Source organism: Mustela erminea, chromosome 18 (assembly GCF_009829155.1).
Source record: "Mustela erminea isolate mMusErm1 chromosome 18, mMusErm1.Pri, whole genome shotgun sequence".
Taxonomy (NCBI): domain Eukaryota; kingdom Metazoa; phylum Chordata; class Mammalia; order Carnivora; family Mustelidae; genus Mustela; species Mustela erminea.
This window is the reverse complement of record NC_045631.1, coordinates 2,859,550-2,920,497: the sequence shown is the minus strand read 5'-3', so window position 1 is coordinate 2,920,497 and position 60,948 is coordinate 2,859,550. Positions and strand designations below refer to the sequence as shown.

The window sequence follows — 60,948 nt, the reverse complement described above, 5'->3', positions numbered from 1 at the left end:
AAAACCCTTGTTTTTTTCATCTCCGCATCACTATGTTCTAGAAGGCACTGGATAAACACGTGGTGAATTGAATTGCATTGAACAGAGATGCTTGGCTGGTCGGTAAAGGACATTTGCTGCTGACTTACTGTCCTTTCTGTCCTTCTCGCTTGCAGCTTTTCCCCTGCTGGAGCCCCAGCCATACCTGGCCTGGCCCTGTGCTCCTCCCCAGCCCACACCAGCCCTCCATTCCTGCCTCCCTCTGCAGACCTACCACAACCTAGATCCCTAGATTCCTCAGAAACTAGGAGTGGGCCAACATACTCGGGCCATGCTCCTGGTCTCCAAGGCCCACTCCCAGCCTAACTGACCACAGCTCTCAAAGAATGTTGTTGCAAGCAGCCTCACCCCCTTACAAAACCAAATTTGGAGACTATTGTTCCTTTAAGCACACGCTCCCCCCAGTACAGGCCCACCAACATTTATTGAGGGTTTCTCATAAGCCAGGCACTGTGCAAAGTCCTGGGTGGCCAAAGGGCAGTCCCCTTCTCCCTCCCAGCCTCCCAGAGTCCTTGCCCCTCCTGCAGTTGGGGGGCAGTTGCCGTCCTGGGCCAGCTGCCATACGTGAGCTGAAGGGACAGTGTGACAGCCCAGTTCAGGGAAGGCCTGGTGCCAGGCCGAGTCACCAGCAACTGTGGGCTCTGCTCTGTCTCCATCCCTCACCTCCTTCTGGCATCTCCCGGGGCACTTTCTCCCCTGGAATGAGATGCTGGGGTAGGGCTGGGACGCCACACTGGCTCTTTGTTCCCTCGCCACTGGTGAGCTCAGAGTTTCCATGAGAGGTCCAGGATGAAGGCAGGAAATCTGGAGAGGCTCCCCGGGTGGCCCACGATCCACAGCTCCTGTTTTTTCCCCCAAAATCTGGGGCCCAGAGCCATTGTAAAGCCTGAAGCTGAGCTGGATGGATGGCTGGTTACGGTTCAGGTTGGAGGCCAAGTTTGGGGCAAGGAAGCCTCCGGGGGCTTCAGGCCGCGGCTACTGGCCGTCTTCAGTCCCTCGGGCTCCTCTACCAGGCTGTGTGGCTGAGCCCCAGCATCACCCTCCAGCTGCCGTGGACCACTGGCCCAGAGCTCAGGCTTCTCCTACCCCACTCTGGCCTCTGGCTGCCAAGCCACACCCAGCACATCACCTTCCGGGGGAGCCCAGACCTCCTGTCTTCTTGGAGAAAATAACAGGAAAAGCAGAGGGTGAGGGGAGAAATAGAGCGCTCAGTCCCCGGGGAGGAGTCGGGACCCCACACACACCGCCTTCACTAGGACACCTCCCCTGACACCTACAGAGACACAGGGACACACGCTCCGATTCTCTGAGACACTCACTCTGGATTCTTCTAGAAGAGAGGAAGTAGCTTCAGAGGGCACAGGAGGCCCCCCAGGAATGGAATGAAGCGCTTCCCACACTCAAAGGGCAGGACAGTCATTGCTATAGAACCAAGCAGGGGCAGCACAGGTCTCTGGGGCCCGGACCACCTTCCGTGGCTGGATGTCCCCGCTCACTGCTGTTGGCTATTTTATCCCGGGCCTTCATTTCCAGCGCAGCCCTTTTTAAAAACTTTATTGACTTAGTTTATTAGTCTTCCTTGGCTGTGAGCGGAGCAGGGATACTCATTGGCCAGCGGCTCAACCAGCTCAGGATCCATTGGCTGCTCTGCACCAGGCCTCTGTCTCCATTGGCCACCCACTCAAGCCATCCTTCGCCGGTAGGCTCCGACGGCCTTGTTTTCATTGGCTGCCTTCTCCCGAAGCTCAGTCCCTATTGGTTGCCAATAGAGGTAGCGTTTCCACTGACAGCGAATCCGATGGATGGATGAGCTTTGTCCTCTCCGCGCCCAGCTGCCAGCTGTCCCAGCCCGTGCACCGCCGCCGCCCATCCTGCATTAGGGTGGGGAGGCACTGGTGGAGCCCGAAGAGGGCCCAACAGCCTCGAGGAGCCTCTGGTGCTGCCGAAGGTGCTTCCTCCTCTCGTGTTCTCCTGTGACTTCACACACCAACTGGGCAGGGAAGGCCCCCGGAAACCCCTTCAGCCAGCCTGTGGAAAGAGAGACACGGGCCCAAGTGGAACCAAGGGAGGGAAGAGGTCGGGAAGGAAAGGAGGAGGTCCCATGGGGTCTAATGCCCAAGGGTCCCAGTGAGTGCAGGGATTAATGAAGAAGCCTGGAGCATCACGAGAAATGACATTAGAGGCGGAGGCCACAGAAGCAACAGAGGATGGGAGTCCCTCCTGTTCAGCCCTGCAATGGCCGCTCATCTCACTCAGAGGAAGAGCAGGACTTCTCAGGGGAATCTAAGAGGATCCGCATGGTCCGGTCCCCATTACCTCTGTGACCTCATCTGCCCCTCTCCCCTTTTCTCACTCCCTCTAGCACACTGGCCTCCTTACTGTTGCTCAAATGCACTGGCCACAGGGCCTTTGCACTGACTCCTGTCTGGGCTCCCCGACACTCTTCCCCCAGATACCATGTGCCTAAGTTCTTCACCTCTATCAAGTCACTGCTCAGATATGCCTCCTCATGGAGGGACATCTCGACCTCCCGATTTTATTTTATTATTATTTTTTTAAGATTTTATTTATTCATTTGACAAGAGAGAGACACAGTGAGAGAGGGAACACAGCAGGGGAAGTGGGAGAGGGAGAAGCAGGCTTCCCGCTGAGCAGGGAGCCTGATGCGGGGCTCGATCCCAGGACTCTGGGATCATGACCTGAGCCAAAAGCAGACACTTAATGACTGAGCCACCCAGGTGCTCCTTGACCTCCCAATTTTAAATCGTAATCCTACCCAACCCTGGGACTCCTGACCTCCTTGACTCTGTTCCACTTGTGTTTTCCCACAGTACTTATAACTGTCAGGCACACGGTAGCATTGTAATCTTTACACCCAAAGTGGGGCTCGAACTCATGACCCTGAGATCAAGAGTCGGATATTCCGGTCAGGCGCGCCAGTATCATTTACTTGTATATCTTGTTAATTCTTTGTTGTTTCTCCTCCACTGGAACGTGCATTCCAGCAGGGAAAGAATCTCAGGGCCTGGGACAGCAAGCAGCACCCGGGAGGTGCTTAATAAAAATTCACTGAACGAATAATAACTACAAGAATTTCTCACCTTCGGGGCTCTTGTGTGGGTGCTTGGGGGGAGCCCTAGACTCCAGCCTTCGTCCCTCTGTCCTGGCCGCTGCAGAAGGCTCTGAACACAGTTCCTGGGAACAGTCTGGTTGGGGGCGAGTGACACATAGTGGGATAGAGACTCTTTTTAGCTTCTCCCCCATCTTCCCCTGAAGCCTCACATTTCCTTCCCTCCTCCCCTCTGGGGGACACTCACCACAGTCCTCATATACAGTATCCGGGGAGCAGGGTAGGGGGCCCGGGGTTGGAAAGGCTCCCAGCCAGCGCTGCATGTCTGATCTGGTGGGGACAGAGGGAGGAGTCACATTTGAACCAAGAGGTCCTTCTTGGGGACAGACAAGGGCTGCAGAAGAGGGAGACAGAGGAGGAGGAGGGTGGTGGGCTCTGAGAAGCCTAGTGAGGGTTCCCAGGGTGTTTTCTGAAGGAGACACAACTCACAAGGACGAAGCTTGCAGGAGCCGGTGGGTGGGGCGGCCCTGGTGGTTGCTGAGAAGGGAGAGGCGGAATGTGGGGGGTCCGGATGGGTCTGGAACCTGCTGGGCCTGGACCAGGGAGCGATGGGCATAGTCCAGAACTTGTAGCCGCTGCCCGCTGCCCGGCGGAGGGGGTGGGTTGGGGAGGAGAGGCGGTTGAGAGGGAGGACAAGGATCCTGCCGGACCCCTCCTCCCTCCCCCAGCCCAGGCGCCCTCCCTCCCTGGGACCCACCTCTTGGGCTGAGTGATAAGCAGCAGGTCGCTGAACAGCAGCAGGCAGAGGGGGGTGAAGCGAGGGCGCGAGGTGAACAGCACTCCGCCCCTCCGGCAGCCGAGCTCCGTCAGCTCCCCCTGCAGCTCCAGGCGCCGGGACCAGGACACCAAGGGCAGGGCCTGTGAGAGCACGGGGCTTGTTGCAGCACTGGGGGTGGGGATCGGGAAAGGGAAGGTGGGAACCAGGGCAGGGACCGACCTTGACTTTGTGAAAGCGCAGCCTCTGGGTGAGACGGATCAGCTCCTCCGTCTGCTTCATGCGCCCCACCTCAGCGCTGCAACGCTCAATGATCTGGGGTTAGGGGAGTCGTGTCACCCACCCCCACGCACCCCTACCTCTTCTCCCACCCACCCTCTGCCCGCCCCTGTCCCTGTCCCCTTCCAACCCCAGCATCCCTGCTGCCTACCTTGCTGACAGCACTCAGGGCTTTCTGAGCATTCTCCTGGCGACTGGACCCCTCCTCTGTCTGGCGCAGAATATTCTGGGGACAAGGCAGAGCTTCAGTTAATAGGAACCCACCTGGCTTGACAAAATGCTTAATCTGGGTTCACGTGTTGGGGAACCAACCTTGATCAGGCCAAGAGACCTCACCTCTCACTGCCTGCACAACCCTGAGCACCTCGGGTTACCTCCCCGAGCCTCAGTTTTCCCCATCTGTCAAATGGGGAGAAAACACACCTAGCATACCACCAATAGCCCTGTTGTGAGGATTCAGTGACGTAAGGAGACATAAAGGGCTCGGCATAGTCCTGGGTACATGGGAAATGCAAAAGAGAAGGTTGCTACCGTTTTAATCATTATCAACCACAACTCTTAGCGCCAACAATGTAGCAGAGTGACTAAGAGTGCCCAGATTCACATGTTGCCTCTCTCAATTATTTTCCGTGCCTCAGTTTTCCCATCTACGAAGTGGGGTCAATAACAGTTCCTACCCACAGTTGTTGGTAAGGGTAAACAGGTACAGAGCACTTAGAACCATGTCGAGGACGGGGCACTCTGTAGCCCTGTAACTGCTATGACTAGTGTTACAATTATTAGGTTGTCTACACTGGGGATACACAAAGCTGAACAGGATATGAAAATGCCGATAATCTAGATGGGGACTCCTCACACCAAGGCACCCCCATTGCATCACCTGGTTTAGGGAGAAGTTTCTACTTTGCCAGGAAAAGTCTTTCTCAATCTGATCCCACCCCCACTCCCCACTCTGCCTCTCTCTCCACGGGGAAGCATTTTAGACAGCTTTTCCCTAAGTGTCCCACCCATCATGACATATTAATACCCCAGATACACTGCGTGTCTATTTACGAGCCCTTGGGAGTACCACCAACATTGGCACGGCAAAGATTTTCCCCCCGAAGAACTAATTTTTGCCTCTTTGGGAGTGACATCTCTGCCATCGAAAAGGCATGCGGTGGGAGAGCCCAAAGACCACCCCCCATATTCCTCTTGAAACCCAGAGAAAGGAAGGGACCTGTCGAAGGTCCCTCAGCCAGTTCTCAGCAGAGCTAGGTCTAGAACTCGCGTCTCTAGCCAGGGGCGCTTTTCAGCTGCACCCAGTTGGCTCCCGGAGACATCTGTTTACCTCCAGGGAAGGCTTGGTGTGTCCTGGATTGAGAAGCCCGGGGAGAATTCCCCAAGGGGGCCAGTGGGGGGGGGGGGGTAGAGGGGCAGAGGAGCAGAGGACCTCTTCCCCTGGCCCCCTCCCATCCTCCCTTCCCCCAATCCCCTTCCCTACCCCCTTCCCCAGGCACCTGCAGCAGCATACGGAGCCTGGTTATACGCTGGAAAGGCAGCAGTAGGAAGGATGGCAAGGGCAGCCGCTCGCATTTCGGGAGGCTCTGCAGGCGCCTCAGCTCCGCGGAGAACCGCACGTTCGTGTCCCTGCAAAAGCAGGCCACCTCCAGGCCCTGGCCCCGAACCCCGCTTCCCAGCTTCCTCTCCCACGCATGCATGGCCCCGCTTTCCACCTCCCGCACGCTCACATAAGGCGGCTGTAGGTCTCCTCCTGGTATTGCTGGTTCCGCACGTAATCCACGTACACAGAGAAGGGACCCACGGCATGGTCGTGCACCACGTCACAAAGGTCGCTGATGTGGGGGGAAGAGCGTACACGGGACAGGAGCGTCCCTAGAAACCTGAAGGGGAGGGGGCAGAGAGCCAAGTCTACCTGAGTTTGCACAAGAGCTGGGCACTAAGCGGGCGTGAGGAAGGGAAGACCTGGGACAAGCAGAAAGCTAAGGGAGTGCTCAGTTGCCCGAGGCCTGCTGTGGCTGCAGGAACAGGACCCCACTGACCGCTCGCTGACTCCCTGGACACGCTGCACGTTGGAGAAGAGGGTGTGGTGGTCCCGGGGGGTGAGCGTGTCCCGGAGAGCCTGGCTCAGCACGAAGGTGTCTGTCAGCAGCCGCAGCGAGCGCAGGTAGGAGGCCTCCGATGTCACCACCTCGAACAGGCTCTGAGGAGGCAGAGCTGGGCCGTAGTGCAAAGCCCAGCTCCCAGGTCCCACCCCCCCCATCCCCTGCGCCAGCGCTGCCCGAGCCCAGGCATGCCCACCTCCTGCATGCGCCTCTCTTGGGCGCTCAGCGTGTCCAGGAGGCCGCTGGCTCGGACAGCTGGAAGCTCCTGCCACAGTGTGTTGCGAGGTCCAGGGGGCCGTGCAAAGGTGGGACCTTCGCCGGGGGTTGTGGGGGAGGGACACCCATCCTCGCTGACCCCCCAGAGCTCCTCAGACAGCACAGCTGCTCGATAGTTCTGGTATAGGGGCTCTGCAGAGCATACAGAGCACATCAGGAAAAGCCAGCACCCCAGGACCCTTCCCCCGCAGCTTGCTGGTCACAGCAGGGACCCCCACATCTGGAGGCCCTCACCATCCTGCAGGGGCAGCTCCCAGTTCTGTTCCTTCAGCTCCTCCAATCCCTCCTTGTCTCTGTGGAGAGAAAGGGATGGAGTGCCTCAGAGCCCCCACTGGGACACCCCTGGGGATGGGGGGTAGTTGCTATTCACACGCTAGTGTAAAGCCTCTCTCTCAGCTGTTTCAGGATGAACCATTGTCTGAGATACCCTGTTTGTGCCTCAGGGACACTCCATGTGATCAACCCAAGCTCGCACCCCCCTGCTCTGTCCCATGCAACCGAGCAACCTGCCCAGGAGAATTCATGCCAGCTGGGGGTCCTGAATCTAACATGAATGACAAGCCCAAAGGACACACAAGAGATGTTCCCGGTGCCAGACAGATTTGTGGACGGTGGCCGCAGAGGGAGGCTGGAGGTGGGGGACCGTCAAACGGACCCCCAAGACCACCCTCAGCACCCCAGTGAGGTCGCTGGTTGGCTTACCCCCGCCCACAGATGAGGACCCTGAGACCTGGAAAGTCGAAGTGACTTGTCTCAGGTCACACGGCAAGGGACAGAGTTGCTTGTCTCCTGAGCCCGAGATGTGCTTCGCCCCATATTGGGGCAGGGTGGGGGTTGAGCTCTGGGGTAGGGAGTAAGTGTGCAGGGGTTTGGTACCTGCCCTCCGTTGTTGCTGGAGGTGTGTTCTGAGGAGTTTCATCAGTATTGTTCTCTGGAGAGAGATTGCCCACAGTGAAGAGAACAGACCTCCATGTCCCCAGCCCAGGACCCCTGAGTCCAGACCCAGCAAAGACACTTAGTGGCAGAGGAACCAAAGCCCCCAGGGCCTGTTGAGGGTGGCAGTCTGGAGGCTTTTAGACCTCTCTACTTCGGCCCCTTCCCTTCCCAGCCCAGAAGCCCTCTCTCCCAGGCCCAGTACCTGTATGGATTCCATCTTCCGAGGGCGGATCAAGATCTGGCTGGGGCGGGTCCCCAGAGACGGTGGTGTCCTGCCTGACCCAAGTTGGTTTGGGGGCTTTGAGGGGCGGTAGGAGTTTGTGCTCAGCTGTGGAGCGGTAGGAGGTAAGGACCACTGGGGGGAGACCGATGCTTGGAGGGCTGGGGCGAGAGCGGGAGGCCCTCAGTGGGGAGGCACGGCAGAAAGCCCTGGGGCCATCCTCATAGCTCCCCACAGGCACCCAGCGGAGCTCGAGGCCAGGCCGGCCTATGTGACAGACACACGGGCAGCAAGGAGGGCAGGCCAGGCCAGCATCTGTGGGAGACACGGGTGTCCTAAGATGGAGGCCCTTGGGGCCTGGCCCCATGCTGCCCAGGCCCCCTCCCTCCCCTGAACCCGTCCGGCAGGGGGACACGGCGGTCTAGCCTCAAGTCTCTCTCTCCTCCACCCGCCTGTCTTCAGACCCCAGCAATTATGCAAACCAGATTTTCCAAACATGAAATCCATTTTTAAGATCGTAGCCTCTGAAAGCACCCAGTCTTAAAGCACCCAGATCAAAGAAGATGGGCTAGAAGGAGCCCACCAGGGGCCCCATGACACACTTACCCGGAGTGCCGTTCTCCTGGGATCCACTCCCAGCAAGGTTGCCCTGTGGAGCCTCTCTCTCCCCGTTCACATTTGCTGCCCCTTGGGGACCCGACTCTAGTGCCTCTGCAGCCTGGACCCTGCTTTCAGTCCCCCATTCAAACTTGCCAGCCAGTCTCCGCACAGTGCCCGGGGCTGAGGCAGAGCCGCCCTGGGCGGGGACCCCAGGTGTGGGGAGAAGGGGCAGAGTGTGTGAACCGGAGGGTTTGGGGGGTGGGATTGGAGACCGGGGAGCAGGTTCTGGGGTGACAGAGCGCCTGGATACGGGACTGGGTGTGCTAGAAGGCGAGTCTGGGGAAGTCTGGGAGTCAAGGCTGGCTTTAGAAGCTGATGGAGGCAGGAGGGCAGGGGGCTTGAGGGAGGAGGCAGGGGGGTCCCAGTGGATGGGTGTGCCCACTGGGGTTGGTGCATCATTGGAGGTGAGGGCAGGTTCTTGGGGAGATGAGCCGTTGTGGTGGTCCCCTGGGGACTGGGCAGCCCGGGGTCGAGAAGGGGGGCGGGGGCGGATGATCCGAGGGGGCTTCTGGGTAGGGGGTGTTGCTGCAGGAAGAGACTGGGCTGACATCTCCCTCTGGGCTCTTCAAAAGAGTGGGGTGCTCTGCTGGAGTCATCCCCTGAGGAAGAGGGAGGGAGAAAGAGACCCTTAGTGCCCCCAGCCCGAGGGTAGACTGAGGCCTCCGAGCAGAAACTGTGAGCCAACAAAAAGGGCAGGATGTCAGGCTGGATGTCAGGCTGGTGCCTGCCCTCGGCTTCCTTCTCTTCTCGCTGTCTCCTGCCTTCACCGCTCACGTCTCCTTGCCTCCCCACCTGCATTTCTGTTTTCTGGCTTCTGCTGCCAGAGTCAGGCCAGAGGAGACAGTGAGCCGGCTTGGGGGCGCCCAGTTAGAGACCCAGCGGGGGCCGGCGGGGGGGGGGGGGTGGGGGGGAGTACATGAGAACTGGAAATGTAAGGGACGCTGGGCTTGCCCTGTGGCCAGATGCATCTAGCTGCCGAGCTCTGTGTGTGTGCGCGCGCGCGCTCGTGTGCCATTTACACGGCTGCGGTGAGACACGCTGAGAGCGCACCGCTCTGAGCAGACAGGCGCCAGCGAGCGGAGGCTGCTGGGCGTGTGTGGGGGCAAGGTGGGGTGTGCCGGGGCGCCTATCCTCGGCGCCGTCTGTTGGGGAGGGCGGGGGGGGGGCGCGCCTGGGCAGCCGTGTGCGCAGGCGCGCCGCGCGAGCCCTGGCCGTGAGGGATGCATCACTATTTCCCTGCCCCAGCCCGCCCTCCGCCCCCCATTTCCCAGTTCCTCTCTCCGGACTCTCCCTTTCCGGATTATTTTTAGTCTCCTTTTCCTGCCCTGAAGATTCCTGGAGCCTCTGACCCCAAGAGACCAGGAGGCCCCGGGCATGGTCTGTCCTGCCCCGTCCCCATCCCTGTCTGCCCCCCACCCCGACCTACCCCCTCCACTCTGGCCTGAGAGGCCCCGGAGGCAGCCTGGGTCCTGCCAGGAGGCCCGGTGGGTGGGCAGGAGACCAGACAGAAGGTGAGGACCAGTGGGTCTGGGATACCCGCATCTGGGCTTCACCTCCTCCTGCGTGCAGGCGCAGGCGGCAGCAATCCTGAGCAGGCTGCGGGGGGCGGGGGGGGGGGTCAGGGCGGTGCCCCCAAACTCCGGAGAGGAGTCGGCAGGAGAGTCAGAGCCCTCCAAGACCCAGGCTCGGTTCGGGAGAAATGATGCCGGGTGGCGGCTGCGGGCGGGAGGCTGGAGTCTTACAGCTCAATGGCCTCTGTGTTCAGGCAGGAAGTTCCTTAGGTGGCCTGGCCAGTGGCCTCACTAGCCCTCCAGCTCCTCCCCAGCCTTGGCCCTCTCCGGGATCCCTCCCCACCCCCAGGTACCTGCGTTTACTTCCTTTCCCGCCCCCCACTCGGGCCTCTCGCAGGACCCAGGTACTCGGGCCCCACGCACTCACCCTTCAGTCCTGTCCCCTCTGTCACCTCCGAGGGCTGAGTGAGTAGGGGCAGGAAACAGGAATCGGATCCTCCTCCCAACCGGACAACCCCCCCACAAACCACACGGCACTCTACATTCGCACACTAGGGTCTGGAAGATGCGAGAGATCCAGGATCCCGAGGGTCCCGGGAAAGGCTGAACCTCAAGCCCAGAGGGTGGTCTCTGCTGTACCAACCATTCGGTTTGCCCTGCTGTGTAGACGGGGGTCTCCCAGGGGCTGCGGTGAGGATGGGGTAGCAGTAGCACAAGACTGGGATGGCAGAAGGACCCAGGGTCTAAACTTTTCTCTGTCAGCCACTCACACACAGACGGTGTGTGAGTCCCTCCACTCTGTCTGACCCTCTGTCCCGCACCTCACACCACAGCCTGTCCCTTTATTTATTTTTTTTTAAAGATTTTATTTATTTAACAGACAGAGATCACAAGTAGGTGGAGAGGCAGACAGAGAGAGAGAGGAGGAAGCAGGTTCCCTGCTGAGCAGAGAGCCTGATGTGGGCCTTGATCTGAGGACCCTGGGATCATGACCTGAGCCAAAGGCAGAGGCTTTAACCCACTGAGCCACCCAAGCGCCCCTAGCCTGTCCCTTTAACTGCTAACCTGTCTCGCGGGGTGTGCCAGGCCATTATTCACACCAAGGCACCCCCATCCAGGATTCTGCCACCTACCAGCTCTGCGATAGTGCCCCCTGAACTTACCTTTATCTTTCTGGAAGCAGTTTCTACTTTCAGCGGGTCCTGCCAACCCCTTGGAGCGAGGAGTATGGGGCCCAGTCTCTGAATGTCTGTTCCTGTGTTTCTGGGGCGGGAACCGAGGGCCCAGATTGAGATCTCCACAGAGGAAGCCAGTTCCTCAGCCCCACCCGGCCATTGTGTCAGGCGTGTGTGCATGTGTGTATGGTGGGGGGGGCAGGGAAGCAGCGGGAGAGGGCCCAGGAGCTAGAGGAGAGCTGAGACCATCTCCTCCAGGTGGGTGCCGGACATTTGCTGGGACTCCTGCCTGCCCCCGGTTCTCAGTCTGCCTCTCTCTGGGTCCCAGGCGCTGACTCTGCCTCTCCCAGTGGGAGGCTTTGGTGTCCACGAGCACTGGACAGTCAGCACCGCTGGGACTGGGTGGGCAGGGGACCCTCTCACCTCCAGTTTGTTCTGTGCTTAGGGAGCTGAGTCCAGAGGGCAGGGGGTGCGCCGTAAAAGCAGCTGAGGGGGTGGCAGGAGCCACACCCAAGCCTGGCTGCAGGTGACAGGGAGGAAGATACAAGGGCAGTTTTGAAATCCTGGGCCCTCAGCCCACGCCCAGGTGCGTCTCTTTCTAGATCTAGATCCATACGTGCACACACACCCCCAAAAAAGACACCGCAAAGAAAAGCCAGAAAACTGGGATAGAAATGGTCCCTTCCAAGTGAAAGGCAAATTTTTCTCAGTGATCGACCAGGCACTACAGGATCTACCCTCCTCCCTGCCCTCTGCTCGCAGGGGAAGTGGGGTGGCCAGGGGCAGAGGGAGAGGGAGAAGCAGGCTCCCCACTGAGCAGGGAGCCTATGACCTGGTGCTCCATCCAAGTGATGTAGGAAAGATGTTAGGATTCAAAGCGCACGGCCAAGAAAGAATTCTTGAGACCTCTTTGGTGCAAAAAGGTGATTTTATTAAAGCACAGGGACAGGTTCCGTGGGCAGGAAGAGCTGACTGGGGTCATTAGCCATGGCCCATTATATACTTCCAAGTCAAGAGGGGGCTAGGGAGAGTGTAAGTCTCTAAGCAATTTTGGAAGCAAGGTTTCCAGGACCTTGAGGGGGCTAGCTGTTGTTGGGAAAAGGTCATTTATTACTGTTTAATCAAACCTGAGTCATGAGACCCTTCAGAGGTAAATCTGTGGGTTAGAAGCTTGGGGGATGATTGCCAAAATGTATCTGGGGAGGGTGGTTAGAGATAAAAGAAGTTTCCAAAGGAATTTTTATAGGTTAAAGTAGACTTACAGGAAGGGGGGGGGGCGTGGGGGACTCAGGCTAGGATTGCCGCTTGCCCTCAGCAAAGTGTTAACACTGAGGCCCTTGAGTCCCTAGAGGAAAGTCACTCTGGTTGTTTCAAGGACCAGTCAATGGGCTGTAGGTAGTAAGGAAATTTGATCATTCTTCTGCCTTTGTTTCCCACATCATAAGGACCCCCAGATCATGACCTGAGCTGAAGGCAGAGGCTTAACCAACTGAGCCACCCAGGCACCCCTGAGTATATAAATCTAAAAAAAAAAAAAAAAAAAAACCCACAGCGTTTACCATTAAATTGATAGATTATGTTCATAGTTAATTATGTTTTCATGTTAAAAACTAAGCTTCCTGGTGGCAGAATCTTTATGTTTTGTTCCCTGATGTATCCTAAAATTCTGGAACAGGGTCAGGCATATAATAGGTGTTTAATATTTTAGAAATTAAACCAAATTGAATTGAATTTCCCCCCTCCCCAATAGCCCACTAGTCCCCTGATTCACCTTCCCTACAGACCATTTCCACAACTCTGTTGATCCCACTGGTTTTCCATCACACACACACACACACACACACACACACACACACACGGACCAGAAATCCAACCTCCCAGCCTTCACCCCTAGGTCCTTTTGGGCTTTCCGAAAGAGGACATCTCTCCAAGATTACCTCACAGACCCACTCAAGAAAGCTAGATAGACATATGTAGCCAAACGAATCCTGTTTTGTTTAGAAATAGGAATATCTTATTCATTTTGCTACTTATAAAAATAACATTAAGGGCACTTGGGTGGGTCAGTCAGTTGGTTAAGCATTTGTCTTCAGCTCAGGTCTTAATCCCAGGGTCATGGGATCGAGCCCTGCATCAGGCTCCCTGCTCAGTGGGACGCTTGCTTCTCTCTCTCCCTCTGATCTTCACCCCTGCTTGTGCTATCTCTCTCAAATAAATAATCTTTTCTAAAAAATAACATTAAAAAAGATAACCCAAGGGGCGCTTGGCTGGCTCAGTCCATAGCACGTGTGACTCTTGAACTTGGGGTCGTGAGTTCAAGTCCCAACTCGGTGTAGAGATAACTTTAAAATATTTTTTTCAAAAAAAAAATAAACAAAAACAAGGTATCCGGGGCACCTGGGGGGCTCAGTGAGTTAAGCCTCTGTCTTCAGCTCAGGTCATGAACTCGGGGTCTTGGGATCGAGCCCCGCATCGGGCTCTCTGCTCAGTGGGGAGCCTGCTTCCTCCTCTCTCTCTCTGCCTGCCTCTCTGCCTACTTGTGATCTCTCGCTGTCAAATAAATAAATAAAATCTTTAAAAAAAAAAAAAAGGTATCCCCAAAGTGAAGGTTATTAGCTGCAAACATGAGTGGCATCTGGCGTCCCATAAACCATGCCAGGCAGTGTGAGTGGGAACGTAGGCAGCAGAGGACTGGAGTGACCTGGACCACCCTGGGCTCCCTGACCTTCCTCTCTCCCCATCTAGAGTCTTCTCATTGGCTTGACTGTTGGTGAGACATGTTCCCCTCTCCCAGAGGCAGGACAGTGTGTTTGGGGGGAATGGAAGTTCCTTGAAACAATGCTCCAAATGTTCTAACATTCCCGACAGAGAGTTTCTACCGGGCTCACTGCTCAAAGCAACCACAAAGACCCAGACCAAGAGACTTTGCAGAGCTATAAAAATCACCGTCTGTTTCTTTGTACATCTGCCCCGTCTCCTTCCAAAAGGAAACTGAGCTCTGAAAATCCGATCATGCGATAGACGCCAAATTATTTTCTTTCGCACACACATATTGTGTTGTACAAGTGCTTTTGCAAAGGGAGTGAGCGTTTTGAATGCAGTCATACAGTCTCCCACCGCCCCCGCCAGGTGAAGGCTTTCTTTGATACTGCATTCCAAAGGGACCCGCATGGTTTCAAGTCTGTATTCTGCCTCCTTCTCTTAGCATTGCTTAATGACCAGTGATCATGTTGCTACATGGTCTTTGTCACTACACCTTTTCCTGGACTATAATATCCCATCAACTAGGGTTTACCGTCTTGGTAAGAGTAATAACAACCTTCTAGGAAATTCGTCGCCTCCCCCCACAACCCTCCCCACTCCGTCTGGTTTCAACCAACCACAAGAGCCTCCTCGTGGCCATCTGACCCAGGTTTGGTCAGTGACGGGTTCCCATTCCTCTGGCCATGGTGACTGGCCCAGGAATGCATAAGTCACCCCAGCCAAGACAGCCTCCTTCTCCTGGCCCCTGGGAAAGAGCTGCTTTCTTTTTCCTCCAAGGTCACAAAGCAGGAACAATGTAAGTCCAAAGCGATCAGACTTGGCCTCCCTTCCACCACCCACCACTCCCCTGTGATGGAGGAAACCAGTCAATAGTGGGAGAAAATGAGTCCCATACCCAAGGAAAGCAGAGCCAAGAGTTGGAGGGGGACTGACAACTCGAGAGGGTCCCTTGGAAGGCCCCATTTCCTGAGCCACTGAATTCCCTTTTGTGGTTAGGTTAGTGGGGAGCTGGGTTTCTGTCTCTTATTGCTGAAAGAATCAATGATAACCCATTTCTGTGTGCAAGCCACGTAGGTAGCATTCAGGTTTTGCCATTACGATGAACGCTGCAATGGACTTTCTTTTCTTTTCTTTTTTTGTCCATAATGCTTTCAATTTGAAATATAATATTTTAAAAGATTTTATTTATTTATTTGACAGAGAGATCACAAGTAGGCAGAAGGCAGGCAGAGAGAGAGGAAGGGAAGCAGGCTCCCCGATGAGCAGAGAGCCCGACGCGGGGCTCGACACGGGGCTCAACACGGGGCTCAATCCAAGGACCCTGGGATCATGACCTGAGCGGAAGGCAGAGGCTTTAACCCACTGAGCCACCCAGGCGCCTCTTCAATTTGAAATATGACTAACGAAGTAATCAAGGAGTTTCAATGTGATTGGTTTTGATTCTGCTTGAAGATTATTTTCTGGAAGGACACAGGAGCCCTCAGGTCTTATCTCCCAGTTCTTTACCTCCACATCAGGCAGACTCGAGTGTTCCTTGAAAATCAGGTAGGGCTTGGCCAGGACATCTGGGGAGACCACGGAAGCATAGACATAGTGAAGAGGAAATGGAACTATCCAGAGAACAGTGAAGGGGAAGCTTAGGGGCACCTGGGTTAAAGCCTCCGCCTTCCGCTCAGGTCATGATCCCAGGGTCCTGGGATCAAGCCCTGCGTCAGGCTCCCCACTGAGTGTGGAGAGCCGCTTAATGTTCTCTCCATCCATCTCGCCCCTTCCCCCTGCTTGTGCTCTGTCTCTCCCTCTCTCAAATAAATAAAATCTTTTTTTTTTTTTTAAAGGGAATCTTAGCTTTTCAAAATGGAAAGAGGAATAGGATGCTGAAGGAAGGAGAGGCCACATGGTGGGCAACCAGATGGGACGGAACACACACTGAAGGTTGAGCGGGGATGAAGGAAGTGGACAGCAATAATTTTAATTGGTGCCATGCCCGGTCTCCCCCTTCTGGTACCTGGTTTTCCTTTGGGGAACTGTTCCCTCCACCTGCTTCCCGCTCCCATCCTTCTTGCCCAGATTGCCCATCCTGGGAGTGGCACATGGTGCAGAAGCAGCCAGTCAACACATTCTGCCTCCCCTAGCTGCTGAGTTGTGTTCCGGGGCTGAGCGTGGAACACCAGCAGGGCCAAATCTTAACCCACGCAGGATCCAGGCTCCTTCATTGAAGAAGGGACTCGAGTCCCGCTGATAGCTCATTTCCAAAGACAGCTTCCTCAATCCCTCCCATCCCAAATATCCTCTTGCAGTGTGACTGCCACCCCTCTCATCAAGAGGAAGACTTGGTTTTCCCTCCAAGTCAATCTGGGCTGGCCCCGCCGTGACTTGCTTTGATCTAGAGACTTGGGGATGAACCCACGCTCTGCCCGTTTGGGGCCTGAAGAGGACTGGTAGCTTCTGCTTTGTCCTCTTGGGAGCCGGCCATGGGGTGCAGAAATGTGGGCTAGACTCCACTGGGAGGGCATGCGGAGGGAGAAGCCACTCAGAGAACCAGCATGCCCCAGACACCGGCTGGGAAGGAGGTCTTGGGACACGTGACAAGCCCATCTGATGCCACCCAAGGGCATCCACGCTGAGCCCTGACCAAATTCTTTTTTTTTTTTTTTGATTCAATTCTTGATCCACAGATTCATGAGCAGTGAAATGGCTTGTGTCTCAAGCCACTCAATTTGGGGTTGATTCATGATGCAGCTCTGGACGAGCAAAGCACTGTCTTTCCACTAGGGCTGCGAGGCTGGGGGTGGACACAGGGCTCGAGCTGCTGGGGGCCATTAGTGAGGTGGCCTGAGAACAACAACAACACAAGGGAAAGGCGGAGAGACACCCACTGGAGTCCCTGATGCCGCTGGCCTGAAATCGTAGCTGTGTTTCCCCTTCTCAGTTAGGTGGATCAGTAAATTCCCATTCTGCAAGCTCGTTTGTGTTGGGTGTCTGTCACTTGTAACCCAAAAAACAGCCCCTTATGAGGAGAGAAAAGCTGACAATGAAAAAAATGTTGAGTCTGACTGATCTCTGAGGGGGCCAAGACCTTGACCTCCAGTAGAATCTTCTGGAGTCCAGACTCCCCCGAGTATGGGATGAATCAGAAGGGGGCAGTGAGGAAAGGACTGTCAGTTCTGTGAATCCACACAGGTTCTGTTCTCAGTGAGGACAGAGGATCCTGTCCCACTGTCACCAGGGGGAGCCTCAGCCCTTCAGGCCCCCGGACCTGGCTGCCAAAATGAACCCATCAGCATGCGGTCCACCCCAGCAGAGGCACAGCCCAGTGCCCTCCAACCTAGCTTCCTCCCCCCTCCCCTTCTCTCAGGCACCTGGGGCCACCTTTGAGTTTTCTCCCCTCCTCTCAGATCTGTTTCAGGACATTTGTACTCAGAAGAATGTGATTAACAGTTGACAGTAACCAAGATGAAATGGCATTAGCAAAAGAACAGACACAAATAGGGGTGTCTGGGTGGCATAGTCGGTTGAGCGTCTGACTCTTGGTTTCGGCCCAGGTTGTGGTCTCAGGGTCCTGAGATCGAGCCCCATGTCCACTAAGCGTGGAGCCTGATTAAGGACTGTCTCTCCCTCTCCCTCTGCTCCTCCCACCCTGTGTTCTCTCTCTCAAATAAATCAATCTTAAAAAGAAAAATACTTTTAAAAAATCCCTTAGGAAGCCAGGGGCTCCCAGGGAGGAATGCAGAATGTAACTGAACCTAACTGTAGGACAAGTGTGTGCTACAACTTACAGGGCGGGCAGGTGGGCGGGGGAGGTGCTGACCCAGTCACTTCAGAAATAAGTGGAGTCTCTGTGATGACAGGCAGAAGGAAACTGCCTTGTACCGTGGGGCTGTGGGTTCACAGTTCTGACAAGTCCTGCACATGTACACTGGAACTGAGCAATTAAGTAAGTGGATGGTGATAAGAAAGGAGTCAGGTTGGGGTGCCTGGGTGGCTCAGTCGTTAAGTATCTGCCTTGGGCTCTAGTGGTGACCCCAGAGTCCTGGGATTGAGCCCTGCATCAGCGGGAAGCCTGCTTCTCCCTCTCCCACTCCCCCTGCTTGTGTTCCCACTCTTGCTGTGTCTCTCTGTCAAATAAATAAATTTTAAATAAATAATAAATCTTTAAAATAAACTCTTTAAAAAAAAAAAAGAGGGGGGGTGCGCCTGGGTGGCTCAGTGGGTTAAAACCTCTGCCTTCAGCTCAGGTCATGATCCCAGGGTCCTGGGTTGGAGCCCCAGCATCAGACTCTCTGCTCAGCGGGGAGCCTGCTTCCCCCGCCCCCCCCTGCCTGCCTCTCTGCCTACTTGTGATCTCTGTCTGTCAAATAAATAAATAAAATCTTTAAAAAGAGAGGTGGCGGGGCGGGGGGGGGGGGGGGGGGGGGGAGTCCGGCGGCTCATTCTTGGAGTGAGAGTTTGCAGAGAAGCACCGGAGAGGAGGTTACAATGATCCCTGTAGCAATGTATTAGGGCTGGAGTGTTGTATGAACTCACGTTCAGCTTAAAGGAGATACAGATTGATACACACAGAAATATATACACGGCTTACTATACCCTAACATTTACTTGCCCTCCCAGGATACCCCAATGGCAACAAGCACATTCAGTGCCCAGATTTTGGTCTTTTCCTTTCTTTCCTTTTTAGACATGCGTTTAAAGCAATCTCTACAACCAGGGTGGGGCCCAGACATTGGTTTTTGATACATTCTCCAATAGAAGGAACTAGAGCTTCTTGGAAAAACGGCTGATTCTAGCACTGGGACAGGGAATATACAAGACATCCGGGAGCATCATATTGGGTCAGAAAATAGAGAAATGCTTCACAAAAATGTTTTAATTAAAAATTTTTTTTTCTAAAAAAAAAAAAAAAATTTTTTTCTGGGGCGCCTGGGTGGCTCAGTGGTTTGGGCTGCTGCCTTCGGCTCGGGTCATGATCTCAGGGTCCGGGGATCGAGCCCCGCATCCGGCTCTCTGCTCCGCAGGAAGCCTGCTTCCCTCTCTCTCTCTCTCTGCCTGCCTCTCTGCCTACTTGTGATCTCTGTCTGTCAAATAAATAAATAAAATCTTTAAAAAAAAAAAAATTTTTCTGATGGCGAAAGAAATACAGAAAGCAAGTAAAAGAGCTCCCAGGGCTAAAGTTGGAACACTTGGGGCAACAAAATAAAGTATACTGATTTACAACCCAAAGTATAAAATAAAAATCTGTTCAGTCCATACTGATAGAAATCCATAGGTGAATAAACAAATAAATGAGGGCGACAAACTTCCCATGAAGAATTCCAAATAAGGGGGCGCCTGGGTGGTTCAATGGGTTAAAGCCTCTGCCTTCAGCTCCAGTCTTGATCTCAGGATCCTGAGATTGAGCCCCTCTGGCCTGCACCTCCCACACCACCCGCCACCTGCCGCTCTGCCTACTTGTGATCTCTCTCTCTCTCTGTCAAATAAATAAATAAAATCTTTTAAAAAAGAAAAAGAAAAAGAATTCCGAGTAAGTTGTGCAGATACTTCTCCCTCAAGGGGGCAGAGTCTAACTCTCCACTCCTAAGTGTGGGCCGAGCATAGTCACCTCCTTTCAAAGAACAGGGTAGGGGCCTGGGTGGCCTGAGTCGGCTGTAAGTCTGACTTTTGGTTTTGGCTCCGGTCATGATCTCAGCTTCACCCCTCCCCCAAATAAATAAATCTTTAAAATCATGTTTTTAGGGGCATCTGGGTGGCTCAGTGACTCTGCCTTCGGCTCAGGTCATGATCCCAGCGTCCTGGGATCCAGCCCCGAATCCTCATCAGGCTCTCTGCTCAGCGGGGAGCCTGCTTCCTCCTCTCTCTCTGACTGCTTCTCAGTCTGTCAAATAAATAAATAAAATCTTTTTTAAAAAATCATGTTTTTAAAGTAGTCTATTTCTAGGGCATCTAGATATTAAAGATAAACGGCTTAAGCCAGGGGCACCTAGGTAACTCCATCCGTTAAGTGGCTGACCTTTGATTTCTATTCAAGATCCCAGGGTCCTGGGATGGAGCCTTGAGTAGGGCTCCCAGCTCAGTGGGAAGTCTGCTTCCCCCTCTCCCCCCAACTTGTGCTCTTCCAATGGTTCCAAAGCCTACGCACACACCTTAATAACCTGGAGTGTTTTGTTCAGTCTATCTTTCACCTCCCGTTTACCTTCTGATGAAGGAAGTCTGAGGCAGGACTAGACAATTTGCATTCCCTCCTCCCACCCCGGATGCTGCTGGTGCTGCTCCAGGGACCCCACTTTGAGAACTGGTGTAAATTCTAGGATTAAAATGATTAAAGTACTGATTAATTCTCATCCCATCCACCAGGTGGAGAAATCTGGGAGCATCCACTGGAAATTTTCAGGGTACTCTTTCAGAGCCCGTCTTGAGAACCCTGGGGGAGAAACCCACTGTCTGCTCTACTTCACCCTCCAGCCCTCCTGCCTCCCTAAGGCTCAATGAGAGGGAGGTGGAGGAGGGCGACAGAGAGATGGCTCAGGCACACTCCCGGTGGGGCAGCCAGGAACTCCCAGGGTAGTGAAAGGAGCCAGAGAGTAAACAATTGCTAATTTACTGCTTGAGGAGCAAAGGAACATGGAAAACCTTAGAAAGCTTCAAGGGTCAGGAGAGATAAAGCTCTAGGTGAGGAATGACTTGGGAATCACCAAAAGAAGGGGGAAGGGCATTCCCAGCAGTGAGAACAGGATCCAGGAGGGCACAGGGGTCAGCAGCTCTTGACTTTTCTGGAACCCTGATAACTGGACACTTGGTAGGAGTCCAACACTTTTCACTCAGGTAAGTGCAATAGATAATTAGCATTCCCGTTGCCAAAGGAAGCCCTGAAATGTTAAGTAACTTCCCTAAGGTCATCCTGCTGGTAAGCGAGTTACACACTGGAGCTCCAAAGCCGCTGTGAGTCTAAATCTGGAGACTGCCTCACACGCAGGCAGGGAGCCCGTCTCCTCCTCCCCACCTCCCCGCACCCGCCCCAGCTGACATCCCCCATCCTGCTTTCTTTCTCCAAACCTTCTTTCTCCTTCAACCCCTTCCCGAGGTTGCTAGCTTCCCCAGTCTCTTTTCTCAGGTCTCCTGTAATTAACCGTTAGCAGACTGATGAGCAAAGACCCAGGCGCTCTCCCACCGCTAGCTGACCGTGTAAAGCTAAGCCCCGGGATCCACCCCCCTGCCTCTCCCCGCCCGCTCTTCTCTGGATTGCCGCGAGGATCAAGAGCTCGGGGCCGCGGCTGAACTCCCACGTCGTCCTTCGGGGCCCGCAGCCAGCCACACCCCGGCGCTGGGACCTACGAATCCCGCCCTCAGCCTCGGGAGATCCGTCCGGTCCAGCAGGTGTGTCCCCTCCGCACCTGCGGGCGGAACCCCAGCTCCCGGGCTCTCCTGGCGCCAGAGCCCGCGGGGCAGCGGATCTGCCGTTTGGCAGTCCCCGTCCGCCGCGAACCCGCGCTGGAGGTGAAGGGAGGGGCGCCCTCCGCCCACCCCGGAGCCGCGCCAACCCAGCTCCCTTCCCGACCCCGTAGGGAGCGGCTGCCTCCGCGCTCGGCCTCCACGCCCGCCCTGCAGCCCCGCGCCCAAGCTCCCCTCCGGGGGCGCCGCTCCAGAGCCCCGAATCTGCGGCGCCGCGCGCGGAGGGTTAATCCCAACCGCCCCCGCCCCGCGGAGTCCGGGGGCCGGGTCGCCGAGAGCACCTCCCATTGGCCGAGGAGCCGGCTCGGCGCTGATTGGCTGGCGCTGCGGGCCCCGGCTGCCTCGGCTCCCCATTGGGCGCCGCCCTCGGGTGGCTGGAGTGTGGCGGTCCGGCCTCCGCAGGTTGCGCGGGGCCGAGCTAGCTGCTGCGGGTTCGCTGGGTAGCTGCCTGGGGACGCTGCTCCTAGGCCGGAGTTCCGACTTCCTTCCCGATACAGACGCCGCCGATCTTCTCCCGGATCGTCTTCCTCCGTAACCTGCTGCTTTCCTTTTTCCTTCCTCCCGGCTCCCACCTCCCGAATCCCCGCTGCCCTCTCCTGCTCCAGGGCCCTCCCGGAGCCGAGCATCCCCGGCATCCACCTGCCATCCTCCTGGCTACTTGCCCTTCCTTGACCTCAGATCCCGTGACCCACGGAGCCCCGTCATAACCTCACCAGACTCCTAAACTCCTTTTCCTCCTCTCTCTGCCAGCTCCCCACTCCAAATTCTAGCTACCCTTGACCTCTTGACCTCTGACCCTGACCTTCTCAATGGCTATCTCCTGCAGCGGTGAGGACTGCTGACACGGAGTCCTGCCCCTGAGTTCTGCTTACACCCCACCCTGCCACCCCACCCCCCGTTTCTGAAGCTTGTTTTTCACTTTCTTACTCCTGGGCCACTTCCTGTTACTGCTACCCCACCATGGACTTTTTGATGAGTGGCCTGGCGGCCTGCGGGGCTTGCTTGTTCACCAACCCCCTGGAAGTGGTAAAGACCAGGATGCAGTTGCAGGGGGAACTGCGGGCCCCCGGCACCTACCAGCGGCACTACCGAAACGTCTTCCATGCCTTCATCACCATCGGCAAGGTGGATGGCCCGGCTGCGCTGCAGAAGGGACTGGCCCCTGCTCTCTTATACCAGTTCCTGATGAATGGCATCCGCTTGGGCACCTACGGGCTGGCTGAGGCTGGGGGCTACCTGCACACGGCGGAAGGCGCCCTCAGCCGTCCCCGCAGCGCTGCAGCTGGGGCCCTGGCTGGGGTCATGGGAGCCTACTTGGGGAGCCCCATCTACATGGTGAGAGGAAGGGTCTTGCCTGGGGCCTTCCAACAGACCATGGTGTAGGGCGGGGCCTGGGCCTTCAAGACCCGATCCTGAGATTGGGAGCGGGTTTGTGTTGGGGTGGATGAGGAATTTGAGTCATGTACATCAGCGGTGTAGGGTTCAGGGAAAGTCTGGGCACCACAAAATTAGAATCCCACAGTCTCCTTCTTTGAGTCTTCTGGAATAGGCGAAGGGTCAATAGCCTGAGGGCCAGAGATGGGAAGTGACTAGCTTAAAGTCACACAGTTACTTGTTGCTAGGAGGAGGTCCTGTTCAGTGCTCCTCCTGGAAGAAACTGGGAGGCAGGCAGTTCTGTAAGACCTGCAGTGTGGTCTCACTCCCTGTGTGGGACATTCAGGGACAGTGACCCCCAGAGTCAGCCTCCACATGCCTCCCCGGGGTTTGGCTGACAGATACCCTTTGCAACATGCCCGAGGGGTCAGATGGCGGAGCCTGGTCCACGGGGGTGGCTGGAGATCCAGTCTGGGAATAGGAGCCGTTGTAAGAGGCCAGACACTCGAGAGTTGCCTAAACGAGAACAATCTTAGGAAATGTTGCCATTCTCTAACCTCTCCATCCCCCACCCAACCCCCAAGGGAAGGAGGATGGAGAGGGGGTGGGGGGTGTCTCGCAGTGCTAGGAGGGTGTCTCGCAGTGCTAGGAGATCCATCCCCTGGGACTGGAGCCAAGGGACACAGAGTCTCATGACCAGTGTGTTAATGGGAACAACAATAATTATCAGATTAAAAGGATATTCCATGCTGAACACCCTAGCGGAAGTATTATGGGGTCAAGCCTTTGGGTCTTTGAGGTGGGAGGCTGGCCCCTGGGCCACAGGCTGTGATATTCTTTTGTTCCCAGGTGAAGACACATCTACAGGCACAGGCGGCCTCAGAAATTGCCGTGGGTCACCAGTATAAGCATCAGGTGAGGGTTCTCCAACCCTGCTGGAGTCCCTGCCCATTCTTTCCCATCCCCCGCACTGCCTCCCCTCCCCAGCTCCCTGCCTGCCCCCTACAACTCCCAACCCAGCCCCACCATCCCCCCCCCCACACCCTGCCCCTCTTCTGGAGCAGGGAGAAAGGGAACAATGACGGGTAGTATACCCATTCCGATTCTAAGTCCACATGGAACCGGTTGTCCTGACTCCGGGTGCCTGTGGAGGACCCATCGTTGGCAGTGTGAGGTGGCGGCCCCTGATGCTGGGGGGACTGAAGCCTGCCCCCGTGGTCTTCCCCCTACCAGGGCATGTTTCAGGCGCTAAGCGAGATTGGCCAGAAACATGGGCTGGTGGGGTTGTGGCGCGGGGCCCTGGGCGGCCTGCCCCGAGTTATCATCGGTTCCTCCACCCAGCTGTGCACCTTCTCATCCACCAAGGACCTCATCACTCAGTGGGAGGTACTACCCCGGGGGGGAAGAGGGTGGGGCCTCCCTTGGACTTCGGGCAAGGGGTGGACATGCTGAAGGGGACCCCAGAGGGGACCGTGCTCATGGTCAATGTCAAGGAACGGCAGGAAGCCTTAGGGGTCACTGACTTTACACCCTCCCCACGGTCCTCTTGTCACTCCCTCCCAGATGGTGGATCTGAGTCCTCCAGCATCCTGCCCTTCCTCCTTCATGGTCTTCTAACCAGCCGCATGGAAACTCCCTGAGTTACCCGCTCTCTACTCTCCCCAGGGCAGGGCCTGTCCTTTCCAAGGGGTCCAGGGATGAGCTGACACACCTCTCCCCCTTCACCCTTAGATATTTCCGCCCCAGAGCTGGAAGGTGGCTCTGGTGGCTGCCATGGTGAGTGGCATCGCCGTGGTCCTGGCCATGACACCCTTTGATGTGGTCAGCACGAGGCTCTACAACCAGCCCACTGATGCCCAGGGCAAGGTAAGGGAATGTTCTGGAGGGCCGGCCGGCCGGTTGGGCAGGCCAGGGCAGGTGGTGGGTGAAAGCGAATGGTGGGTGCAGGAGGGGACAGCCTAGAATGCAGCCCGCTGAGAGGAGGCCCCTGGTGGGCTCTGACAAACGCCTTCCCTGTGCTCTCCCCCCCTCTCAACCTGCTCTCAGGGCCTGATGTACCGGGGGATACTGGATGCCCTTCTACAGACCGCTCGGACAGAGGGCTTCTTTGGCATGTACAAGGGTATAGGTGCCTCCTACTTCCGCCTTGGCCCCCACACTGTCCTTTCCCTCTTCTTCTGGGACCAGTTACGCACCCTCTACAACACGTACACCAAATGACACCAGGCAGTCTTGCACACACCACCAAATCAGCACTCCTTGGACACTTCTGCCTCCAGTCCTGTGTCCTGGCCAGCTTCTGACCAGGTGACCCTTCGTCCCTCCAAGGGGAACAGCCAACTCCACTCCCCATCTGATTTTCTCAGGGTTGAATCACTACAAGGGACAGTCTCCCTCCTTTCCTTCGGTGTCCCTTTAAACCTTCCCTCCCTTTCCTCCTGGACATGTCACACCCCTCCCCCCCTTCCTCAGGGCTGAACCAGTCACTCCAAAGTTTTCCCTCCTTTTGTTTGGACAGCCTTGGGTCCATTCTGATCCTATGCACAAACTTCTTTAACTCCCCACTACAAGACCAAAGGGAACTGAGGGGACCTAGGTGTCTTGTTAGATGCAAAGGCACAGAGATCTTATCTTGATTATAAAGCCAGTTTATTTCTGCAGACAGGTGTCTCATGTTTATGCACAGGGAAGGAATTAGGGGTATGTGTCCAACCCCTTGTTTCCCTTGAAGAATGAGGTCCCCGTGTACTAGAGCAACTTCACGCAGTGTTTCAGCATCTTTACTGGGGACCAAAGATGTTGGGGTCGTGAAGGGTCAGACCGGTCACCAGCTGTTCGAAGTCACCCAGGCTCCAGGGCGGAAGTGACAGATTTTCAGGACCAAGAGATAACCTATGGTCAGGGCTTGGGGGTGGGGGAACAGAGAGAGATCATCATCCAGGCCGCGGGTAGGGAAGTTCCCACTTCCTGTGCCCCGGAGGACCTGGGTATCTGTGACCCCAAACCTCTGGCCCTCTCCCTCTTACTTGGAGGACCCCACCAGCCAGTCTCCCGGCTCTGGCCCTCCCAGCATATCCTCCTGGGGACCCAGTCATGAGCCACGCATCCTTCCTGTCTTCCTTACGGGGGATCATTGAAGGTGAGCAGGAGATCAGTCTGGTACTGGGGCAGCCGCAGCAAAGCCTGGTGCACTCTCACATCCTTTGCTACCTAAAGCGATCAAAGTGGAGATGCTTACCTGACTATCCCTGCCCAGGGCCACTCCCTTCACCCGTCTGGGAATCTCACACTCCCCTGCCCTCACCTGGTGGTTTTCTTTAGCTACCTGCTGCTTGCCAGACAGGACCCAGGCTTCTTGACAGCAGCTCCTCAGAGCCAGGTTCTCCAAAAGGAGGGGCTGCACACTGTCCACCTGCACAGACCTAGCCCCCTGCACCCCGCCCACGTCCTCAAAGTGGTACCTAGAGTACGGGGATGAGAGTCAGGGAGGGCCGTCTCACACCCCCCAACTCCCCTCTCCCTCCAGCATCTTTGAGTCCCTTGAGCTCCGCTCACTTCCGGTGATAAGGTGATGCCCTTGGAGTTCTCATTGCCCTGATTAACCGTGCAGTCGCAGGCCCCGCCCACCTCCTCGGCTCCGGCCCTCCCATTGGCCCGCCGCCTCCCTCACCGCGCAGCCTCCTCTCCCTGCACGTGGGCCTGGAGCTCCAGAAGTTCCACGATCAGGCTCTGGTCCGTCACGCGGTGGCAGAAAACTTCCTGGTTGTCCGGGACCGGTCGGAGGTCGCTGGAGGGAGGCGAGGCGTACCCCGGCTGAGCCCCGCCCGCCTCTGCCCGCATCCCACCCGGCAGTCCAGAGGCGCCCACGCCTTCTCACCTTACGTCAAGGGCCCCGGGAGGGAGCGCGGCGGAGAAGGCGCCCCCGAACAGCGGGTAGTCTCGCGCGGGCTCCATGGGTTTGGGACCAGGGGCGGGCATTAGAGAGATGTAGAAGCAACCCACGCGCGGCCACGCGGCATCACCGCCGCCGCCTCGGGTCCCCCTTAGCTCCCGCCCCTTTAAGGATGGGCCCCGCCCTGCAGCCGCGCTGGCCAATCGGCGCCTGCGCCGTGGGGGCGGGGCACAGCGGGGCGGGGCCCGGAAGCCTGGCTCTCCCGGGGGCGCGGGGTGGGACTTGCGGGTCGGCTGGGAGCTCAGAGCTCACGCGTGGGGTTTGTGACGCCGTTGTGCTCGCTGGGTCGCGCCCCCCAGTCTTTTCTCTTTAAAGGGGTCGTATCTTCTCAGACTCTCGCCTGAGACCCTCCTTGGGGGCCCTTGCTCGCGCGAGGTGGGGTCCAGGTGGGCTCTCCCGAGTCCGGGGAGAATCCTTTGAGGGTCTCGCAGCTCCCCCTTGGGGCGTCTTGATGGCAGCCAGCTGCAAACCAGACCGCTAATTCCCGGATGCAGGGAGTTCGGGGAACACTGGGGCCGGGTGTGGGGCCGGGTTAGGATTCAGGCCTCTCGCCTTACTTCAGGCCAGACCCAACCCGGGGATTAGGTTTTTAATCCTCCTCAAATCTTGCCTCGAGAACGCAGCGGGGGCTGGTGGTGGCGAGGGGGGCTGCCCCCACACGCACCTGGAGGAAAACACGGATTAAACCCTCTGTTGTTGCTCTTTCATAGAATTTTAGAATTTCTTCAAGTTTCAGCTCGGTTACATCCTCCCCACTCATATTTCCATTCATGTTTGATCCCTGGCACCTGGCCGTGTTCGGGACATAACAGACCCTTTATGTATTGTTGAACGGTTGAATAAACCCCACCCACGGGGTTCCAAGTGCTGACTCTACTTACGGACCCTAGTAATTTCAGGACACTGGGGCCAGGGGACACCTAATTTTCGGCCCCATACCAAAGCCGGGTGGTACAAGGGCGATTAGGGCAGGATCCCTGCCTCACCGGGAACCAATGAGTACACTGAGTTGTAAAGTTTGGCCCAAAACTTACCAGGGCATCCTAGGAGTGTACTAGGCAGGAGAACATCCGGAAAGGTGGTGTTTGGGGAAATGCAAGTGTATCGGCTGGGCAAGGACGCAGTTGGGGTCCAGTGGGACCCGTGAGCGGTGCTGCTCGAGAGATTTTGTGCAGGGTTTTTACAAAGCATCCTAAAGAGCTTGGGCCGTTCCCTTCTTACTGCCAGCCTCAGACTTCTCTGGTCCTTATGTACTCATCTCTAAAACGTTGTTGGGATGTAGCTGTGTGTGTTTCTGGGCAAGGAGAGCGGACTAGGTTTGATCCTCGAGGAATTCTAGACCGGGAGTGTTGCAGGTACTAGAGGGAGAGAAGGAGTCCAGACAATGGAAACCAAGGGAGCTAGAATAGAGAAGTCGGCTATACACTGCCTCTCTGGGATCTGGGATGAGATGTGGAGTGGCACACCTCTGCCCCTCCTTCCCCATTCCTGCCTGCTGAGCACTCCCACCCCCACCCCAGTCCCCCAGGCCAGTACCGGCTCTAGCTGCCTTGTGAGCAGTCAAGCAGATAGGGAACTCTTGGAAAGGGACCTTCAAGGACGAAGACGTTAACATGGCCCTGGCACTGGGCACGAGGGATGGGAGCCTCCTGAGCCAGGAGCAGGTCGCACAGGATTAGGGGGCACTTCCTGATTTGGGGTCTCTGGCATGCCAGGAGCCATGCTCTTGGATGAGCCTTGTGCAGCCTGGGACTCCTGGCGCACCATAGTCCTTGAGCTCTTCCAAGTGTTAAGAAGCTGATCTCCACGAAGTGATTCAGGCACAGGGCCAGACCTCCTCTGGGAGAGTGGGGAAGGCAGCTGCCCTAACCTGGCAAATTCCCACTTGGACTTCACTTCTCTCCCTCTCATCCTCACTTCTGTCTTGGTGTCTGTCACTTCTCTGGTTCCTCCGAACTGCTGACTCTCTTGTATCTTCAAATTCCAACTCCCAAGAGACAGAATCCAAGGACCTGTTTGGACAGCTGTCCTGCCTGGCATCTTGCCAGGCCTCCCCCACTCCCGCTGGCTGTGGCTAGGATGATGAGACAAATCTCAATAAACTGAGGTGGCCCAAGCCATTTTTCTCGGGGGGGGGGGTTGGGGGGGGAGGATTTGTCCCTGTCTTAGCTCACTGGTTGAACTAGACCTACAACTGATGGGATTCTGTCCCCTTATCTGAAGGACACTCCCTTATCTGATGCCCTGCCTGCAATTGACATTGCTGGTTTCTCTGGGGACAAGTGTCCCAGAGCACCCTGAGGGCACCAGGGTGTCACACAGCTCCGTACACCCGAACTCAAGCATCAATTTGGGGCAACACATGTTTCTATTAAGCAGAGGTTCTGAACCTTTTTTTCTCCCAAGCATCCACTTGGCAGCTTGGGGAGACCCACAAAAACAAGTTTTTATTTGAGAGTGAGTGAGAGCGCACAAGCAGGGGGAGCAGCAGAGGGAGGGAGGAAAGCGGGCTTCCCACTGAGCAGGGAGCCCAATACAGGACTCGATCCCAGGACCCCAGGATCATGACTGGAGCCGGAGCCAGAGACTTAATCAACTGAGCCCCACCAGGCGCCCCAGGAAATGAATATATTTAAATAATCAAAATTAAAATTCCAGATTTTTGTTTGAATAAAAATGTGCTTCTTTGTTATTCTGTTGGCAAGGTCTAGCAGCAGGTATGGTGGGTATAACGCATAACACAGACGCTCTGTTACTCCTCATTCTGCTGGGCTCTCGGATCTACAATCACACTTACAGGAGACCCAAAATTTCAAAGAAGAGCTCACTGGAAAAAAAGTGCAACCATTTCCCATCCAAACTGATTGATTGGAGCTTAAGAAACCCAGCTATGAATTATGAGCCCTGGCCCAGCACCAAGCCACAGGAGCAGCTCAGGGGTAACCACAGTAGGTTTCTAAACAAAGGCCTGACATCATGAATACGGTGTTTGAGGAAAACACACAGCATGTCCTTGTACTGGGGTTGAGCCTGTAGCCGTCACCCAGCACCCCCCACAGAACTTTCCAGCCCTGTATCTCCCCATTCTCCCCTCGTGCTCTAGATGCCAAGTACTCTGAACTTCCTTCAGCCCCTTGACCGGGTCCACTTCCTTTGTGCCTCTCAGCTTTGACACCTATGCCACCCACCTAGAACTTTCTCCCCCTCTTCCCTGGCTAACTCACTGCCACGGTCGACTGCTCCTTCTGAGGGTGCCCGTGGCTCAGCCTTCCTGTCCCCACCGCAGGCTCCCCACTGTGTTGTAATGCTCTAATCTCCAATGGATTCTGAGCACCAAGTGGTCAGGGACTGTACCCATCATTCACGTTTAGCTTCTCCCTCAGTTGTGCAGGAGGGAAGCGGGGGGCTACCTCTAAATATTTCTTGAGTGGGTATTCCTTTAAAGACAAGAGTTTACTTACCCGTCAAGACCAGTCAAGAGATGTTGCACCAGGAAGAATTTGACTGGCCCTCCTTCCTGGTTCTTAGGAGGAAAACTGAATCCTTGGGATTTTCCAAGTGACAGGAGTTCTTTGTTATTCTTGGTGGGTCCCGATAGTTTACAGTAATGAGATGACTGTTGATGCAAAGGGAGGAATCCGGATGGGGGTCAGCCACACCGTAGGGACCAACTGTGTGACTGAGAGCGTTGGTGCTTCGAGCCACTAGGTATCAATTCAATAAAACCCCAAGCCCCAATAAAAATGCTGAGCATTGAGGCTTAGGGGAGCTTCTTGGATTGTAAACACACCCATGTGCCCGGAGGTGACACACCCTGTCTCCTGGGGGACGGGGCTTGGAAGTTCTGCTTCTAGGACCTTCCAGAACTTACCTTTGCCTGTCCTTACAGTGAAACAGCAATGCCAAGTCCGGCACTTTCCTGAGTTCTGCGAGTTGTCCCGGTGACTTGCTGAATGTCTGGGCATGACAGGGACCCTAGAATTTAGAGCCACTTGGCCAGAAACGTGGGTGACTTGTGGACCCGTGAGATTGACGCCTGGCATCTGCAGTGCGGGTGGTCTTGTGGAAAACATCCAGTAATTCATGGTGTCCAATGTTCCTCCAGTCACATGTTAGAGCAGTTAGGGGGCAACAGAAGTAGTCATCTGTGATATCCCATGTTCAAGGGGACGAGGGTCTGGGCAAACCTGAACGAGACAGCAGCAGAAGAGATGGAGCCAGAAAATCAATGAAGAAGCCATAATCTGGGTGATCCGGAAAGCGTTAAGCGTGGTGTCCCCGATGGAAGCCGGGTCAAGAACAATGGCAACGAGGATGACCACCTGGGGGGGGTGGGGCAGAGAGGAGAGCGAGCCTCTGTCCTCGACCCTAAGTCACCAGATGGGGTTCTTCCCTCCTGCCACCTCCCAGTGGTGGGAGTCCAGTGTCCCTGTTCCTGCCCTCCCTCCTCCTGGGCCTAGGATTGCCCAAGTCAGTGACCCAGAGATAATCGCGCTCTGTGACCATGCTCGGTGTCGTTCCTTCCCGAGGACCTTCTCTTTGCCTAGAGTTGGCAAAGAGCTCACAGCCTCAGAATGAGTTCCGTGTTCTCCCAGCTCGGTCCTGGAGAAACCCTCACTTTTGACCTCTCCACGGATCTTGACCCCCTATCATGTATTCCAGAAACGGGAGGACGACGACGACGACGACTGGACGCGGGGAACTGGGAGAGGGGGTGCACCGTGGCAGACACCCCCCCCCCCGGTGTCCTGGCCTGGATCTGAGGGAACTGGGAGTGGGGAGGGGTCCCCTAGTCACAGCTCTTCAGAATCTGGGGGACCCTCACAGTGAGGGAGGTACGCTACATTCTCATAGAAGGTGCCCTTGGGAGTCCATGGGGTCCCAGCCCCCAAAGTGCCACATAAACCTTTGTTCTTTTTATCTGTTTATTTGGCTAAGGTCATTTCCTTGTAACCAGCCACAGGGGAAGTTTTGGGAGTGGGGAGGGCTGCATGCACTCTGTGGGAAAAGGATCTGGGGGCCAGAAGAGTTTGCCTCTGGGTGAAAAGGAGGTCAGCTAAGCCGGGACTCAGCGGTGAAGGACTTGGGCTGGCTCCCTAGCTCCTTCTGTTGCCCTGGATTCCTTCCCATGGGTGACCCAGGATACTCCAGTGACTCGGGCCATGGGAAACCAGCCCCTCAGCCTCCTGTTTTTTCTGCCAGTCCCTTAAACACGGATTAGCAGAACCTTCCTAGATGACCTTTTCAGTATACACACCCGGGACTCCCCAGTCATCTCCATCCCAGATCTCTCCTGTCTGCCTGCTGGATACCTCCATTCCGGCATCCCACTAACCCCTCAGACTAGACTCGATGTGTCTGAAACTGACATGTCACCTCCCAAATGTGTGCCATCCCCTGTGTTCCAATCACAGCTGGTAAGATCATCCCTCCCCAGTGATCCAAACTTCACCACTGGCTCTGCTCTCTTCTCCTCCCGCCACATCCCATTCTTGGCAACTCTGCTAGCATCTCTGGAATCCTTCCATTCCTCCCCATGGACGTTTCCACCGCCCCAGTCCGGCCAGGATTTCCTGCCTGGAGAGGGCTGTGCTTTCTTACCAGACTCCCCACATCCTCCTCTGCCGCTTGAGTGGTCGTGTGCTGCTTCCAGTCTGCGACGAGAGAAGAATTAGGCACAAACAAGTCAGCTGCTCAAGAGATTGGGAGCACGGGACAAGAGTCGAAAAGGACTGCTGCCGCGAGCAACTCCACAGTCTCACTTTTATTGGATAGAAAATAGGCAACAGAAGGATTGATAAAAGTCAAACGTTAGTCCCGTCTTGCAGGCAAGCAAGGAGGAGGGTAAGGTTTATAGTTAACCAAGCAAGGTTTATAGTTAACCAAGCACATTCAAAGGACTCATCTAACTAACAACGGGCACTTCTGGGAAGAGAAAGGAGTGATAACGGAAAAGGGAAGCAGGCGGTTTTCGTTCCGCCCTGAGCTGACCGGGCGTTCCCGGGTGCTCGGCTTCCCTGAAGCAGGCAGCGTTCCGCCCTGGGCGGGCCGGGCGTTCCTGGCTGCCCAGCTTCACGGTCGTACTTCGTCCTTCTCCCCAAAGACCTGTTGCCAGTATATGTATTTCTTAAGGCCATATCTAAATGTGCTTGGTAACTAATAAAATCTTCCAAGGGTTACAGTTTAAGTAACAAATTGTTCCGAGGGGCAAGTGGCACCCGAACAGGGTTGGGGCCAGACCAGACCTGATCTGATCAGAAATAAAACAGGAGAAGAAGCCCCAACGTGAGTTTTGCACAGCCGTGCATTTTTCCTGCTGGTAAGTTGTGGGCCATTATCACAGGGTATGGGTAATCTAGAGAGCACAAACGATTACCGCCCTTACGTTTATTTATTGAGAAGGCTCCTGAAGGCCAGAGGAGGAAAAGTCCACGAGGGCCAACTTATGGAGCTTTTAAAGGTAATTGAAGAACATTGCTCCTGGTTTCCTATATTAGGGACTTTAGATTTACAAACATGGGAAAAAGTAGGTCACAAATTAAAACTTTCGTATCTGAAAGGAAAGCAAATTCCAGTCATTATATTGCCTACTTGGACCCTCATTCGCTCCGTTTTGGAGACTTTACAAACCCTTGATTCAAAAAGCGATAATGAATGTTCAGGAGAAACTAAAAAAGAGGAACCTGAACATGCCATCCAGGAGAAGGAAGAAACTATTAAGGCCACCAGAAAGGAATATAGAAAGGAGGAGTGCCCGTGCCACTGTCGCCATTGGCTCCGCCGTTCTATAAGAAGGCACCATTTAATAAAAAAGATAAAAAGTACATGCTATCGGCTGTTCAGAAAGGCCTCCTTGAAGCACAGCGAGCAGGAAACCTAGATGCCTTGCATTTTAATTTCCCGGTTATTATTACAGAACATGTCGCTCCAGGACATGATCCTAACAATCCTAATGGTGTCTATGAGGCCAAGCATGAGCAATATCCCTTCAAATTGTTGAAGGAACTAAAACAGGCAGTACAAAACTATGCAGCTAATTCGCCATTTACAACAGGAATTATTCAAGGCATCACAGAAGGCAATCGACTTACTCCGACGGATTGGTCATTGCTAGCAAGAACAGTTCTATCTCCAAGTGAGTTCTTGCAATTCAAAACATGGTGGCAAGATCAAGCAGAAATAGCAGCTGCCTATAATAGAGCTCATTACATTCCTATTTCCATGGAACAGCTCATGGGTCTCGGACCATGGGTCCAGGTTCGAGACCAGGTATTGATGAGTGATCAAGCTGTTGAGCAGCTCCGGCGTTGCTGTTTGAGAGCATGGGAGAGAATAGAATCTCAGGGAGATAAGTGCTCTTCTTTTCAAAAAGTGGTACAGGGTCCAAGAGAGCCCTATACTGATTTTATTGCAAGATTGCAAGAGGCTGTCAGAAGACAGATAAATAATCGTGAGGCTGTGGATACCATTATGCAACTGTTGGCTTATGAGAATGCTAATTCTGGTTGTAAGAAGTTGCTAGCACCCTTTAAAGGCAAGGGAACATTGACAGATTATATTAAGCTATGTCAAGAAGTAGGAACAGAGACCTATAAAGCTGATTTGCTAGCTCAAGCAATGGCTGCTCTGACCACAGGAAAAAATTTTTTTTAAAGATTTTATTTATTTATTTGACAGAGAGAGATCACAAGTAGGCAGAGAGGCAGGCAGAGAGAGAGAGAGAGGAGGAAGCAGGCTCCCTGCTGAGCAGAGAGCCCCATGCGGGACTAGATGCCAGGACCCTCAGATCATGACATAAGCCGAAGGCAGCGGCCCAACCCACTGAGCCACCCAGGCGCCCCTAGTCACAGGAAAATTTAAAGGACAATGTTTCAACTGTGGGCAAGCAGGGCACAAATATTAATCTTACTTTTGGATATCAAAATAGGCCAATATGTATCGTCAATCATTCCAGTTGCCTTGTCCCTGGTATTCAGAGATGGTTGGTGGACCTTCCTACTAACAATTATTTGGCTAAAGCTCAGTTACATTTACTCTCCATTAAAGGATTCCAAGCCTACAAATATTGGGGTCCTAGCTATAATGCAGCACCCCCTATTCCCAAATGCAAACCTACACAAATGTGGTCAGATGAGGGAATTCGCCCTTTATGGAAGGATTGTAGAGCTTCTCACCCCAGTATTATTATTAATGATTCCTATGGAATTGTATGGGACTGGTCCCCTAAGGGGATGGCAGTCACAAATTGCACTGGGGAACCCTGCTCCCCTCATCGAAAGTTAAAATGGCAAGTTTTTGATGATCCCATTTTACCGCAAACCTTAGCTTCAGGAGATGCACCTCTGGTGTGGCTTGGGCAAGGACTTTCTATGCCATTTCCTTTTGTTGATTATCATAAAAGACAAAAGAATTTATGGAAGGTCACTACTGCTTTAAGTCACGTAAGAGTTTGGAATGGCTCTTACATTCATCAGTCTAATAATTATGCATTTTCTTTTTTCCTCATGGGTGAAGAATGGGTAAGAGCTTGTGTTAGAGATCCCTATGTTTTTGTTATTGGAAAAATGACTTTTATTCATAGTAATAGAGAAATAGACTGTCTAAACTGTAAGATGTTCACCTGGGTAGATAAGAATGTTTATAAAGATAATTCTGTCATTCTCATAGCTAGAAGAAGAATAGGCATTTGGCTACCGGTGAAACCCCACCGTGTTTGGGAAAGCGCTCCAGACGTACATATACTTTTAACGGTATTGAAGAACTGGGTCCATAGAACAAAAAGATTTGTTGGGTTACTTACAACAGCTATTCTAGGAATTATAGCCATTACTGCTACAGCGACCACTGCAGATATAGCCTTGCATCAAACTGTACAAATTACACAATTTGTACAGAAGTGGCACGAGAATGCTAGCAAGGCCTGGAATCAACAAACGTTCATAGATCAAAAATTAGATGAATGTGTCTCTGATTTAGAAACAGCCATGATATATATAGGAGATGATCTTCAGAATATAAAACTTAGACTTCATACTTTATGTGATTGGAATGTTTCTTCTTTCTGTGTTACTCCCCATGTCAATAATGAATCAGAAGTATCTTGGAGCAAAATTCGGTGACGTATTACTAACCATTATGGTGATTATCTGACCTTAGATACTAAACAACTTCAAGATATGATTCTAAGTATTACTCACTCATCATTACAATCTGTTCCAGGAGTGAGTTTTACTCAAAGAATTAATGATACTGTCTGATTTAAACCCTTCTACTTGGATCACACAAACTGGTCTTGGTGTTACAGGTGGATTGATTATTCTTATTGCTGTAATCTTTTTATGCTTAGTCCTCAGAAGCACGCGAAAATCCCTCCAACGACTGAAAAATCAAGAAGCTGCAAAATCAACTTTTCTACTTCTTCACAAACAAAAGGGGGGAGATGCTGCTGCCCCTCGGAACAACTTGTTACTTAAACTGTAACCCTTGGAAGATTTTACTAGTTACCAAGCACATTTAGATATGGCCTTAAGAAATACATACACTGGCAACAGGTCTTTGGGGAGAAGGACGAAGTACGACCGTGAAGCTGGGCAGCTGGGGATGCCCAGCTTGCTCAGGGCGGAACGCTGTTTCTTCACAGAAGCTGGGCAGCTGGGGATACCTCGCTCACTCAGGGTGGAAGGCCGCCCCTTCACAGAAGCCAGGCAGCCGGGAACACCCGGCCCGCCCAGGGCGGAACCCACCCTGCTTCAGGGAAGCCGAGCACCCGGGAACGCCCGGTCAGCTCAGGATGGAACGAAACCGCCTGCTTCCCTTTTCCGTTATCACTCCTTTCTCTTCCCAGAAGTGCCTGTTGTTAGTTAGACGTGTCCTTTGAATACGCTTGGTTAACTATAAAATCTTCCAAGGGTTACAGTTTAAGTAACAAATTGTTCGGAGGGGCAGCCGCAGTCGTGTCTCTGTCCCTCTGTAAACCCCTCCCAGAGAGATTCCCCATTGCTCTCGGGATGGAGTCCAGGTTCCCTAACATGCTTTGCTGGGTCTTTCACTGTGCCTGTCCTCTCTCCCCCCATTCAGGGAACGTTCCAGACTCTCACCTGCGTTCAGGTCCTTAAGTCACCATGTTGCTGGCCCGGGAGGCTTTGCCAGGACCATTCTGCTTTCCTCAGCTGTCCTTCCCTCTTCCCTGTAACAAGCTGCGACTCCTCCTTCAGTCCTCAGTCCCAGGATCCCTCCCCGAGCCTGAAAGCTGGGTCCCCAGTCCCTGCAGGGAGCTCCCACGGCAGCCTAGCCTCCCCTGAATGACCCTCCATGGAGATGGCTTGATAGGACAGTCTCCCTCCCTCCTAGCAGGAGGCCCTTGAGCTTTTTCTTACCTGAATGAGAGATCCAGTAGGCCTGTTTCACATCCTTTATCCCATTCTGTCGCACCCAAAGCTGCACCAACCCACCCCTTCCCTGGAGGAAACGACTTACGGTCGCAGGCACTCCTAGTGCGCTGCTCACACAGGAAGGTCTTCCTTGAAGCCCAAGACAGTACTCCAACCCAGCACGGGGCGGCCGGGGGTGGGGGCTAAGGGAGTGGAGTGGAGGTGGGGGGCTTCCACCATCTGGTTGGGTGCTGCCCTCAGGTGTCCAAGGACAGGCTGAAATTTCTTTGATTTTCACCCAGGGTTTTGTTTGTTTGTTTGTTTTTAAAGATTTTATTTATTTATTTGACACACAGAGAGATCACAAGTAGGCAGAGCAGCAGGCAGAGAGAGAGGGGGAAGCAGGCTCCCCGCTGAGCAGAGAGCCCGATGCGGGAGCTCGATCCCAGGACACTGGGATCATGACCTGAGCCAAAGGCAGAGAGGCTTAACCCACTGAGCCACCTAGGCACCCCTCTCTCTACCCAGGGTCTTGACTAGAGCAGGAGGTAGGGAAATAGGCTTGCCCGCCCCCCAGGGGGGCCTGCTGGCTGCCAGGCAGGTGCTAAATTAAGAAAAATGTAAGACTTAGTGGCCTGGCATCCCTCCACCCCAACCTGAGTGTACACACACACACACACACACACACACACTGTCCCTCATTTGATGTGATGACAAGAGCTTGTAACTTTGAACCCCTAGAGAAAGGAAGTAAAAGGAAAAAATGCTTGAGAGGAGCTGCCAAGCCGAGCCACCGGAAACCAGACTGAGTTCACTCTTCTATTAAAGAATAAAAACAAAAAATCCCCGAGTGTATCGGTCCTTACTAATGTTAACATTCGGATTTATTCCTGTGTTCCTAGAGGGTGACAGGTGCCACACTAGGTGGGAGGAGATAGGGGAAGGTGGAGATGCGGTTCCTGCTCTCATGGACTGAAGAGACCGTCGCTGGAGGGACACGTAGCTCAGTGTATGGCTGCGATGTGGGGAACTCTCGCAGCAGTGACTGGGGTGGAAAAGGGTGTGCGGAGTTCCCAGTATTGAGCTGTTGACTGATGAAACCCCAAAAAAGGACAGGACTCGATGGTTAGCTTTAGATGTTGCCATGGAAGTTTTGTTTTGTCTTTTGAGAAAGCAAGTGTGAACGAGGTCTGGGGTCGGGGGGCCAGGGGTAGGGCAGAGGGAGAAGGAGAAAGAATCCCAAGCAGGTTCCACGCATGCTCAGCGTGAGCCCGACACAAGGCTCCCATCCCACAGCCCTGAAATCAGGACCTGAGCAGAAATCAAGATTCGGATGCTCAACTGACTGAACCACCCAGATACTCCTAAAAGAGGCTTGTTTTTTGTTTTCTTTTTGTTTTTAACATTTTAAAAGTAATCCTGGGACACCTGGGTGGCTCAGTCAGTTGAGCATCTGCCTTTGGCTCGAGTCATGATCCCAGGGTTCTGGGATCGAGACCTGCATCAGGCTCCCAGCTCAGCGGGGACTCTGCTCCTCCTTTTGTCTGCAGCTCCCCCTGCTTTCTACTCTCTCTTCTCTATCTGACAAATAAATAAAATCTTAAAACAATTTTTTTAAAGTAATCCCTGCACCCAATGTGGGGTTCAAACACACATCCCCAAGATCAAGGATTGCATGCTCCACTGACTGAGCCAGCCAGGTGCCTCTAGGTGGCTTTTTAAAATTCTATTTTTTTTTCAAAGATTTTATTGAATTATTTGACAGAGAGACATACAGCAAGAGAGGGAACACGAATGGGGGAGGTGGGAGAGGGAGAAGAAGGCTTCCCACTGAGTAGGGAGCCCGATTTGGGGCTCGATCCCAGGACCCTGGGATTATGACCCAAGCTGAAGGCAGAGGCTTAACAACTGAGCCACCCAGGCACCCTTAAGTGACTTTTTTAGAGCTCAAATGGAGAGCTGTTGCTATCCGTCCATGGCAAATTATTACTGTTGCTCAACTAGAGTGTCCGCTTACTGCCTCTCATTTCTAATTCCCATTCTGTTTCCCCCATGGGTGGGTCAGGATGAATTTAGGAGACAGTCGGCCCTGTTGTCTGGCTTTCTCAGAGAAAGCTGATGGGTTGGATTTTGTCACATGGGAATGTGGAAAGATACTTGGTCAACTTAAAGGGCATCAGATAAGTTATGCCTCGAAGTCAGACGAATGGGGAAGAAAGAAGTGGATTGGTGGGATGGTGTTACTGAGCGGGAGGTCCTGATGACTTTGAGATCTTGGAGTACTGAAGATGAAGAAAGAAGCTAAAAGAAGGGAAGTTATGGTCACAGGTAGGGTGCTGGGTCAGTGAGCTTGGAGGTACAGAAGATGTGGGAGATGGTGAAACCCAAGGGAAGTGGTTGGCCAAGGCGGAATAGAGAAAGTCATTGGAGAATGATCTAGAGTGTTCAGTGGTCATTGATGTGCATCTAGGACAATGGAAGGGACTGAGGTGGACAGCAGGACTCGACCAGGAACCAATGCCCGTGAAGAATGAGAGGGAGTTAGGATGGGTGCAATAGGATAAGGTTTGGCTCCAAGTGATAGAAAACACCGAAGCCAGGCTAAACACGATGGAAGTTTGTCTCCCCCGCCCTCTTCTATGTCAGGACACCCAGTCTCCTCCTATCTTGTTACTCTGCACCACGTGATGTCAATTCCAAAATCTATCTCCTGGTCCAATATGGGTGCTGGAGTTCCAGCAATCACGTCTTCAGTCCAGAGGGCAGGAAGCAGAAAGAGCTGAAGGGAAGCATCCACCCTTCCTTTAAGAACACTTGGAAGTTGTAAACATTTTCTCTCCTGTTGGTCAGAATATAGCCCCACCTGTTAAAAGCAGCTAGGAGACATCATCTTTATTTTGAACACACACAACCCCTGCTAAAGTACTTGAAGGTTATATTTGTAGAGGAGGAATCAGATATGGGGGAACAATTGGCTGTCTCTCTCATAGGCAATGATTGGAAAGCCAGCAGAATACCAAATAGGGGGTGAAAGTGATTTAGTAGGATGGTGTGAGCCTAAAATGGGGCAAGATTTTCTTCAAAGGGGGTGGAGAATAATCTGGAGGACCCAAACCCCAAATCTGTGGGAGGTATGTGAAGTTTGAGACTGAAAGCCACCACTTAAAAGGGGGGGGGGGTGGAGTGGCTTCTTGGGAGTCACTGGTTTCCTGTGAAGAAAATGAGGACGGGGGGTGCCTGGGTGGCTCAGAGGGTTAAGCCTCTGCCTTCGGCTCAGGTCACGATCTCAGGGTCCTGGGATCGAGCCCCTCATCGGGCTCTCTGTTTGGCAGGGAGCCTGCTTCCCCCTCTCTCTCTGCCTGGCTCTCTGCCTACTTGTGATCTCTGTCTCTCTGACAAATAAAATATTTAAAAAATAAAAAAAGAAAGAAAACGAGGACAGGCAGCCTGTCGGGGGTTTGCTCGGGGGTCTTTGCAAGGAGTGGGCAGAGGCAGAGGCTGGGTCTGGGGCCGGCAACACAGGGCTGGGAAGCTGCATGGCCTCAGTCCTGGTCGTGGTTGAGGGTGGGTCTTGGCTGGGTCTGGGGCCGGCAACACAGGGCTGGGAAGCTGCATGGCCTCAGTCCTGGTCGTGGTTGAGGGTGGGTCTTGCTTGGCCAGGGTGACCTGGAGCAGAAAACTCTCCATCTCCAGATGCACACATGCAATGATCACAGCCAGCCGGACAGTCACCTCACACATCCTCCTTTTTTGCCTCGAGCACTAAGTAAACTTGACGTCTAAGCCTTGATATCAGTCCCGACGTTCTGCATTTGGGATTATCTAGGAGTTCAAAAGATCATGGTTAAAAAATTCAACAGAGTACATATGACGATCTAATTGGCCTTTCTGGATGATTTGTGAATTAGGCAGCAAACCCTCTAGCAGTTGAGGTAGGGTAGGGGGGCTCTGAGCAGTTGGCAAGTGGCAGGAGGATGGGGGCGAGAGTGATTAGTAAAATGATTGTTCCTGGCAAGGTCACTTTCCTTTAGCGGGGATAACAGGGGGCCCCACAATGCACAATACAGCTTCCCTTGGAAGATGGAGAGGCCCATGTGGCAGACTCATTGGTGCCCATCAGAAAACTCAACTGACCAGTTAAGACTACATTTTGGGGGGCACACGAGTGGTGTAGTGTCGCTCTCGCCAGCAAGAACGACACGGAGACACGCGTGGAGGCAAGCTTCTTTAATGGCTTCTTTTTATCTTCTTCCCCCTCTGGTGCAGCACAGCACGCAGCTCCCGCCGCCCCGCTCGGGTGTCGCTGCCGCCTCCAGGGCCGCGCGCCGCCCCTCGGCGCCCGCCGCCACGGTCCGGGGTGCGGCCCCCTCTGGCCGCCGTGGCGCGGCACGGCACGCACGGCCTGGCTCGCGGCGGACATTCAAGCATATATACACCGGCAGCTTAGCCCGCCTAGCCAATCACCGCACTGTGCTCAAGCACCTCCCGCGTGAGTGGACCTAAATGAACAGCCAATCATATTCAGTCCCTTACAGCTCTTATAGTAGGCCTCCTATACTGGCTCCCGACAGTGTAGTTAAGCATTTGATTCTTGGTTTCGGCTCAGGTCATAATCTCGGTTGGGGTCATGGGACGGAGCCCCGAAGTGGGGCCCGAGCTGAGCACGGACTCTGCTTGCGATTTGCTCTCTCTCTGTCCACCCCGTTCATGCTAAGATAAATCAAGCTTAAAAAAAAAAAAAAAAAAAAAAAAAAAAGACTACATTTTAGGGGGGAGGGCGACAATGCAATGAGATTAGGTATTAAGCCCCCTTTTGGGGACTTGGCCTAAGTGATGTCGCTTGGGGCCTATTGTTTTAAGACTGGGAGAGAGAGGTGGGGGCAAGGGGCAAAGGGATAGGGACAGCATTTTTATCTGAGTGAGCCAGAGCGAACACTGGGGGAGGGGGCCGGAAGGAGCAGACTCCCCACTGAGCAGGGAGCCCAATGCAGGGCTCGATCCCAGGACTGCAGAATCCTGACCCCAGCAGATGCTTAACCGAGACACCCCAAGAATTTTTTTAAAGGCATCTTTCAGTGTGGGAACTACTTTTCCACCCTTTTTTTTTTTTTTTTAAGATTTTGAGAGCGAGCGAGCATGAGCAGGGGAGGGGCAGTAGAAGAGAGAGAATGCTAAGCAGACTCCCCACCTAACACAGATCCCAGCATGGGGCTCATGGCGCTCAATCCTGCAACCCTGAGATTATGACCCGAGCCCAAATCAAGAGCCAAAAACTCAACGGACTCAGCTACCCAGGCACCCCCGTTTTCTTTTTAATTATATACATGGTTTCCCAGCATCAGGGAGGAATATTCAAATGCCAAAATTCACCCCTAAGCGCCCCCCTCATCTGCCCCACCCCACCTGGTTGCCCAGGGTAGGTTTGTGAAGCCTTAAGAGGCCTGAAAAGGTTTTCTTCAAAGAGATTATTAAACATTGTTATCATTCCCATGATACAATCTGTCTCCTCTTGTGGCTGTCCCACCAGGAACCTGTGCTTAGTCCCCCTGGCCACCCACCCCCCAGGCCCCATGCCCTCCAGGATCTGACTCCAGTCTTCATTCTTGGGGATATATCTTTAATGAAGATGTTGAAGTATTTAGGGGACAAACGGACTCTGCGTACAAGTTCCACACACAGGCTGTCATGGGCGGCTGTCAGCGAGACTGGACTATAGGGCCCCAGCATCTGGGTCTGCAGGATGGCAGGCAGTAGCAGGAGGGAGAGAGCGGGCCTGGGGTGCTGCCCTGACACACTGTGTGGCCCTAGGCAATTTATGTAACCTTTCACCTTAATGGCTCCTTTGTAAAAAAAAAAAAAAAAAAAAGGTGGGGGAGACACCTATCAAGTACCTTGTTGAATTCTTGTGAAAGATACTTTAGACACATACAAAATGCGAAGTGCACCCCTGGTTCACGGCAGCTGCCATACAGAGCTATGCTGTTGTTTTCAAGTATATTCACTTATGTAATCTCATGGGGCTCGAACTCACAATCCTGAAATCAAGTCACATGCTCTTTGGACTGAACCTGCCAGACACCCCCACAGTTCTTACTTAAAATTCTATCAGGTCGTAAAACCCCTGGGGCCAGCGGCAGTGCCTGGCACTGTAACTAATCATCCAACATTAATGGAATGAAGGAAGGAATGAATGAGTGGAAGCAGCGGAGGGAGGGAGAGAAGGAGGAAATGGACAGATGGATGGACGGAGGAGAGAAGGAATGAATGGAAAGGACGGACAGTTGAAGGAGAGAATGGGATAGAGGGAGGGACCGACGGAGGAAGGTAGGCTGGCTGGCTAAAGGCTTAATTCTAGGGAAGCAGGCGCTGACCATTTCTTTCAGGAAACTGCTGCATCGAGAAGAAATACTGAGTTCCGAGGCCCGCACCAGGGTAGCCCGAGGACATAGCGGGAGACCCGCTCAGAGAAACGTCGGCAAACTACTTGTACTATATTTAAAAAAGGGGAATCCAGAAAGCTTCTGCTCTTTCTCTGATGGGGACACGTGGGTCCTGACTTGCATGCTGTCATATACCCCCAGCCCCTCAACCCCTGCTACGAGGAAGGGGCACATGAAACACCCCTCTGAGCCCAGAGTGATGGGGGCACAATGCAGCGATTGCTGGATAGAGCGTGTACGTGTGGTGGGGGGTGGGCAATGAACTATTCTCACGTCCCAGGGCGGCTCTGTCCTCAGCACCACATGCTGCTTCCCAGGCCCCCGGACAACCCTGTTTGAGCAGAACCACAAACAGATCCAACCACGTAAGGCAAAAGCAGACAGGTTAATGAAACCAGTGGAGGTTTTGGGGGCATTTTGGCCCTTGTCTGTCCCGAGATGTATTTGGAGGGAAGGTGGGGTACTTCTGATTTTGAGGCTGCGGACAGGAGACCCTCAGGCACAAACCGTCAGGCCCAGGGGAGCCCCCCCCCCCCGGCTCACTCAGCAGCCCCCTTCCCGGGTCCAGTTTCGGGCGTTGATGAAGAGCTGGAGCCAGGGGGAGGCGGTCAGGGTGTCAAACGGGGGAGGTCGCCAGGCCCACTGCCATGGCCTCACAGCGCGCTCAGGGTGTGGCATGAGAGCCAGGTGGCGGCCATCAAGGGAGCAGACGCCAGCCACGCCCCCTGGGGACCCGTTGGGGTTCATGGGGTACTGTTCCGTGGGCTGCCCAGCATCGTCTGCCCAGTGCAGTGGCGCCAGGCCCATGGCTTCGATCTGGGCTTGGAGCTCCGGGGAAGAAAATGCCATGTAACCTGCAGGGAGGGGAAGCAAGACGAAAGGGAGGGCAAACTCCCTCATGCCCTTCACCCACCCCAGCCCCCACCCCGACCCTCCCTCCACCTTCCAGCGGCTGACCTTCCCCGTGAGCGCTCCACACGGGCAGCACGGCGCCCTCCATCCCTCGCAGCATCAGGGCCGGCCCGGGCCCCACACGCACGCTGGCCCAGCGAGACTCGAAGCGGCCGGACAGGTTGTGGCGCAGCACGAGGCCAGGAGGGGTGGGCCACGAGTCGGGGCCTGGCTCCTCGGCCTCCTGGGCCTCCTTGCTGGGGCTGCCTCCCACCCAGCCCAGCAGAGCCAGCAGCTGACAGCCGTTACACACGCCCAGGCTGAAGGTGTCGGGCCGCTTCCGGAAGCGCCTCAGCTCGGCCCCGGCCAACGGGTGGAAGGTCACAGCAGCCCCCCACCCTAGGAGGGAACAGGGATATCAGGGTGGGGCCTGGCATGGAGAGGGGTGGCTGCTCTTCCGTCCCTGCCATGACCCTCCCAGCCCCCAACACACGTGCACGCACACAAACATGTACACACACACAAACACGCACACACACACAGAGATGCACACATGCACATACCCTCTACAGGGCAAATGCAAAGAAAACAGGTTTATCTGCTTAGATGTTGCCAATCGTGGCCCAGAGATGGCCCTTAAGTTTTTTGGCCTGGCCAGCAGAGCACTTTCAACGTTCTTTATTTAACTCCCTAACATTTAAAAATAAGATTTCATATAAAAATCTGGATTCTAAGGACACCTGGGTGGCTCAGTTGGTTAGGGATCTGCCTTTGGCTCAGGTCATGATCCCGGGGTCCTGGGATCGAGCCCCACATCAGTGGGGAGCCTGCTTCTCCCTCTGCCCCTGCTTGTTCTCCCCTTGCTCTCTCACTCTCTTTCAAATAAATAAAATCTTAAAAAAAAATTAAAAAGTAACCACCCAGGGCGCCTGGGTGGCTCAATGGGTTAAAGCCTCTGCCTTCAGCTCTGGTCATGATCCCAGGGTCCTGGGATCAAGCCCCACATCGGGCTCTCTGCTCGGCAGGGAATCTGCTTCCCTCTCTCTCTCTGCCTGCCTCTCTGCCTACTTGTGATCTCTGTCAAATAAATAATAAATAAAATCTTAAAAAAAAAAAAAAGTAACCACCCAAAAAAAGTAAGCCAAGATTCTTGGCTTCTCCTGGAAACCAGAAAGATCTGGCCACGCTGGGCCCGCCCTCGGAGAGCACAATCTGCACGCGGCGTAGACGCCTTTAGATGGGGCCCGTGCCACCCCCTGCCACCCAGCCTCACATCAGTCACCCCTGGGCCTGCTGCTGGCATCCGGAACGGATGTACTCCCCGACCCTGGCACTGCGGAGGTGAGAGACCAGCTCCGGGTCAGGAAGAAGGGAGCCACGGCACCCCTGCAGGAACGTGTGGGGGAGGGAGCAGGCAGACGCGCGACACCTACCTTTGGCAGAGCCCAGGACGTCTGCGTAGCTGAAGCCGCCCACAAAAGCCACACCACGGAACGTGTCCAAGCCGATTGCCCCAGAGCACAGGTCCTGCATGGTCACGTCCCACACCTGGCAGGACGGGCAGGGGCAGCATGGGCAGACACAGCCCGAGGCCCCGCCCTGGCCCCGGCTCTGCCAGCCACCCCGCTCACCTCAAACCCAGCCAAGTGGAAGGCATCTGCCATCTCACGGTCTCCGTTACTGCCCTCCTCTCGCAGGATGGCGACTCGGGGCATGGGACCACCTGGCGGGGAGGAGGAGTGTCTCTAGGCCAGAGGCCTCCTTCCCTATCACAAAATTCCCCCACATGCCTTTTCTTGGGCAGGCCAAGGCGTCTAGGCCTTGCGTTCTGCCCCCGAGGCTGAGGGTTGGGGAACGGGGAAGCCGGGACGGCACAGGCTCCCTCACCGGGCTCGTGGGGCACAGACACTTCAGGGAAGGTTGGGGGCAGGCAGTAACTGGGTCCTGTGCGCTCCCGCAGCCCCTGCTCTTCCTCTGCCACACAGCGCGGCTCTGCCTGCAGCCGGTCCAGCTGGAAACTCGTCTCTTCCCACACGGTGCGCAGCTGCCCAACAGTGTCCTCCAGGACCACCGCCCCATTCACGGACACTCGCACCTGCAGGGAGGGGCGCGTCTCTCAGGGCCAGGAGTCAGGAGGCTGCCCCCAGGGCTGGTGCAGGGGGGCCACGGCCTCCCCGCCATGCACCGTCCAGCCCTTCCTCACCAGGGCGTGGGGCCCGGCATCGCCTGTGGGGCCCAGCTCCAGGCAGTGGAGTCCAGCAGCCCAGTAGCGCTCCAGCACCTGGCCCAGGTCTGCCTCCTGCACCTCCAGCACCAGGCCCGGCTCCTCGGCGAAGAGCACGGGCAGCACTGGGAGAACAAGGTAGGGGCACAAGGGTGACTGGGGGACACCACGGATGCGGGAGGGTGGTGGCCAGCAGTGGCTCTGGGCTGAGGGACTGGAGGCGGGGAGCGGGGAGAAGGGGGTGAGACAGAGGGACCAAGGATGTGGCCTCAGGGTCTACGGTGGTGGGGGGGTCCCAGATGGGTGAGTCACTGGGCTGAGTGGTCAGAGAAGATAGCCAAGGACTTGGGAATGGGGTTGGGAACGCTCCATTTTTTTTCACAGAATGCGGGGTCCACAGAGTGGGGCAGGTAGCGCAGGCCCAAGTCTAAACCGCTTGCTCCTCACCGTCAACCCCGGGGGCAGGCACATCCACCTCTATCCCACAATTCCCAGCAAAGGCCATCTCCAGCAGGCAGGTGATGAGACCCCCGTCACTGACATCATGGCCTGAGCAGAGGAGGCGGTCTGGAGGAAGGAGAAAAATGCTTAGCAGCCTCAGGGCCCAAACCCCCTTCTAGAGGGTAGGTCCCATGTGCGAATGTGGGCATGCTCCAAGAACTGGAGACCAGGGTGATGGACCCTGCTTGCCCCCGCTACTTGCTCCTCCAGTGAGTGCCTGCTACGTGCCAGTCACATGCGCCCTCTGCCCCAAGGCCTCACTCACCTCTTAGCAGGCCCTGGGTGACATTAAAGGCATGCGCCAAGTTCTCGGGGACGTCCAGGTTGGGAGGCTGCTCGCCCAGCTGTGAGAAGCACTGGGCCAGAGCTGTGCCCCCCAGCCGGTGCTGCCCAGGGCTAAGAGGCACATACAGCAGACGGCCTGCGGAAACAGGGCAGGGGTGAGGGGGCGGGATGGCTCAGAACGCCCCCCTACCACCGGGCTCGCAAGTACTGAGGTTCCCGGCATGTGGGCAGACCCACAGACCCCCAGTCCCAGAGCCAAGACAAGGGGCCCAGACCTCCCAAAGCTGACCCCAAACAGAGGACCCAGCTCTGAATGCACAGTGCAGGGAGGATGGGGAAGTGCCCATACCTCCCCCTCCAGGATGCTTGAGGTCTGGGGTTACAGTGGCCGTAATGTCTGGACAGACAGCGTAGGCTGAGATGACCAGCGATCCTGTAGAGCAAGGAGCACAAGAGTGGGGGTGCCTGAGAGGGTGCAGTTGGTGGAGTCTCCAACTCTTGGCTTAGGCTCAGGTCATGATCTCAGGGTACTGAGATCGAGCCCCGTGACCAGCAGGCCCCACACTCAGTGGGGAGTCTGCTTCCCCTCTCCCTCTCCTTTATCCTTCTGCCCCCTCCCCTGGCTCTCGCTCGCACTAATTTAAAAAAAAGAAAGGTAATCACAGACTCATACCCCTGAAACATGTAATAGATTTTATGTTAATTTTTTTAAAAATTAAAGAAGAAAAAAGGAGTAAGAAAGTGAGATGCCAGCCCAGCTCCACAGGTCTGCCCCTTTCCCATGACTCCCAGTCCCTACCAGGAGCCCGCACTGTCTCAGAGCCAACCCGGGCGGCCATGCTGAGAGAGTCCTTGCCACCATCCACTGCCACGCCCAAGGCCGCCATCACTGCCACCATAGCCTCGCAGGCGTCGGCCAGAGCCGCGCCCTCCCCTGGGAGCTTGGCAGCCCACATCCAGTTCCCGCTGCATTTCACGTCCTGGGGAGCGGGGGACACAGGTGCATCACAGACAAGGTGGGGAGTCTGGGGCAGGGGCGGAAGGGCTGGGAGGTCCAGAGCAGGAAGGGCCGGAGGCAAAGGCAAAGGGTGGAGGCGGACCCCCTGACCCCAGGACTCACCCGGAGGTCGGTGACCAGCGCGAACACCAGGTTGGTGAGGGCTTCGGCCACGGCCAGGCGGGCAGCCACCTTGGGGTCCAGCAGGCTCTTGACAGGCTGCTCTCCTAGAGCGGTGGCAGCCCCAACAAGCTCCTGGTGACTCAGGGCCACGACAGCCACATCTGCCAGGGGGGTCTGCAGGGCTCCCACACACTGCTGCTGGGCCACCAGGCCGCCCACGGAGCGGTCCACCTGCAGAACCAGCTGCGGTTGGCAAGGGGCCGGGGCCAGGGATGCCAGGGTGGTGGGGGAACAGGCGTCATCACAGACATACAGGCCTCAGGCGGTGGGAGCAGGAGAGCGGGCCCGCAGGGCTGCTTCTCCCTTGGGCCTGCTGAATCCCCACAGCCTTGGGAAGGCCAGGGGCGCGGGAGCAGTGGGAAGGGGACAGAGACCACAGGCTGGACCTTGTTGGTAAGGTAGCGCTTGCTGGCCACGGCAGGCAGCCTCAGAACGCGCTCCAGAGCCTGGCGCACACGGAGACCCGGGGGCAAGGCCAGGGGCTTCAGCACAGGGAAACTCCTCTGGAGGAAGAACTCCTACGACACAGAAGGTGACAGGGGTGTGAGAGCAGCTGCGGGAGCGCTGGGCACAGACGGGACAAAGCACGTGTCGGGCAAAGGGCGATCGGAAGAGCTGGGGCAGAGAAGGGAGGAAAGCCGGCCTCCCTCCCACCCCCACGTACCTTCCTAGGCATCTTGCCCAGCACCCAGTCCAGCTCCAGGTCCACAGGGGTTGGGGGAGACAAGGGGGAGCCATCCTCATGGCCATTTCTTCCAACGGGGCACTCGCGATCGTCCACCAGCACTATCTACAGCCACAGAGTGCAGAGCGGAGGAGACCGTGAACCCGAGCAGGGAATGCTTTCAGAAAGCCAGGCAGAAGCGCCTTCTCCACCCTCTGTCTGGCTTCCCTGTTGAGTGCCTGCCCCTGGCCGCCTCCTATACACTGTCCCCCAGTCTGCGTCCCACCGACTCCCATTCTCCTCTCATTTTCTCCCCCAGACGGCTCTCCCTCCCTCCAGCCCAGACACAGGCAGCTCCGAGCCCACGCGCTGCAGTCACCACTGACTTCCCCGGCCCACTCACCCTCCTGTCCCCAGTGATGGTGCCCACAAAGCAAGCCGGACAGCGTTCCCGGGCGCTGACACGACTGAGAAAGTCCCGGTCAAGGGGCCTCAGCAGAAGAGCATTCGACTCCTGGTACTCGGCCCCCCAGATTTCCAGGGCATTCAGGGTCGGATCCCCGAGCTGCATCCAGGAGGGAGGAGGAAAGGAAAGGGTCAGTGGGCACTGCCCCGTCTCATCTTTGCTAGGAGTCTGGGCACGGGGGGTGGGGGGAAGAAGGCTGGGGCCGGTGGGGAGGGGAGACGGCCAGACCTCAGGGCAAGACGCCCACCTGGAAGCGGCTGGTGTAGATGACAGCCCCGGCGGGGTCACTGAGCTCCTTCAGGACGTTGCCTAGTGAGAGGGTGTGGGGGAGAAGGGGTGAGGCAGCCATGGTCAGCCCCGGCCTCCAAAGGAGCCCCGAATTCTGTGCACCCTGCAGAACTGTGGCTGCACCCCACCCCCCACAACCATCCCGTGGTGGCGGGCTCCTGCTCCGCCCAGTGCCAAGCCTCTCCTAAAGGTACGGGGGGTAGAGAATGGGACCCAGGGCCGGGCGGCCGCTTGGAGACCCTCGATGCCTCAGCCTCAGTGGAACCTGGCAAGAGGCCAGGTCCCTCATCCCAGTCCCTATCCTCACCATTGCCACCAGCGCCCTGATCGTGGAGGCTGCAGATGGGGTTCCCCCTGGAGGCCTCCACACAAGCCCGGATCACACGGTTCATCTTCTGTTCCATCTCCGGGTCCCCCCGCTGCACGGCCCCGAAGTCCAGCTCGCTGGCATTGTCGCCCTGCACCTGGGGCAAGAGATGGCAGAGCTGGGCTAGAGGGCTCTGGGAGTTCATGTGCCACCGAGGCCCAGGGCCCAACAGCATCAAGGACTCTGCCCCTGAGCTAGTCCCACTCACCTGCACAGACGATGCGGCTCCACCCCCAACTCCGATCCTGTAGACAGGCCCCCCAATCTTCACCACATCCATGCCTGTGGGGAAGGAAGGCAGAGTCAGAACATGGGGGAATCCAGCAGGAGGAGCGGAGGCGTGAACAAGCGTTCGGATGACAGAAGCGGCTAAGAGGGGACAGCACTAACTATGACAGACGTTTGTGTTCTTTGGGGAATACACGCTGTGCAAGTCACGCTCTAGCTTTACCCACACAGGCGCGAAATCAAACACTGCCGTGTCACCTGTGTTACGACAACAGGAAACGTCGTTGACTTCTGAACAACACTGGGGTTAGGGGGTGCTGACCTACCCAGTAAAATATGCACACCGAACGGTCAACTCCTGCAAAAATCAACTACTCAGAACCTACTATCGACCAGAAGCTTTACTAATGACGGTCGATTAATAATAAATGACAGAAAATAATGAACTGGGGCACCTGGGTGGCTCAGTGGGTTAAGCCGCTGCCTTCGGCTCAGGTCGTGATCTCGGGGTCCTGGGATCGAGTCCTGCATCGGGCTCTCTGCTCAGCAGGGAGCCTGCTTCCCCCTCTCTCTCTGCCTGCCTCTCTGTCTACTTGTGATCTCTGTCAAATAAGTAAATAAAATCTAAAAAAAAAAAAAGGTAATAAACTAATAAAAACCAATGAACACGTATTCTGTGTGTTACACAGACTCTGTGTGTTACACAGACGCTGTGTTCTTACACTATATGTCACACTGTACTCTCACAATAAAGTAAGCTAGAAAAAAGAGAACATTCAGGAAATTATAAGAAAGATACATTTACAGGACTGTCATGTATTTATTGAAAAAATTCACAGACAGGGGCGCCTGGGTGGCTCAGTGGATTAAGCCGCTGCCTTCGGCTCAGGTCATGATCTCAGGGTCCTGGGATCGAGTCCCGCATCAGGCTCTCTGCTCAGCAGGGAGTCTGCTTCTCTCTCTCTCTCTGCCTGCCTCTCTGTCTACTTGCGATCTCTCTCTGTCAAATAAATAAATAAAAATCTTTAAAAAAAAAAAAAAAGAAAAAATTCACAGACAAATGGACGTGCCCGGCTCAAACCCATGTTGTTCAAAGGGCCAACTGTGATTTAAGGCTCACAAGAGAGAGCTGATTAATCGATTACAGTATATCTGCACACTGAAACACTATTCTCCCTCAGAAGAGGATCACATACGATTTTGTGTATTTATCAATACATGATCTCCAAGATATATTGCTAAGTGAAAAGAGCAAGGTACAGAATTATGGGCGCCCCTTTACAATTGCATCAGGAAAAAAAATAACAGAAATAAGTAACAGCAGAGCTGGAAGACTTATGCCTGGAAACCGGTTAGTAGACCTAAACGAAGGGAAACAGAGCTCGTGTTGACAGAGGAAAAGGTTTAATGCTCTTATGATGGCTGTGTTCCCCAAACTGATCTGCACTCAGCCCAATCCCTCTCATAATCTAGCTGCCTTTCTCACAGAAACGGAGCAGCCGATCCTAAAATCTGTATGGAAACATAAAGGACCTAGAACAGCCAAAACAATTGTGAAAAAGGAGGACGAAATTGGAGGACCCACACTGCCGGCTTTTAGCATTTACTACAAAGCTGTAGTAATCCAGACAGTGTGGTTCTAGCACAAGGATCTATAGGCTGCGAACCGTGAATCCATAAAGGACTCTTACGTTTATGGCCAGCTGATTTTTGTTTCTGTTCTTCTTTTAAGTAGGCTCCGCACCCAACACGGGGCTTGAACTCACAACCCCAAGATCGACAGCTGCGTGCTCTATGGACTGAGCCAGCCAGAACCCTGGGGCAACTCATTTTTGAACAGTCCCAAGACCATTCAGCAAGGTACAAATGAAGAGTCTTCAAGAAGTAGCGTTGGGGTGACTGGATATCCACGTGTAAGAGAGAAAAGTTAGACTCCTACCTCACACCATGTTAAAAAAAATTCACTCAGAATGTATCAGAAAAGCATGTGGGTGGCTCAGTCTATTAACCGTCTGCCTTCAATTCAGGTCATGATCTCAGGGTCCTGGGATCAAGTCCTACATTGGGCTCCCCACTCAGTAGAGAGCCTGCTTCTCCCTCTCCCACTCCCCTATGCCCCGCTCATGCTCTCTCTCTCTCTCTCAAATAAATAAAAAATCTTACAAGAAAAGACAAATAAAAAAAAAGTATCAGAAACCTAAATGTAAACGCTATAATAACATGACAAGAAAACACAGCTGTAGTCTTTATGACCTTGGCTTAGGCAATGGTTTTATTCACCTTGACATCAAAACCATAAGCAGCAAAAAAAGACAGAGATAAACCTGACTTGACCAAAACTAAAAACATCTGTGCTTTCTTTGTAAGACATCACAAAAAAGTAAAAAGAGTAGGAAAAAATACTTGCAAGTCATGTATCTATCAAATAACCGTTTAGCATCCTGAATACATAGAACTTTTAGAACTACACACAAATGAACAAAGAATCCCCCCCAGCAAAAGACAAAGAATCAGACAGACATTTCACACCAAGGAAGATCTCTAAACGCAGGGGAAAAGATGCTCAACGTCGTTAGCCATTACGGAAATGCAAACCCCAACCACAACAAGATGCTACTTCACGCCACAGGGTGGCTAGAATCAGAGACCGATAACAGGAGTTGGTGAGGATGTGGAGAAATCAGAACCCTCTTACACAGCTGGCAGGTGTCGAGGGGGAGTGCAAAGTGGTTTGGCGATGAGTCTGGCAGTTTTTTAAAAAGCTGGACACGGGGGGCGCCTGGGTGGCTCAGTGGGTTAAAGCCTCTGCCTTTGGCTCAGGTCATTATCCCGGGGTCCTGGGATCAAGCCCCGTATCAGGTTCTTGCTCAGCAGGGAGCCTGCTTCCTCCTCTCTGCCTGCCTCTCTGCCTACTTGTGATCTCTGTTTGTCAAATAAATAAATAAAATCTTAAAAATAAAAAAAAAAAAAGCCAGACACAGTTACTGTGGGAGCCCCCATTTCCACTCGTAGTTCTACAGACTGGAGACACGAGAACATATGGGCCCAGAAACACACGTACACGTGTGTTTACAGCAGCACTACCCACACCGGCTGAAGAACCCAGGTGTCTACCACAGTTACTGTGGGAGCCCCCATTTCCACTCGTAGTTCTACAGACTGGAGACACGAGAACATATGGGCCCAGAAACACACGTACACGTGTGTTTACAGCAGCACTACCCACACCGGCTGAAGAACCCAGGTGTCTACCATCTGACGCAAGGACAGACAAAGAAGAGGCCTGGCCCTGAAAAGGGATGACGGTATGGTTCATGCTACCATACAGAGAGTTCTTGAAAACACGGTGCACAGTGAAAGGCACCAGACACCAAAGGCCACATCCTGTGTGATTCCATTCACGTGAAATGTCCCGAACTGGCAAATCCACAGAGACAGAAGTCGATGGGCCAACGCCAGGGGCTAAGGGAGGAAGAGACTGCTAACGGGTGTGCTGGTGACAATGACATTCTGGAATTAGCGGGGCTCGAGGCACAGCTTTGTGTGTATCCTAAAAAACCTCTGCCTTGTACACTTTAAAAGGGTGAAATTCAAGGTACACGGATTACATTTCAATAAGTGCCTGTGTTATTTGTTTTTAAAAAGGGACAAATTTGCATACAGGTCTGTTCCTAGATAGAGGGAAATCTCTCTGGTAGGTGCCCAAGGCACTGGCTACCGCTGGTTACCTCTGGGGAGGGAAACTGGGAGGTCAAGGAAAGGACACTTTTCACTATGTGACCTTTTCTGCCTTTTCTGAACCACGTGACTGGGTCACCTCTTCCAGGAAGGGAACCTGGTTCTTATCTTGACTGCAGCACACGATGGGGCCTACCGGATGTTTGCTCCCCTGAACTGGGCAGGCAGATAAAGGCCCCTGGTGCACGGCAGGCGCTGAACAAACAGGGGTGCCCCTCCCCCACCGCAAGGGAGGAAACTGGGGCGCACACAGAGGCAACACAGACCCAGCGCCCCCCTGGCAGAAAGCCCCGTCCTGCCTTGGAAACCTGCACTGGGCGGAGGGCCAAAGAGATGAAAAGCCAACCCAGGGAGTGGCCTCTCAACTCCCCTCCAGCAGTGCTGGGGGCATCGCTGGCTGGCGCTGCAGGGAAAGGGCGGTGGCTCATACCTGGCTCTGGGGGTTCCTTGCTCACGTGTTCAGCTTCCATGGACCCGATGCCCCCGCTGAACATGATGGGCTTGATCCACTCACGCCGCTGGCCATCGGGGAGCTGGAGGCCCAAGGAGCGGGCGAAGCCTGGAGCGTGGACACCCCAGGGAGAGAGGACAGAGTGTGGTCACCCAGTGTCCTCCAGCGCCCACTTGGTCACACACCACCCCCACCTCTGGTACTCGGTGTCAGTAACCCTCGATAACCCCAGCCTTACCGGCCAGCACTGGCTCCCCAAACTTGTTGCCGTAATCAGAAGCCCCATTACTGGCCTCAATGGCGATCTCCAGGGGCCTGGCAAAGTTCTCAGGATACTGGAAGCTTGGATCCTCCCAGGGCAGGTTATAACCTGGAAGGAAATCAGAAAGTTGGCTGGACTGTTAAGACAGAAGACAGAGGGGCCAGAGTCCTTCACAAAGAGTCTAACTAAGCTGCCAAGACCACCCATGCGGTAGAACGTCCCATTTTAGGAACCTGTTTCCGGAAGGTGTAGGGCCTACAGTACAGCACCAACCTTGCTCCCCAGCTCCCATGCCAGCCCTCCCTCTGAGTCTCAGGATCAGGGTTCTTAAGGCTAAGAAACTGGGACGTTGGGGGCGTTAGGGTGGCTCCGTTGGTTAAGCGTCTGCCTTTGGCTCAGGTCATGATCTCATGGTCCTGGGATCAAGCCCCGTGTTGCAGTCCTGGCTCAGTGGGGAACCTGCTTCTCCCTCTTTCTCTTTCTCAAATAAATACATTAAAAAAAAAAGAAATTGGGACTTTGGGGGCAGATGCAGTCACGAGACTGACCCAGTATCATGGTTTCCTTGCTGAGCAGGTGCTGGTTTATAAAGAAACTAGCAGTTGTGCAAAGCCTTCCTGGTGACTTGGGTTTCCCCTGGCCTAGAGTCCTCCTGGTGACAGCTGGTGACAGACTAGCTGCTCCAGGGCCCTGCCTCCCAAGAAAAAGCACCCGGGAGGACCTAAGAGACAGAAGTGCTCCACTACTGCCAGGGCAAGGGAGAGATGGCAGTGAGGACGGTGGTGGGACCTGGGATGTGCAGGTTTCCAAAGCAATAGCCAGCAGTGCCAGCCACCACGTGGGCCCCACGGCCTGTGCACTGGATGTCTCGGATCCGGCCTCCAGTGCCCGTGGTCGCACCGCTGAAGGGGGCCACTCCTGTAAAGAGATGGGGGAGATGTATGTGTACCAAAGAGACAAACCCCAACACTGACCACCCCATTAAAAATCAGGATGGAGGGCCCCTGGGTGTCTCAGTGGGTTAAAGCCTCTGCCTTCGGCTCGGGTCATGGTCCCAGGGTCCTGGGATCAAGCCCTGCATCGGGCTCTCTGCTCAGCAGGGAGCCTGAATCTCTGCCTACTTGTGATCTCTGTCTGTCAAATAAATAAATAAAATCTTAAAAAAAAAAAAATCAGGATGGGGTGCCTGGGTGGCTCAGCTGGTTAAGCGTCCGACCCAATCTCTGCTCAGGTCTTGATCTCAGCATGATGAGTTCAAGCCCCAAGTTGGGCTCCATGGCTGGCATGGAGCCTACTTTAAAAAAAAAAAAAAAAAAAGAAAGAACGAAAGAAAAAAATCAGGGCAACCAGCCTCCCTCATTGTTTTTCCCAGGCCCAGCCTGGAGGACCTTCCCTCTGCTCCACATTCTGATCTCACTGACCCATCCCTGGGACCTGGCTCACCTGTGGGGAAGTTGTGGGTCTCCGCTGTGAAGACGACGTGTCTCAGGGCCCGCTGCTGCCAGAAGCGGCTTGGCTGTGTGGGGTCCTCGGGCCGTAGGAATTGGACTTCTTTCCCCTGGATTGCGCTGCGGACACATTGGCCGTGGACCTTGCTTCCTTCCCGCAGCCTCCCCTCCCCTGTGCTTGCCATCCCCGCTGGCCTAGGGCACAGCCCACCTGCTGTTGTCACAGAACTTGAGGACGTTGTTGGGGTTCGAGGACGCCTGGGTGCTCATGATGGACTCAAAGAGAGAGTGTGCCAATTTCTGCCCGTCCATGTGGAGCAGCCCCTTGAAGAACCAGTGTCGGCTGTGTTCACTGCAGGGGTGACGTGGGGAGGGAAGGACAGGGAGAAAGCTGGGTCACTTCTCACGCTGTGCTGTATTCTCAGTAAGCAGCACCAGTTAACGGCAAACTCTTTCGTAAAGAACAGGTCAGAATAGATTCCAAAAAGCCTTAACCTTCAAATGTCCTCTCACTGTGGATTGCTTAGATCCTAAGTGAATCTGAAGTTGAGATCTGGGTGTAGACTACACCCAGGAGGGGTGGGAGGAGGAGCCTGGGCCCTCAACCAGACTCGGGGACACCCTCGAGCCAGAGGAGAGCACAAAGGCAAGTCCCTGTGCTCTTCCCTTCCAATCTCCATGGGCTCGCACTTCAGAACGACCCATCCACCCCCCGACCCGCCCCACCTATTGGACTGAGCCAAGTCGAAGGCCTCCACGGTGCTGGGGTTCCGCTGGAGCTCCTGGAAGCGTTTGGTGTAGAAATCCAGGTCCCAGGAGTCTAGGGCCAGGCCTAGAAGACAACCCGGGAGAGCTGACTGGCGGACTCGGGACACCAGGTCCCAGGGCTCAGTCCCCTGTGACCAGCCTCGCCTGCGCCTCTCTCCCAGGCATCCCGGCTCACCCAGCTCCTGGTTGGCCTTCTCGAGGGCACGCCGGCCCTCAGCGAGGATGTTGATAGAGCTGTTGAGGGGCGTGGAAATGCTCCCAAGGGAGAAGCTCTGGATGGGACAGGGGAAGTGCTGTTCCGTCATCCGGTCATGGAGGGTGGCCAGGGCGATGGCCTTCATCTCAGCTGATGGGGGTTGGGCGAACTAGGGGCAAACACACACATACACACGGCTGGAGGTGAAAGGCTCAAGTCTGGACGGAATGGTGCACGCTGGATCTTCCCAGTCACGAAGGGCTGCCCACGGCTCATATGCGTGGTGCCCGTGCACTGATTACTAAGACACGCCCTGTGCAGACACGAGCCCCTGTAAGGTGCACAGATTAACAAGGGGAGCACAAGCTGGACTTCCTTCCCATTTAGCCCTCAACCTGGAAGTCTCAGACACTGAACAACCTGCAAACAGGACAGACCTAAGGCCAAGAGTTCCTCTCACTTTCTCCTGAGTTCAGGATCTAATCTCTTTTCCTTTTAAGGTTTTATTTATTTACTTATCTGATAGAGCCAGCTAGAGAGGGAACACAAGCAGGGGCAAAGGGAGAGGGAGAAGTAGGCTCCCCGCTGAGCAGGGAGCCTGATGTGGGACTCCATCCAAGAACTCTAGGATCATGACCTGAGCTGAAGGCAGATGCTTAACCGACTGAGTCACCCAGGCACCTCAGGACCTCATCTCTTTGATCTCTGGCCCAGCTCCTCCTCCCCCTCACCACGGGCAGCCAGACGCCTCACCGAAAGCAGGTAGCGCCGGGTGGTCTCCACACGATCCACAGCCCCCAGCCCAGCGGCCCAGCACACTGACACGACGTTGGTGGATGCTGGGGTGGAGAAGTTCAGCCTGAGGAGTAGGCCAGCTGGTTAGGACCTGAGACCACCAACAGAGAAGGTGGATCCCACCCCCCCGACCCCTGTCCCGCTGACCTCTCACCTCTGTCCCCCTCACCAGTGGCCTCTAGCCTCAGACCTGGGCACCAAGAAACCTGCTTTGTAAGGTCACTCAAATCAAACCGGACCTGTCTTTCCAGCCCCAAATGCTTGAATTTCTACCTCTCAGAATGCACTCTGTTCAACTTCTAGAACGTGCCTGGTCGCTGGCTCAGTCTTTCAAAGACATCTTCCCTAATGGGGAAGGCACATGTACGGCTTTCTAAGCAGGGAGTAGGATGGAGTGAAGGAAAAACAGATCTGTCAGGGGTGGCAGAAGAAGGAAGAGGAACGGGAGTGGAAGGGGTGGGCAGTGCGTTTGGAAGGGAGGTTTGCTTGAGAACACGAAAGGCATTCACCCTGGGCTGAGACACTCACCTGGGCCCAACCTCCAGCAGCAGGTCATTAGAGTCAGGATGGAGCCAGGATTCCAGAGCAACGTCCCCCGGTAACAAGGGACAGCCAAAGAGCCATGTCAGCTTTTTCATCTCCTCAGCACTCGGACGGGACTTGGCTGCAGGGAGACAGGACAGGGATAGCCTGAGACCCTCTTCCCGGCTGGGCACACCTCTTCCCCAAAGTCCAAAACTTGGCCCAACCTGTCCAGTTCACGTTGTAGCACAGCTCTGTCTTGACACCCTGCAGCGCTGGTAGCTGCCCTTGGAGCTTTCGCTGAGTGTGTCCGGAAGCTGCCTTCTCATGGCCAGAGGGATGGACATAGAAGTGAAGAACCAAGGCCATCGCTGGAGGTGCCCGTTGTGGAATATGACTTAGGTCCCTGAAAGGTAATCAGCTATCACCTGTCAAACTGATTTCGGATTTCCAAGACAGCTGAGGCCTTGGAGGCATTAGGGATGGGGCGGGGGAAAAGGGCATTCAGAGAGACGAGGTACTCTGAAAACCAGTTTCATCCTGCAAAATGTGGGAACAGGGAATACAGGTACGTCCTGGGCACACGATCCTTGAGCACCTGCACGTTGCTGGGCCCCAGGCAAGGTCTTAGGAACACTGCTGTGAAGAAGACAAAAACCATTTCTGCCCTCACAGACCTTGTGTTTTACTGAGGAGGTCAGGCAAACGCCCAAACATTTCCAGCCCAGTGTGGGCAAGGCCGAGAGACTGCGGCGACCAGCCTAGCACTGTTAGGGAGGACTTAGGGAGGAGTTAGGGAGGACTTTCTGGAAAAAATAGCATCTAAGTGTAAACCCACACGATGAGCTGGACGGGCCCAGCTGGTGGAGTCAGATGACACCGTTTTTCTGCTATGCCTCTGCCTTCTGGCTGCTCCTTCTCAGCCACCCATTGTGGGCCTGCCCTTCACTCTCTTCTGTCTACATGCTCTTCCGAAGTGTCTTCCAGACTTGTGGCCTTAAATACCACCTGGTAGATTGAGCCAATGAAACTGCCAGGATTCAACCATTTTTGACCCAAAACAGCAACTTCATCTCATTCGCTATCTGCCAACAGATTCCGTAACTTATTTAACCCTGACTCTCCCTGACACTCCAGACTAGTACACTAACATGCTCATGTGACATCTCCACGTCGATGTCTCATAAACACCAATGGCAGTCTGTCTGGGCCAAAACAGAAAATCCGACTTCTCCTTTCTCCAGACCGCCTGTTCTCCCAGTCTTCCCCATTCAATCAGCACTATCAAAGCAGCTGCTCACACCAAACACAGTCAATCTTGCTCCTTCTTCCTGAGCCCTCTCTATATCCAATTCATCAGCAAATCTATTTCCAAACATATCCCAAATCTGTCCGCATCCTTTCGTCTCTGCTACCATTGCTCTAGTTCAGGTCACCACCATCAACCACTTGAGGCCCCCCGAATAGGACCTGATTCCACTCCTGCCCCAACCACACACCATTTGCCACACTTCAGCATAGGGAGATCATAGCTACTCATCACACATGATATAAGCTTCTAACTCAGGACCCTGGCTCACCTAGCCCGGCCCCCTGCCCACTTCTCCAACCCAATTTCACACCACGATCTTTTTCACCCACAACACCCCACCACACTGGCTTCTTTCCTAACTTGCCAACCTCAGTTTTGGAAGGCAATTTTCTCATCCAGATTATTTGCACGACTAGCACTTTTTTTTTTTTTTTAAGATTCTATTTATTTATTTGACAGAGAGAGATCACAAGTAGGCAGAGAGGCAGGCAGAGGGAGGTGGGGGAAGGAGGCTCCCTGTGGAGCAGAGAACCTGATTCGGGGCTCCGTCCCAGAACCTGGGCCCAAGGCGAGGCTTAACTCACTGAGCCACCCAGGCGCCCCAGCTAGCACTTTTTTTTTTTTTTTGAAGATTTTATTTATCTGACAGAGAGAGAGAGACAAGCAGAGGGAGAAGGAGAAGCAAGATCCCCGTTGAACAGAGGGCCCCATGATGCAGAGCTCAATCCCAGGACCCTGGACCAAGACCTGGGCCCAAGGCAGAGCAACCCAGTTGCCACGGCTACCATTTTCTCATGTAGATTGCTGGTGAAATCACCTTCTTGGAAAGGACTTCCTAAACCCATTCCTCTGAATAAGCCACTATCAGACATCCCTATCTTGATTTCCTATATAGTAATTTAGCAGTACCTGGAATTGTATTTACTTAGTATCTTACATGTTACTTTACTTAGCACCTGACATTTTAATTTATT

The 60,948-nt window shown here is 54.5% G+C and overlaps 4 protein-coding genes across 14 annotated transcripts in view; 1 reads left to right on the top strand and 3 right to left on the bottom strand.

Moving 5' to 3' along the window:
• Positions 1-444: 444 nt before the first annotated feature.
• On the bottom strand, positions 445-11,149 carry ARHGEF15 (Rho guanine nucleotide exchange factor 15). 5 transcript variants are annotated; one of them, XR_004280586.1, is made up of 17 exons: positions 11,035-11,147; positions 8,307-8,959; positions 7,683-8,015; positions 7,421-7,475; positions 6,779-6,837; positions 6,465-6,676; positions 6,206-6,366; positions 5,894-6,046; positions 5,663-5,792; positions 4,315-4,389; positions 4,107-4,199; positions 3,867-4,027; positions 3,599-3,751; positions 3,357-3,439; positions 3,141-3,245; positions 1,359-2,067; positions 445-1,197 (listed from the first exon to the last, which is right to left on the bottom strand). XR_004280586.1 is itself a non-coding variant. In XM_032321340.1 (16 exons), exons 2-16 carry the CDS (start codon positions 8,908-8,910, stop codon positions 1,916-1,918), a joined length of 2,529 nt encoding a protein of 842 aa, XP_032177231.1. In that variant the 5' UTR covers positions 8,911-8,959; positions 11,035-11,147; the 3' UTR covers positions 445-1,915. The 5 variants fall into 5 exon arrangements, 3 of the variants coding, with proteins under 3 accessions (XP_032177231.1, XP_032177232.1, XP_032177233.1); XR_004280585.1 differs by having other exon boundaries at positions 445-1,194; XM_032321340.1 differs by having other exon boundaries at positions 445-2,067.
• Positions 11,150-21,430: 10,281 nt separating this feature from the next.
• SLC25A35 (solute carrier family 25 member 35) lies at positions 21,431-25,286 on the top strand. Of its 2 annotated transcripts, XM_032320517.1 has the most exons (5): positions 21,432-22,587; positions 23,476-23,541; positions 23,860-24,012; positions 24,358-24,492; positions 24,673-25,286. In XM_032320517.1, the coding sequence occupies exons 1-5, from the start codon at positions 22,213-22,215 to the stop codon at positions 24,844-24,846; spliced, it is 903 nt and encodes a 300-aa protein (XP_032176408.1). In that variant the 5' UTR covers positions 21,432-22,212; the 3' UTR covers positions 24,847-25,286. The 2 variants fall into 2 exon arrangements, with proteins under 2 accessions (XP_032176409.1, XP_032176408.1); XM_032320518.1 differs by lacking the exon at positions 23,860-24,012 and having other exon boundaries at positions 21,431-22,587.
• Positions 25,259-26,779, bottom strand: RANGRF (RAN guanine nucleotide release factor). Of its 4 annotated transcripts, none has more exons than XM_032320520.1 (5): positions 26,504-26,779; positions 26,297-26,413; positions 25,931-26,087; positions 25,751-25,836; positions 25,259-25,518 (listed from the first exon to the last, which is right to left on the bottom strand). In XM_032320520.1, exons 1-5 carry the CDS (start codon positions 26,602-26,604, stop codon positions 25,407-25,409), a joined length of 573 nt encoding a protein of 190 aa, XP_032176411.1. In that variant the 5' UTR covers positions 26,605-26,779; the 3' UTR covers positions 25,259-25,406. The 4 variants fall into 4 exon arrangements, with proteins under 4 accessions (XP_032176411.1, XP_032176412.1, XP_032176410.1 ...); XM_032320521.1 differs by having other exon boundaries at positions 25,259-25,530; positions 25,952-26,087; XM_032320519.1 differs by having other exon boundaries at positions 25,259-25,530; positions 26,504-26,766.
• A 15,987-nt stretch (positions 26,780-42,766) lies between these two features.
• The window catches only part of PFAS (phosphoribosylformylglycinamidine synthase), an 18,970-nt gene continuing 788 nt past the window's right edge, over positions 42,767-60,948 (bottom strand). The window contains exons 2-28 of one of the 3 annotated variants that reach the window (XM_032320514.1): positions 58,890-59,068; positions 58,669-58,804; positions 58,099-58,204; positions 57,325-57,514; positions 57,108-57,213; positions 56,593-56,733; positions 56,377-56,501; positions 55,723-55,851; positions 54,910-55,041; positions 54,651-54,779; positions 50,463-50,536; positions 50,195-50,351; positions 49,847-49,908; positions 49,537-49,698; positions 49,134-49,259; positions 48,856-48,987; positions 48,410-48,640; positions 48,089-48,269; positions 47,639-47,722; positions 47,270-47,425; positions 46,951-47,070; positions 46,483-46,628; positions 46,167-46,374; positions 45,911-46,002; positions 45,713-45,827; positions 44,346-44,678; positions 42,767-44,242 (exon numbers count right to left, since the gene is read on the bottom strand). In XM_032320514.1, the coding sequence (XP_032176405.1) occupies positions 43,932-44,242; positions 44,346-44,678; positions 45,713-45,827; positions 45,911-46,002; positions 46,167-46,374; positions 46,483-46,628; positions 46,951-47,070; positions 47,270-47,425; positions 47,639-47,722; positions 48,089-48,269; positions 48,410-48,640; positions 48,856-48,987; positions 49,134-49,259; positions 49,537-49,698; positions 49,847-49,908; positions 50,195-50,351; positions 50,463-50,536; positions 54,651-54,779; positions 54,910-55,041; positions 55,723-55,851; positions 56,377-56,501; positions 56,593-56,733; positions 57,108-57,213; positions 57,325-57,514; positions 58,099-58,204; positions 58,669-58,804; positions 58,890-59,031 (4,026 nt within the window). In that variant the 5' untranslated portion in view covers positions 59,032-59,068 and the 3' untranslated portion in view covers positions 42,767-43,931. Of the gene's footprint in view, positions 44,243-44,345; positions 44,679-45,712; positions 45,828-45,910; positions 46,003-46,166; positions 46,375-46,482; positions 46,629-46,950; positions 47,071-47,269; positions 47,426-47,638; positions 47,723-48,088; positions 48,270-48,409; positions 48,641-48,855; positions 48,988-49,133; positions 49,260-49,536; positions 49,699-49,846; positions 49,909-50,194; positions 50,352-50,462; positions 50,537-54,650; positions 54,780-54,909; positions 55,042-55,722; positions 55,852-56,376; positions 56,502-56,592; positions 56,734-57,107; positions 57,214-57,324; positions 57,515-58,098; positions 58,205-58,413; positions 58,514-58,668; positions 58,805-58,889; positions 59,069-60,948 lie in introns of those variants that run through there. The other 2 variants (XM_032320515.1, XM_032320516.1) reach the window with 2 other exon arrangements.

What these genes read in the sequence shown, in the direction of transcription:
- ARHGEF15 (XM_032321340.1), bottom strand. Translation starts at nt 8,910, where the DNA reads ATGTCAGCCCAGTCTCTTCCTGCAGCAACACCCCCTACCCAGAAGCCC. An exon ending in CCAGGAGAACGGCACTCCGG is followed by an intron (nt 8,016 to 8,306) that starts GTAAGTGTGTCA and finishes TGTCTCCCACAG; the next exon opens with ATGCTGGCCTGGCCTGCCCT. An exon ending in GAGACCTACAGCCGCCTTAT is followed by an intron (nt 5,793 to 5,893) that starts GTGAGCGTGCGG and finishes CTGCTTTTGCAG; the next exon opens with GGACACGAACGTGCGGTTCT.
- SLC25A35 (XM_032320517.1), top strand. Translation starts at nt 22,213, where the DNA reads ATGGACTTTTTGATGAGTGGCCTGGCGGCCTGCGGGGCTTGCTTGTTC. An exon ending in ACCTCATCACTCAGTGGGAG is followed by an intron (nt 24,013 to 24,357) that starts GTACTACCCCGG and finishes CTTCACCCTTAG; the next exon opens with ATATTTCCGCCCCAGAGCTG. An exon ending in CCACTGATGCCCAGGGCAAG is followed by an intron (nt 24,493 to 24,672) that starts GTAAGGGAATGT and finishes ACCTGCTCTCAG; the next exon opens with GGCCTGATGTACCGGGGGAT.
- RANGRF (XM_032320519.1), bottom strand. Translation starts at nt 26,604, where the DNA reads ATGCCCGCCCCTGGTCCCAAACCCATGGAGCCCGCGCGAGACTACCCG. An exon ending in CAGGGAGAGGAGGCTGCGCG is followed by an intron (nt 26,088 to 26,296) that starts GTGAGGGAGGCG and finishes CCCGTACTCTAG; the next exon opens with GTACCACTTTGAGGACGTGG. An exon ending in CTCACCTTCAATGATCCCCC is followed by an intron (nt 25,531 to 25,750) that starts GTAAGGAAGACA and finishes CCCACCCCCAAG; the next exon opens with CCCTGACCATAGGTTATCTC.